Source organism: Salmo salar, chromosome 18 (genome assembly GCF_965601325.2).
Source record: "Salmo salar chromosome 18, fSalSal1, whole genome shotgun sequence".
NCBI lineage: Eukaryota > Metazoa > Chordata > Actinopteri > Salmoniformes > Salmonidae > Salmo > Salmo salar.
The window spans coordinates 37,358,496-37,430,584 of record NC_138308.1 but is presented as its reverse complement, the minus strand read 5'-3'; the positions used below and the strand labels follow the sequence as shown (position 1 = coordinate 37,430,584).

At 44.1% G+C, this 72,089-nt stretch overlaps 3 protein-coding genes across 7 annotated transcripts in view; 2 read left to right on the top strand and 1 right to left on the bottom strand.

The window, feature by feature from the left end:
* Positions 1-19,255: 19,255 nt before the first annotated feature.
* LOC145861745 (peroxisomal membrane protein PEX13-like) lies at positions 19,256-29,642 on the top strand. The gene is made up of 4 exons (XM_082964954.1): positions 19,256-19,557; positions 20,032-20,795; positions 21,091-21,213; positions 27,836-29,642. The coding sequence occupies exons 1-4, from the start codon at positions 19,481-19,483 to the stop codon at positions 28,234-28,236; spliced, it is 1,365 nt and encodes a 454-aa protein (XP_082821080.1). The 5' UTR covers positions 19,256-19,480; the 3' UTR covers positions 28,237-29,642.
* Positions 29,643-29,816: 174 nt separating this feature from the next.
* Positions 29,817-58,121, top strand: LOC145861744 (SANT and BTB domain regulator of class switch recombination). Of its 3 annotated transcripts, none has more exons than XM_082964953.1 (21): positions 29,817-29,963; positions 30,824-30,975; positions 31,625-31,814; positions 37,917-38,007; positions 38,221-38,462; positions 38,710-38,768; positions 40,932-41,092; positions 41,173-41,259; positions 41,448-41,558; positions 43,692-43,815; positions 44,239-44,391; positions 48,688-48,842; positions 48,935-49,052; positions 49,788-49,820; positions 50,085-50,184; positions 52,657-52,745; positions 52,827-52,855; positions 52,936-53,009; positions 53,119-53,207; positions 57,098-57,189; positions 57,341-58,121. In XM_082964953.1, exons 2-21 carry the CDS (start codon positions 30,826-30,828, stop codon positions 57,375-57,377), a joined length of 2,184 nt encoding a protein of 727 aa, XP_082821079.1. In that variant the 5' UTR covers positions 29,817-29,963; positions 30,824-30,825; the 3' UTR covers positions 57,378-58,121. The 3 variants fall into 3 exon arrangements, with proteins under 3 accessions (XP_082821079.1, XP_082821078.1, XP_082821077.1); XM_082964952.1 differs by lacking the exon at positions 29,817-29,963 and adding an exon at positions 29,970-30,431; XM_082964951.1 differs by lacking the exon at positions 29,817-29,963 and adding an exon at positions 29,970-30,441.
* A 4,267-nt stretch (positions 58,122-62,388) lies between these two features.
* The window catches only part of LOC145861743 (exportin-1), a 113,499-nt gene continuing 103,798 nt past the window's right edge, over positions 62,389-72,089 (bottom strand). For all 3 annotated transcript variants that reach the window (XM_082964949.1, XM_082964948.1, XM_082964950.1), the window contains exons 23-25: positions 71,691-71,850; positions 64,863-64,959; positions 62,389-63,932 (exon numbers count right to left, since the gene is read on the bottom strand). In XM_082964949.1, coding sequence (XP_082821075.1) covers positions 63,786-63,932; positions 64,863-64,959; positions 71,691-71,850 — 404 coding nt within the window. In that variant the 3' untranslated portion in view covers positions 62,389-63,785. The remainder of the gene's footprint in view (positions 63,933-64,862; positions 64,960-71,690; positions 71,851-72,089) is intronic.

The window sequence follows — 72,089 nt, the reverse complement described above, 5'->3', positions numbered from 1 at the left end:
ACTTGTATGATTCAAGCTATATGTTACGAACCCCTTTGGCCCTGCAGTCTAGGGGTGATGGAAACGAGACCCGTAACATATTTCATGCAAATCATAATAGTGAAAAGGAACAGTGAGAACTAGAAGAAATCCACAGACAACTTAAAACCTACCGTCAAACACTTTAGGTTTATTTTAAACACACGGTAATGGGGGTGTGGGAAAAAGGGGCTGAGCTGGACCCAAGGAAAGAAATAATAAATATCCAAAAAACCCTAAAGCTAGTCTACCTGCTTCAAGCACAGCTAGCTAACTAACCAATAAAATACAGTGGGTGGTCCGCCCAGTTCTAACTAGGGTTAGACAATGTTTTCCTACAGGTAATGTAGGCCCATGGGCGACTTGGTATTCCCTTTTCCCACCAACAAACAAACAGTCATACACCACAACAGCACATACTCACAGGATAACAGACAACATGAGATGTAGGCACCAAAATACAAAAAGAGAGCTTGCTCTATCAAAAGAGGGAGCGAGAGAAAGAAAGAGAGATTGCTCTATCAAAAGAGGGAGCGAGAGAAAGAAAGAGAGATTGCTCTATCAAAAGAGGGAGAGAGAGAAAGAGAGATTGCTCTATCAAAAGAGGGAGAAAGATTGCTCTATCAAAAGAGGGAGAGAGAAAGAAAGATTGCTCTATCAAAAGAGGGAGAGAGAAAGAACGAAAGATTGCTCTATCAAAAGAGGGAGAGAGAAAGAAAGATTGCTCTATCAAAAGAGGGAGAGAGAAAGAACGCTCTATCAAAAGAGGGAGAGAGAGAAAGAAAGAGAGATCGCTCTATCAAAAGAGGGAGAGAGAGAAAGAAAGAGAGATCGCTCTATCAAAAGAGGGAGAGAGAAAGAAAGATCGCTCTATCAAAAGAGGGAGAGAGAGAAAGAGAGATCGCTCTATCAAAAGAGGGAGAGAGAGAAAGAAAGAGAGATCGCTCTATCAAAAGAGGGAGAGAGAGAAAGAAAGAGAGATCGCTCTATCAAAAGAGGGAGAGAGAGAAAGAAAGAGAGATCGCTCTATCAAAAGAGGGAGCGAGAGAAAGAAAGAGAGATTGGGAAAACAACTGAATGGGTTTTTAAATCAAGGGAAAGGGGATGTGATTGGGTAATGGAAACAGGAGGAGGTGTGTCTTCAGATTGATGACTGATTGCCGACTGATTGCTGCCACCTGTGACTAGGACAGAAGGAGAGAAAACTAAATAAAAACTAAATACACAGAGGATACCTGTATCCATAACACTATAGTATCTCTCCAACACAATAGTCTCTAGACAATCAGTCACATTATCAGGTGGATTTACAATTGTTTTCCTCCACGAATCAGTGCATCTGGATGGCACTTTATCCAGAAAAGTTATTATTCGGATTTATTTGCATGAAAAGGGAATCTGAAAATCTTATTTTTTAAGTACTTATGGCTTGAAAATAAGCCAAAAATATTCCAATATCAACAATAATATAGATCAACATTTATTTTCAATGAGCGCTGCCTGGAAAATATGACGAGGTCAAAATTCTTAATCTGAAATGGAAAGTGATTATTATAATGTGTGTGTTCCTGCCCTTTCCAGTCTTCTTGCAGTACATTTTAAGTATAGCTCACACAACATTTATCTCAGATTTCAGAGCATGGGGGAAATCCCATTCATGTGGCACCAGGTACAGTGTGTGTGTTCCCAATGGAACCCTATTCCCTGTATAGTGCACTACTTTTGACCAAAGCCCTATAGCATAGGGATCATAGGAGCATAGGGCCCTGGTCAAAAGTAGTGCACTATATAAGGAATAGGGTGCCATTTGGGACACAGATTATAACCGTTATGATCTTCTAGATGCTTGCGAGGCCAGGACTGGAGACAGTGGCAAGGGAACAGTAATTGTAGTATGTAGTTTAATGTGTGTAGTTTACCAGAAACGTTTCCCCCCATTGTTTATCGGTCTGACCTGATATGACTTAACGGTACATTAGTTATAACATCATAAGAATGCATTGTATTAGAAAACATGAAAAAACTAAAATACTTTTTTTAATCTATTAAAACATAATGAAAATTCTGTTTGATTAACACACCCAGACAATCAGAATAATAATTAGTCAGAGACCTGGTCCCTGGTGTGATGTTCCATTCAGAGGCATTATGTGATTTGCAATGCAGTCAAACATTTCACTTCCTCTTCTGACGGGCAGGCATACAGGTTCATGTCAACAACACGCCTTGAGTCACACACATAAGCGTGCTCACACACACACAAACAAACACACATAGCTCTCACACACACACACACACACACACACACACACACACACACACACACACACACACACACACACACACACACACACACACACACACACACACACACACACACACACACACACACACACACACACACACACACTCTCTCTCTCTCTAACTCACACACATTCAGGGAGTGAGATGGAAAGTACCCATAGAAGCCTCAAGCCGCTCAGATGTGCTGCCCGGCAAATAACATGACGCAACATCACAGGAACACAGTCATTTCTCTGGGCAGGAACTGTATAGGAACGGAGTCCCATACAACCTTTGAAAAGAAGAAATATCTCCTGGATGCAGGAACGTGGGAACATTTCCTTTAAATTTCAATTACGTGTTAGCGCAGATCCTCCGCACTCCATATTGAATCTAGGCCTTCACTGTCCTTGAGCAATGGTCACACAGGGACAGAGATGGTCACACGGGGACAGAGATGGTCACACGGGGACAGAGATGGTCACACAGAGAGAGAGATGGTCACACGGGGACAGAGATGGTCACACGGGGACAGAGATGGTCACACAGAGAGAGAGATGGTCACACAGGGACAGAGATGGTCACACAGGGACAGAGATGGTCACACAGAGAGAGAGATGGTCACACAGGGACAGAGATGGTCACACAGGGACAGAGATGGTCACACAGGGACAGAGATGGTCACACAGGGACAGAGATGGTCACACAGGGACAGAGATGGTCACACAGGGACAGAGATGGTCACACAGGGACAGAGATGGTGAATAGAAGGGGAATGTCTAAACTTTCTCTGTCTTTTCAATTTGTCTCAGGTGCCGCTCATGCTTGAAACACTAAGATTATATTTCCTGCTTGTCCCCATTGTTTGGTGTAGCAGTAATGTTAGGCTTTGTCCCCATTGCTTGGTGTAGTTGTAATGTTAGGCTTTGTCCCCATTGTTTGGTGTAGCATTAATGTTGGGCGTTGTCCCCATTGTTTGGTGTAGCAGTAATGTTAGATTCCCCATTGTTTAGTGTAGCATTAATGTTAGGCTTTGTCCCCATTGTTTGGTGTAGCAGTAATGTTAGATTCCCCATTGTTTGGTGTAGCATTAATGTTAGGCTTTGTCCCCATTGTTTGGTGTAGAAGTAATGTTAGGCTTTGTCCCCATTGTTTGGTGTAGCAGTAATGTTAGGCGTTGTCCCTATTGTTTGGTGTAGCAGTAATGTTAGGCTTTGTCCCCATTGTTTGGTGTAGCAGTAATGTTAGATTCCCCATTGTTTGGTGTAGCATTAATGTTAGGCTTTGTCCCCATTGTTTGGTGTAGCAGTAATGTTAGGCGTTGTCCCCATTGTTTGGTGTAGCAGTAATGTTTGATTCACCATTGTTTGGTGTAGCATTAATGTTAGGCTTTGTCCCCATTGTTTGGTGTAGCAGTAATGTTAGGCTTTGTCCCCATTGTTTGGTGTAGCAGTAATGTTAGGCTTTGTCCCCATTGTTTGGTGTAGCAGTAATGTTAGGCTCCCCATTGTTTGGCGTAGATGTAATGTTAGGTTCTCCATTGTTTGGTGTAGCAGTAATGTTAGGCTCCCCATTGTTTGGTGTAGCAGTAATGTTAGGCTCCCCATTGTTTGGTGTAGCAGTAATGTTAGGCTCCCCATTGTTTGGCGTAGCAGTAATGTTAGGCTCCCCATTGTTTGGTGTAGCAGTAATGTTAGGGTCCCCATTGTTTGGCGTAGCAGTAATGTTAGGCTCCCCATTGTTTGGTGTAGCAGTAATGTTAGGCTCCCCATTGTTTGGCGTAGCAGTAATGTTAGGCTTTGTCCCCATTGTTTGGTGTAGCAGTAATGTTAGGCTCCCCATTGTTTGGCGTAGATGTAATGTTAGGTTCCCCATTGTTTGGTGTAGCAGTAATGTTAGGCTCCCCATTGTTTGGTGTAGCAGTAATGTTAGGCTCCCCATTGTTTGGTGTAGCAGTAATGTTAGGCTCCCCATTGTTTGGCGTAGCAGTAATGTTAGGCTTTGTCTTCAGCTGCTGAAACTGTGTGAACAAAACTTTTTTAATTTTATTTGATTTATTTGATCATTTAAAAACACAATTCCACCACACATGTAGATGCAAAGTATTTTAAATCATCAAGGATAACAGTTTTTCTTTTCTATTTCCATTGTGGCCCTCTTGTTTTGCCCGGTAGGCAGGGACTTTGAACCACTTTGCAGAATGTGAATGTGCAGCTATACCTCTTGGCTGTGGGTGAGAGGAGGAGGGGAAGAGGAGGAGGTGGAAAGGGGTGGATGACAAGCCAACAGAGCCCAAAGGTCACATTTCCAACCAAACCGTGAACACCACGACCACCACCAGTATTCTCATACACCCCCACACAGTGATATCACAGTCTAGAATCCCACCTTACATTGGGATCCCAACAAGACGGAAATGCATGGCCAGCAGCTACAGTCTCCACCATAAAGGATACAGTCCTGTTAAACCCAGGGATAGATACAGAACACATCACCAACACACACACCTACCTAACTTCTCTCTCTCTCTCTCCCTCCCCCTCTCCCTTTCACACACATATACGTAAACAGTGACATCAGAAAGCACTTTCAAGATTCACACCTTTTATCAAATACTCAACAACCAAAAAAGATGGCTCTTTCTGCACACCCCGCCCTGTGCAACTGGGTCCTGGACGTCCTGACGAGCCGACCCCAGGTGGTGAAGGTAGGCAAAAACACTTACATTATGCTGACCCTCAACACAGGGGCCCCACACAGCCCCTCCTGTGCTCCCTGTTCACCCATGACTGTGTGGCCTCGCACGCCTCCAACTCAATCATCAAGTTTACAGACGACACAGCAGTGGTAGGCTTGATTACCAACAATGATGAGACAGCCTACAGGGAGGAGGTGAGGGCCCCAGCGGAGTGGTACCAGGAAAATAACCTCTCCCTCAATGTCAACAAAACAAAGGAGCTGATGGTGGACTTCAGGAGACAACAGAGAAAGCATGCCCCATTTAAATCGATGGTGGAGAAGGTGAAAAGCTTCAAGTTCCTCGGCGTGCACATCACAGACAACCTGAAATGGTCCATCCACACAGACAGTGTGGTGAAGAAGGTGCAACAGCGCCTCTTCAAACTCAGGAGGCTGAAGAAATTTGGCTTGGTCCCTAAGACAGATGCACCATTGAGAGCATCCTATCGGGCTGTACCACCGCCTGGTGCGACAATTGCACCGTCTGCAACTGCAGGGCTCTCCAGAGGGTGGTGTGGTCAGCCCAACACATCACCGGGTTCACACTGCCTGTCCTCCAGGACACCTACAGCACTCGGTGTCACAGGAAGGCCAAGAATATCATCAAGGACCTCAGCCACCCGAGCCACGGCCTGTTCACCCCACTGCCATCTAGAAGGCAGAGACAGTACAGGTGCATCAAATCTGCGACCGAAAGACTGAGAAACAGCTTCTATCTCCAGGCCATCAGACTGTTAAACAGCCACCACCACAAGCTGGCCTCCACCCAGTACCCTGCCCTGAACTTAGTCACTGTCACTAGCCGGCCTCCACCCAGTACTCTGCCCTGAACTTAGTCACTGTCACTAGCCGGCCTCCACCCAGTACCCGGCCCTGAACTTAGTCACTGTCACTAGCCGGCCTCCACCCAGTACCCTACCCTGAACTTAGAAACTGTCATTAGCTGGCCTCCACCCAGTACTCTACCCTGCACCTTAAGCCGGGTGTACACGACACGACTTTGGCCACGATTTAGCTGTCCCAGACAAGTTTTAGAGATCGGAGACAAAATCCCCCATGTCGGTGCCTACTCGGGGCGCATGGCTGTCACTGATGATGTGAGAGGGTCAAAGACACAAACTGAGGGCTACCGATCTCGTCTTTGAGCAGTCTAGGACGTCCCCGATATTTCAAACGTTTGATTTTATCGGCACAAAATCTGGAATGCTCTTGAGGTGTGTAACGACACGTTTTGAGAACAGTAATCAGCAACAGCCAATGAGAGCTCGTCAGAGAAGAAGCCAGTGAGATGATGATGTTGTTTCACATCAACCAGAATATATAGACTAGAGCAGGACTAATGACTACTACTGGTATGAATATATAGACTAGAGCAGGACTAATGACTACTACTGGTATGAATATATAGACTAGAACAGGACTAATGACTACTACTGGTATGAATATATAGATTAGAGCAGGACTAATGACTACTACTGGTATGAATATATAGACTAGAGCAGGACTAATGACTACTACTGGTATGAATATATAGACTAGAGCAGGACTAATGACTACTACTGGTATGAATATATAGACTAGAGCAGGACTAATGACTACTACTGGTATGAATATATAGACTAGAACAGGACTAATGACTACTACTGGTATGAATATATAGACTAGAGCAGGACTAATGACTACTACTGGTATGAATATATAGACTAGAACAGGACTAATGACTACTACTGGTATGAATATATAGACTAGAACAGGACTAATGACTACTACTGGTATGAATATATAGACTAGAACAGGACTAATGACTACTACTGGTATGAATATATAGACTAGAACAGGACTAATGACTACTACTGGTATGAATATATAGACTAGAGCAGGACTAATGACTACTACTGGTATGAATATATAGACTAGAGCAGGACTAATGACTACTACTGGTATGAATATATAGACTAGAGCAGGACTAATGACTACTACTGGTATGAATATATAGACTAGAACAGGACTAATGACTACTACTGGTATGAATATATAGACTAGAGCAGGACTAATGACTACTACTGGTATGAATATATAGACTAGAGCAGGACTAATGACTACTACTGGTATGAATATATAGACTAGAGCAGGACTAATGACTACTACTGGTATGAATATATAGACTAGAGCAGGACTAATGACTACTACTGGTATGAATATATAGACTAGAGCAGGACTAATGACTACTACTGGTATGAATATATAGACTAGAGCAGGACTAATGACTACTACTGGTATGAATATATAGACTAGAGCAGGACTAATGACTACTACTGGTATGAATATATAGACTAGAGCAGGACTAATGACTACTACTGGTATGAATATATAGACTAGAGCAGGACTAATGACTACTACTGGTATGAATATATAGACTAGAGCCGGACTAATGACTACTACTAGTATGAATATATAGATTAGAGCAGGACTAATGACTACTACTGGTATGAATATATAGACTAGAGCAGGACTAATGACTACTACTGGTATGAATATATAGACTAGAACAGGACTAATGACTACTACTGGTATGAATATATAGACTAGAACAGGACTAATGACTACTACTGGTATGAATATATAGACTAGAGCAGGACTAATGACTACTACTGGTATGAATATATAGACTAGAGCAGGACTAATGACTACTACTGGTATGAATATATAGACTAGAGCAGGACTAATGACTACTACCTGTGTGAATATATAGACTAGAGCAGGACTAATGACTACTACTAGTATGAATATATAGACTAGAGCAGGACTAATGACTACTACTGGTATGAATATATAGACTAGAGCAGGACTAATGACTACTACTGGTATGAATATATAGACTAGAACAGGACTAATGACTACTACTGGTATGAATATATAGACTAGAACAGGACTAATGACTACTACTGGTATGAATATATAGACTAGAACAGGACTAATGACTACTACTGGTATGAATATATAGACTAGAGCAGGACTAATGACTACTACTGGTATGAATATATAGACTAGAGCAGGACTAATGACTACTACTGGTATGAATATATAGACTAGAGCAGGACTAATGACTACTACTGGTATGAATATATAGACTAGAGCAGGACTACTGGTATGCGTTTGTACTTGCCTTTAACCAAAGCTAAAGTGTCAAACCCTTACAGCTCTGAATTTTACAAGCAATGTTTTTCAATTCAAAATTATTTGATATTTCAACTGTTGTCACATGCGTCGTAAAGGACAGACCAAGGCGCAGCGGGTAAAGTGCCCATCTTCTTATTTTATTAAAGAAATCACTTAATCAAAATAAACAAACGACAAAAACAGTCCAGTAAGGTGCACAGACTATACTAGAAACAACCACCCACAAACACAAGTGAAAACAAACACAACTAAATATGGCCTCCAATTAGAGACAACAACAACCAGCTGCCTCTAATTGGAGGTCATTGCCAAAACTCACATAGAAATAGAAAAGCTAGATTAAACATAGAAATAGGAAAACTAGAACCTAAACCCACAATACCCAAACACACAAAACAAACACCCCCTTGCCACGCCCTGACCAACTATAATGACAAATAACCCTTTTTACTGGTCAGGACGTGACATGTGTATGGCAAGTGTGAATGTCTGACTGAACGTTTATGAGTCTGCTGTGAGCCACAGCTCGTAGGCACGTTACAATCTAATCACAACATTGTTTTTCGTGAGACAGCGTGGTATCAAGAATCATCACATCCAAGTAAAGAATCTTGTAGTATTTGCCCACCATCTGTGTCACATCGGTTAGTGTGCGCACCACCACGTTGGCAACAACACAACAAACTACAGGAAAGACGGTAGTTTAAAGTGAGACGCTCAGTAATGTTAGATTTTTTAACTTATGTAGTGTCCACTGGTTTTTGAGACTGCTGCCCTGTGTACATAGCTATTGAACACTGGTCACTTTAATAATGTTTACATACTGTTTTACCCACTTCATATGTATATACTGTATTCTAGTCAAGGCTCATCCAAAACAACTCCTGCTGTACACATTTTCTATTCATATACTCTCTATACTGTCTATACACACCATCATCATACATACAGTGGGGGGGAAAAGTATTTGATCCCCTGCTGATTTTGTACGTTTGCCCACTAACAAAGAAAGGATCAGTCTATAATTTTAATAGTAGGTTTATTTGAACAGTGAGTGACAGAATAAAAAAATCCAGAAAAACGCATGTCAAAAATGTTATAAAATGATTTGCATTTTAATGAGGGAAATAAGTATTTGACCCCTCTGCAAAACAATGACTTAGTACTTGGTGGCAAAACCCTTGTTGGCAATCACAGAGGTCAGACGTTTCTTGTAGTTGGCCACCAGGTTTTTACACATCTCAGGAGGGATTTTGTCCCACTCCTCTTTGCATATCTTCTCCAAGTCATTAAGGTTTCGAGGCTGACATTTGGCAACTCGAACCTTCAGCTCCCTCCACAGATTTTCTATGGGATTAAGGTCTGGAGACTGGCTAGGCCACTCCAGGACCTTAATGTGCTTCTTCTTGAGCCACTCCTTTGTTGCCTTGGCCGTGTGTTTTGGGTCATTGTCATGCTGGAATACCCATCCACGACCCATTTTCAATGCCCTGGCTGAGGGAAGGAGGTTCTCACCCAAGATTTGACGGTACATGGCCCCGTCCATCGTCCCTTTGATGCGGTGAAGTTGTCCAGTCCCCTTAGCAGAAAAACACCCCCAAAGCATAATGTTTCCACCTCCATGTTTGACGGTGGAGATGGTGTTCTTGGGGTCATAGGCAGCATTCCTCCTCCTCCAAACACGGCGAGTTGAGTTGATGTCAAAGAGCTCCATTTTGGTCTCATCTGACCACAACACTTTCACCAGTTGTCCTCTGAATCATTCAGATGTTCATTGGCAAACTTCAGACGGGCATGTATATGTATTCTTGAGCAGGGGGACCTTGCGGGCGCTGCAGGATTTCAGTCCTTCACGGCGTAGTGTGTTACCAATTGTTTTCTTGGTGACTATGGTCCCAGCTGCCTTGAGATCATTGACAAGATCCTCCCGTGTAGTTCTGGGCTGATTCCTCACCGTTCTCATGATCATTGCAACTCCACGAGGTGAGATCTTGCATGGAGCCCCAGGCCGAGGGATATTGACAGTGCTTTTGTGTTTCTTCCATTTGCGAATAATCGCACCAAATGTTGCACCTTCTCACCAAGCTGCTTGGCAATGGTCTTGTAGCCCATTCCAGCCTTGTGTAGGTCTACAATCTTGTCCCTGACATCCTTGGAGAGCTCTTTGGTCTTGGCCATGGTGGAGAGTTTGGAATCTGATTGATTGATTGATTTCTTCTGTGGACAGGTGTCTTTTTTACAGGTAACATGCTGCGGTTAGGAGGACTCCCTTTAAGAGTGTGCTCCTAATCTCAGCTTGTTACCTGTATAAAAGACACCTGGGAGCCAGAAATCTTTCTGATTGAGAGGGGGTCAAATACTTATTTCCCTCATTAAAATGCAAATCATTTTTGACATGCGTTTTTCTGGATATTTTTGTTGTTATTCTGTCTCCCACTGTTCAAATAAACCTACCATTAAAATTATAGACTGATCCTTTCTTTGTCAGTGGGCAAACGTACAAAATCAGCAGGGGATCAAATACTTTTTTCCCCCACTGTATATATTTCAATTCTGGACTCTGACGTTGCTCTTTCTGATATTTCTTAATTCCTTTCTTTTTATTTTGGGGATTTTTGTGTATTGTTTTGTATTGTTAGGTATTATTGCACTGTTGGAGCTAGAAACACACGCATTTAGTTAGGTATTACTGCACTGTTGGAGCTAGAAACACACGCATTTAGTTAGGTATTACTGCACTGTTGGAGCTAGAAACACACGCATTTAGTTAGGTATTACTGCACTGTTGGAGCTAGAAACACACGCATTTAGTTAGGTATTACTGCACTGTTGGAGCTAGAAACACGCGCATTTAGTTAGGTATTACTGCACTGTTGGAGCTAGAAACACACGCATTTAGTTAGGTATTACTGCACTGTTGGAGCTAGAAACACGCGCATTTAGTTAGGTATTACTGCACTGTTGGAGCTAGAAACACGAGCATTTAGTTAGGTATTACTGCACTGTTGGAGCTAGAAACACGCGCATTTAGTTTGGTATTATTGCACTGTTGGAGCTAGAAACACGAGCATTTAGTTAGGTATTTAGTTAGGTATTTTTATTGACTTGACCAAATATATTGATATGGTAGACCATTCCATTGTTGTGGGAAGGAGTATTGGTGTCTCTGAGGGGTCTTTGGCCTGGTTTGCTAACTACCTCTCTCAAAGAGTGCAGTTTATAAAGTCAGAACATCTGCTGTCTCGGCCACTGCCTGTCACCAGGGGAGTACCCCAACTCTCGATCCTAGGCTCCACGCTCTTCTCAATTTACATCAATAACATAGCTCAAGCAGTAGGAAGCTCTCTCATCCATTTATATGCAAATTAAACAGTCTCAGCTGGCCCCACCCCGAATTTTATGTTAAACGCTCTACAACAAAGCTTTCTTAGTGTCCAACAAGCTTTCTCTGCCCTTAACCTTGTTCTGAACACCTCCAAAACAAAGGTCATGTAGTTTGGTTCCCCCACAGGTGTGATTACTACCTCTGAGGGTTAAGCGCTTGAGGTAGTCACCTCATACATGTACTTGGGACTATGGCTAGACGGTACACTGTCCTTTTCTCAGCACATATCAAAGCTGCAGGCTAAGGTTAAATCTAGACTTGGTTTCCTCTATCGTAATTGCTCCTCTTTCATCACAGCTGCGAAACTAACCCTGATTCAGATGACCATCCTACCCATGCTAGATTACGGAGACGTAATTTATACACAGGTGGGTGCTCTCGAGCGGCTAGATGTTCTTTACCATTCGGCCATCAGATTTGCCACCAATGCTCCTTTTAGGACACATCACCGCACTCTATACTCCTCTGTAAACTGGTCATCTCTTTATACCTGTCGCAAGACCCACTTGTTGATGCTTATTTATAAAACCCTCTTAGGTCTCACCCACCCTATCTGAAATATCTACTGCAGCCCTCATCCTCCAATACAACACTCGTTCTCCCAGTCACATTCTGTTAAAGGTCCCCAAAGCACACACATCCCTGGGTCGCTCCTCTTTTCAGGTCGCTGCAGCTAGCGAATGGAACGAGCTGCAACAAACACTGAAACTGGACAGTTTTATCTCAATCTCTTCATTCAAAGACTCAATCATGGACACTCTTACTGACAGTTGTGGCTGCTTCGCGTGATGTATTGTTGTCTCTACCTTCTTGCCCTTTGTACTGTTGTCTGTTCCCAATAATGTTTGTACCATGTTTTGTGGTGCTACCATGTTGTGCTGCCGCAATGTTGCGTTTCTACCATGTTGTTGTCATGTTGTGTTGCTACCATGCTGTGTTGTCATGTGTTGCTGCCTTGCTATGTTGTTGTCTTAGGTCTCTCTTTATGTAGTGTTGTGGTGTCTCTCTTGTCGTGATGTGTATTTTGTCCTATATTTTTTATTTAATTTTTTATCCCAGACCCCGTCCCCGCAGGAGGTCTTTTGCCTTCTGGTAGGCCGTCATTGTAAATAAGAATTTGTTCTTTTAATTGACTTGCCTAGTTAAATAAAGGTTAAATAAAAAGATAAGCATTTAGCTAGGTATTACTACCCTGTTGAAGCTAGGAACACAAACATTCTGCTGCACTTGCAATAACATCTGCTAATATGTGTACGTGACCAATAAAATGTTATTTGATTTTGACATTACAAGGCACCTGCTAAAACCACACATGACACATCATCATACGTCTCACTAGGCTGTAGAAGAGCCGTACTTCTTTCTTTGAGGTTACAGCGTCAGTCACCCCTCTCACAATAGTCAAGCAGACATCATACACCATATACACACTGCATGGCTCACTTCTGCTTTTACTTTTACAGGAGCACTGTTAAAGGGGAACTACTGTACACACGACCATGGCTCTTCTGCACAACTACTAAAACACTTCTCTGGACAGTATTGTCTTGATTTTGCTTACAGAAAACTAAGTTATATCGCAGTCTGACATTCAGAATACCATAAATAATACAATGATCTGTTTTTTTTTTTTTAAATAAACCTTGTTTTATAGAAACGTGATGATGGAGATCATTTGACATGAACAATACATCTGCTAAATGTTGATCAAATGTTTTGAATTGGGTAATCGTAGTATTGATTCTGTCAGTAAAATACACCAGTGATTATTTTTTCTAAGTTGTGTATTTTCTCTCCCAGTTGAAAAAAATTACCCCACCTTTGATACTTTAGTATAATTTCCATCAGCCTCAGGGCGACCTCTACTGGCTGAAATGTAATAATGCAATGGAGCCACATCTTTGATGGAACTGACGTCCTCAACAACAAAAAAGGAAAAAAGGTAAATCACTTCAGTGCAATTTTCACGTTGTACATTTTCAGAACTCTAAGGGCAAACATCTAAACAGATGATCACAACGGCTCACATTTCAAAACAAACAAATTCACAATATCACTTCTTCACTGCACCAAAACACTCTTTAAATTTGAATACATATTCAGTATGTGCTTTTCAAAATGCAATATCTTTATTTTTATATGATTTTCTTGTCATTTGTTAACAATACATTTAACTATCACTTAATCAAACTGCTCAAAATGAATAAGCTACTGAACCAGGATTATGTAGGTGTGAAAGATGTGTTCAACTCGAATGAATGCACAATCAAAGGTTCTGAACATAAGACAGACATAAGTATTACTAGTGTTCTCAGTTTAGAGTTTTGTACTTACAGTTTTGAAAATATACTACTTTACATCTGAACAACGCCCTGAAGCGATTAAAAAAAACTGTTATTGACACCAAAATGCTACAGCCAAAGTTAATGTCAGAGAAGTGAAGCTTGCTCAGCTGGATTACAAATACAATATCCGTGCTTTATTAAATAATCGCTCTATGGCTTTGAGTAGGGAGATGGATCAACTGAAGTTGAGGATCCCTGGTGTCTGATACACACCATTTGGTGAGAAGCAGACCCGGTGGCGAGCACGAGACTGAGGAGACCATGTCTATCCTTTTGAATTTTGATTGAGTGTTTGCCTGATAAAGTCATGCTAGGAGATGCTAGTTATCCCATGAGACCGTTTGTTCCGAACCCCATACTGTGTTTCAGGTGCCAATGGTTATGGCCACTCATATTGCAGCAGTATGTAAGAGGGAGATTCCTAGATGTGAGAAGTGTGCAAGAAGGCATGGGACAAAGGAGTGTGTAATTTCTGAGGAGAAAGTAGCTTGTTGCAATTGTGGGGGGAGACCATTTTGCTGGGGATCAGAAATGTCCTGTGCGAGTGAGACAGGTATTGGCTGCCTATGCCATTAGACAGTGTTACGAACCGGCTCAGAGTTCACAACAAAAGGGAGACAAAGTGGAGACAAGGAACATCAAAATATATATTTATTAAATAAAGTAAACTAAGAACAATGATGTGTGTAATCAGTAATCAGTAGTGTAAGTGAGTGTTTTGCATGCCTGAACGTAATAATGCAGGGTGTTGAAAGGTGCCAAAGCAAATAACCAAAAAGCCACAAAACTACCACAACAGAACTCAACCAAGGTGTCTGCATGGAGAGAGTCTCTCCAATCAATGTGGAAGAGGTCTATTTATCATGGGACACACCCAGGCCCAGGTGTTTACCATGTAGCTGACGACCCTCCCAACTCCACCCACCGGCATCCTAATAAGGTAACAAGAACAAAGAGAGAGAATACGGCAGACAGAGTGGGAGGGTCGTCACCCCCCCACCCACCATAAACCCGGGGTCCTTCGTACCAGCCTCTGCGTCCCAAATTGACACAGCCTCTGCGTCCCAAATTGACGAGGGGTTACGTGAAATATTGACGAGGGGTTACACTTCCACTTGCCCCAGCCAACCTCCTCCTCCCCAGACCTCAGCAACCTTTGCACACAGCAAGCAACATTTAAGAGGAAAGAAGAACACAAGACCAGGAGGGAACAGACAGGAAAGATAGAACATGACAAAACCAAACAATGGTCAGTCACATAAACACTCAGGAACAGGGCGCACAAGAGACCGTCAACTACAAGCTCCAACGAAAATAACATCTCCCAACGGTTCATAGTCACTTCCCAACGGTTCATAATCACTTCCCAACGGTTCATAGTCACTTCTCAACGGTTCATAGTCACTTCTCAACGGTTCATAGTCACTTCTCAACGGTTCATAGTCACTTCTCAACGGTTCATAGTCACTTCTCAACGGTTCATAGTCACTTCCCAACGGTTCATAGTCAGAAGTAAATACTAAAAAATTCTTGCTCAACCCCTCTGCTGAGCACACCAGACCACAACAAGAGAAATGACAATCACACTGGGCACCACAGAAAAGAGATGAGATATGGAGCTTCCCCAAAACCTACAGTAACTCAACCCTAATCTTCATGCAGATTTGCAGTGGGTAATTATGCACTGTAGCCCGCTGGCAAGGAAGTAACCCCCCAGCACGCTGGCAGATTCCACCAAGCCACGGATGTGCCCCCGAGACAACTGCTCAGTCCACAGACACCACACAAAAATAACAAACATTAACCATGCCCAACATATTACAAAATGAAACACATCGCTAAGCCTATCAGGGGGAAAAGACTATGGCTCCGGGTAGTAAGTTTCACTACCCTACCCAAATCTCGAGGTACACAGCTGATTGTACTCACCTCCTCAGACCAATGTCCCAACAGCGAGTAGAACAAGCGTTTCCAGGCTGGGCAGGGGCCTGGAAATTAACCAATGAACTCTCTCCAACGCAGCACACAAACCAAACAAACAAAGGCAACCAGTACTGAGCACCAAACTCAAACAAACGAACAAAATATACAAACAAAGCACCTACAGAATTTAACATTAACTCCACGTTTTCTCCCAAACACAATCCGTTCAAAATCCCGGACGAGCCCCCACTTGTTACGAACTGGCTCAGAGTTCCCAACAAAAGGGAGACAACGTGGAGACAAGGAATATCAAAATATATATTTATTAAATAAAGTAAGCTAAGAACAATGAACAATGGTGTGTGTAATCAGTAGTGTAAGTGAGTGTTTTGCATGCCTGAATGTAATAATGCAGGGTGTTGAAAGGTGCCAAAGCGAATAACCAAAAAGCCACAAAACTACCACAACAGAAATCAACCAAGGTGTCTGCATGGAGAGAGTCTCTCCAATCAATGTGGAAGAGGTCTATTTACATTTTAGTCATTTAGCAGACGCTCTTATCCAGAGCGACTTACAGTAGTGAATGCATACATTTCATACATTTTTCTTTCTTTCCTTTCTTTCTTTCTTTCTTTCTTTCTTTCTTTCTTTCTTTCTTTCTTTCTTTCTTTTTCTTTTTTTTTTTTTCTCGTACTGGTCCCCCGGGTGTGTCCCTATTTATCTTGGGACACAACCGGGCCCAGGTGTTTACCATGTAGCTGACGACCCTCCCAACTCCGCCCACCGGCATCCTAATAAGGAAACAAGAATAAAGAGAGAGAATACGGCAGACAGAGTGGGAGGGTCATCACAACAGGTTGAGGTTGCCAGGGTTCGAGCAGCGCAGAACGTGACATGGGTGATGGGCCAAGGGTGAGGGGTCATAAAAGGATATCAGTAAGTAGGCCAGGACTGAGTGACCTGGACAGTTGGTGTTTTAGCAAGGTTGGTTTCTTGGCGTTCATTTCTATGATAATTAACTGTAGCCTACTGCACAGAAGTCACAGAAGATAAAAGTAGCTGCAGCAGAAAGGTTATTGGGAGTGAAAGATTTTACGCAGGGCAGGCTCCAGGCATAAGCGACATAAGTTGACGCATAGGGCACTCCCCCCAAAAAATATATACACTGAGTGTACAAAACATTAAAAACACCACTCCCCCCCTTTTGCCCTCAGAACAGCCTCAATTCATTGGTGTTGAAAGCATTCCACAAGGCTGCTGGCCCATGGTGACTCCAATGCTTCCCACAGTTGTGTCAAGTTGGCTGGATGTCCTTTGGGTGGTGGACCATTCTTGATACACACAGGAAACTGTTGAGCGTGAAAAACCCCGACAGCGTTGCAGTTCTTGACACAAACCGGTGTGCCTGCTACCTACGACCATACAAAGGCACAGGAATTTTGTCTTGCCAATTCACCCTCGATATGGCACACATACACAATCCATGTCTCAATTGTCTCAATACTTAAAAATCATTTTTTAATCTGTTTGTGCATCAGCAGTTGTTATCTTGTTTTGTCAGTCACTGATAATCACTGAACATTTTTAGTTAGTCTAGCTAGCTATGGACCGTGCACACAGAGCACGTGCCCAGGGGCCCTGATATTCAGGGGCCCCCACTAAAATTGCAGGAAATTAGCTTTAAAACTGCAAAATACTTTCTCTGCCCTATTGCAAAATAATAAATAAAATAAGTAAAACTGGATAATTGTTTTATAAAATTGCTGTAATAATGAGCCTCTCTCTGCAGTCAGGGGGGGGGGTCCCGCTTGGAGGGGGGAGGGTCCCCAACAAAATAATGGTCTGATACCAACTAGGAAACAAGGGTTTACACCTATTATACCTAAATCTGGTAAAGATGATATATAAAGACAATCTGTGCCCTGTGACTTTAATGTAGATGACTTAATGTAGATGACTTCATTTAGATGACAAGGGGTGTTTACCTATGTGATTATTAACAGACTGAAAGAGGGCATGACATTAATAATAAGTGATACTCAATCTGACCTATTATATTACAGACATATGATTGATGATGATAGTTTTATTTTTTATTTCATTTATTTTTATAAAGCTTTTGATATGATTGAACACCCATGTATGTTACAAACACTGGAATATGTAGGTTTAGGTGAAAACGGTGTAAAGGTGATTGGAATGTTATATGATGGTAATAATAGTTCAGTATCTCTTCAACATGGAACATCTAAATGATTTGACGTGAAGAGAGGAATTCGTCAAGGATGTCCCAGCTCACCATTACTGTTCATTCTTACGGCTGAGTTATTAGCTATCCTTATAAATGTTAATCTGAAGAACAAATCTTACTGCAGAGCGTTTCCCTTCACCTTTGAAAATGAAATATGTTACAAGACTTCACTAGAAGTTCTATCGTCAGAATAAGAACTAGATCATTTTCCTTTATCACCTAAAGCTAAAGAACTTGATCTCAAAACAATGAATGACATTTACCCATGTAATGATTTCATAAGACAGAGATTCAACTTTGACTTTAACCATTGTGTTTTTTGTTAATCAGATATTGAAACGGCAGAATTCTTTTTTCCCCCATGTCAACCTACTAAAGCCTTTTGGGATGCATTTCAGTACTAAATCACATAATGATCTATTCATACGCACTTTAACATTTATTAGTTTGGTTTTCTAATGGAGGACAGGAAAGGGGAATGTACAGTATGTATAACTTGATCATACTTGTTTTTTTTTAACTACCCCATTTATTGTTTTCTTAAACAAGGTAAAGTGAAATAAACAATCTTTGAAATTGGTTCAATCTAAACAAGCCCTTAATCTTTATCTCTGTAATTTGATTCCTGTTTATTGAAATAAATGTTATTTCTACATATGAATTCTGTCTGTTTGATTTTTAAAATGTCTAGGGAAACAATACAGTTCTCTGGACAGTATTAGTATTGTCTCGATTTTTTTGCATTGTTAACAGCAAAGTAAAATAGCAGTCTGACATTCAGAATATCATAAATAATACAATGATCTATGTTTAAAAAAAAATAGACCTCGTTTTATATTAAAAAAAATGTAACGATTGAGATCATTTGACAATAAATTTGGTAAATGTTGTATTAGTATTGGTTCTGTCAGTCAAATACACCAATGGTGTTGCGTATTTTCGCTCCCAGTTCTCTCATTTGAAAAAACTGTCCCACCTCATCTTTGATACTTTAGTGTTATTTCCATCCGCCTCAGGACGACTTGGGACGGAATAATGCAATGGAGCCAAAGCCCTCTAGACTCTACTAATCAACGCCGAAAAGATACAACAAAGTTGCTGACTTCAGAGACGTTAAACTTGCCCAGCAAGAATGAAAATACAATATAAAATGCGTTATAAAAGAAATCCTCTCTGGCTTTATCCTTTTAAACCAATTATGTATTGTTTAAAACGTTTTCTGTATCGTCTTATTGATTATTTTGGTCTGGCAAACAGGAGCCAGCCATGGAGCTAGATAGCTAGCAATTTGCTAGTTACTACGGGGAAGTGAAGGGAAAACGGTTAAAAACGGTGTAACTTCAGACAATTTGTACGATGGCATCGCAGCCTCCTCCTAAACCGTGGGAAAGACGGATTCCAGGAACAGCCATGAGTGCACCAGTTAACTATCGGTTAGCAAGTTATTGCTTACTTGATGAGTTGTTGTCTATGGACTAACTATGTATGAGTTAGCTAGCTAGCGTTAGCTTCTAATTTAGGGCTAGGCCGAGACCCTAACTAGGTCGGAGCTTGTTGTTTTGCGTTTGCCTAACGGCCAGAACTAGCTAGATTTCTATATTTGACGATAGTTTAGTATTGGACTGTTATTAGATAATAACTCAATCACAAGTGCCCACTGGGTTCCAATGTAGCTAACGTCGTTACCTGTGACTGGCATGTCCTTTGTTGTGTTACTAGCTAACGTTAGCTAATAGAGACGTAACCCATTGCAACACTAATAGATTGCTCATACTTCTCTTTAACTACGAAACCAAAGGAAACTCGTTTTGAGGCGTTTTATTTTTAACATTTTGACAACACGAACACGTGATTGAATTGAATATTCACACTGTTTTATAAGTTACGCCCTCTTTCCCATCCACCAGGTCGACTGACTTTGCCCCACCAGGTCCCTCCACCTCCGGCCTCTCTGGTCCCGCCGGTCCTCCCGTCTTGACCCGCATGGTTCCCCCCGTCCCCCCTCGCCCTGTCCAGTCCATCCAGTCCTACCGTCCCTCCTACGGCTCCTTCCCTGGCTCTTCATACAACCCCTATGGTAGCTCCAGCCTCTACAGCGGAGCATACAGCCCCTACAGCCCCTACAGTGGTGGCTATGGCATGGGAGGGGGGCTCCGTGGGAGCCTGGGCTACAGCCGCTTCGGCCAAACCGGTGGTGAAGACGTGGCGCCCAGTCGGTTTGTCCAACAGGCAGAGGAAAGCAGTCGCGGCGCCTTCCAGTCCATCGAGAGCATCGTCCAGGCCTTCACCTCGGTCAGCATGATGATGGACGCCACCTTTTCGGCCGTCTATAACAGCTTCCGAGCCGTGCTGGATGTAGCCAATCACCTGACACGGTTACGGATGCACTTTACCAAGGTTCTGTCGGCCTTCGCCCTGGTGCGCACCCTGCGCTACCTGTACCACCGCATACAGAGAATGCTGGGGCTGAGGCGGGACGGTGAGGTGGAGGACCTGTGGGCAGACAGTGAAGGAGCTGTTCTTGCGACCAGAGGGGCTGGAGCTGCAATGGAAGACCCCAGAGCCGGAGCGGTGAAGTCGTGGCCCATATTCCTTTTTCTGGCCGTGGTCCTAGGAGGGCCCTATCTCATCTGGAAGCTGCTGAGCTCCGCCCAGGGGCCCGAGGAGAGTGGTGAGGCCCCTTAATGTCTGTGTGTGGGCTCTCCTGAATATCCTTTGTCACTCTGACTGCCTGTCTGTTAACTACAGTTTCGTGACCTCAAACAGATGGGTCAGGGTTAATCTGAACATACACTGCTAATCTGTCTCTGTGTATGCTCATAAGAAAGAGAAGTGTGCTACATACATTTTTTGTTTGTTACGTTAGTCAGCACCTTACCAAAAGGATGTCTTTTACATTTTTACTTCATTAATATTCCCTACGGGGACTATATAATTACATTTTGATTTATTAAATCCCTATGCAGTCACCAACTGGGCTAGTGGGGAGGATGACCATGTGGTTGCCAGGGCGGAGTATGACTTCACAGCTGCGTCGGAGGAGGAGCTCTCACTGAATGCTGGAGACATGCTCAACCTGGCTCCTAAAGGTAAGACTCTAGGAGGAGAGGGGGGAATCCAACCCACAACCAGCACCATGCTCTAACCCAGTGTTTCTCAACTCCAGGCCTCCAGTACCCCCAACAGTTCACCTTTTTACATTTTTTTTGTAGCCCCGGACACCTCATTCAACTTGTTAGCTAGTCATCAAGCCTTCGATGAGTTGAATCAGCTATGTTTGTCCGTAACTTCACATCAACGTAGTTGAGCGGAGACTACATCTAGTCGATACGAGGAAACGGTCGGTGGTTGTATTAGATGAACCTTTTATTATAAAGGTAAGGGTTTAAGAATATTCATTTTTGCAGGTATCAACTGTCAGCGACTCGATGTAGTCGGAAATACAGTGGTAATGGGACTTGTCTTGTTTGTGCCTGTGAGATTGAGGGCTGTAGTCCAAACATGGACATTTTACCCCCCTCAGCCCAGCCACTTCCCTCAGGGGATCCCTGTCGAAACCAGATGCAGTTTGATTGCCATCTTAAGTGGAGGTCCAATTCACAAACGTTACTCCCCCCCCCCCCCCCCCCCCCCCCCTTCGGCCATCGATTTAGCTCGAGGGAGAGAGTGAACTAATTTGATCGCTTGTGGGGTTGATATGACCCACAATTCAATGCAAACTGTAGTCACGTGTCAAACTCTGGTGGCCTCGAAGTGTTATTTAGTCAACATAGCTGAGGTACACTTGGATGTGACGATGTAAAATGTCATTCAAAGGCTGAGGGTTTAGGGCCGAGGGCTGTCTGTCTACTTTGTGTTTGGACTCCGACCATAGTCTGACTAGTATCCCTAGCAGTTGAAACTCCAACATAGAATAACAACCTAGCTTGTGAACAAAACAATGTCAATAGCCAAGAAAACACAAGGACCAAGTCTCACTTCGGTAGACTTTCGTTTCAAGTAAATTAAACAAACTTTTATGTCTGTGCGCAAGACTTCTAAAAATGAACCTGTCATTCAGCTCTTCATGTGCGCGCAACACCCAGACAGGAAGTGTTGCAGCGTGAGGCAGAAATGCGTTTGGTTCAGGTCAGTGAGATACAACCATATTCTCTAGAATACTATAGGTGACCCTGTTTCAGAAACTAGATGTATGTCACGGGTCACTACTTAACAGGAGATCATAAACTTAAAAAAAAAAAATAATAATAATAATCGAAATGTTTTTTTTGGGCAGAAATGCAGTCTGCAACATGTGAACTTTCATGTGCCTTTTAATAACGAACTTGTATGCCATCTGTAAATACGAATACAATTGTTAAATTAGACAAGGGAAACGACACAGGACGTCTTATTTAATGAAAGGGGTTGCAGTCTGCCGTGAAGTGTTCATCCATGTAGACGGATAAGCATCTAGCTACAGTTTCAGATATTATATGTTTCTAATTTTGTCAAAGTTGTTTTCATTGCAAGTTAAAGCTTACTGTTAGCTAGCTAGCTGACATTAGATGGCTGGCTCGCCAGCTAACATTACGTTTATGATCTGTGTGTAGTAATGTTGCAACCAGTCAGGATATTCTCGATGGTGCAGCTGTTGAACTTTTTGAGGACCCATGACAAATCTTTTCAGTCTCCTGAGGGGGAATAGGGGTTGTCGTGCCCTCTTCATGACTGTCTTGGTGTGTTTGGACCATGTTAGTTTGTTGGTGGTGTGGACACTAAAGTGCTTGACCAGCTCCATTACAGCCCCGTCGATGTGAATGGGGGCGTGTTCGGCCCTCTTTTTCCCGTTGTCCATGATCAGCTCCTGAGGGAGACTGGCACTACACTACCAGGACTTTGACCTCCTCCCTATAGGCTCTCACATCATTGTCGGTGATCACACTACCACTGTTGTCGTCAGCAACCTTGATGGTGTTGGAGTCGTTCTTGGCCATGCAGTCGTGGGTGAACAGGGAGTGCAGGAGGGGGCTAAGCACGTGCACTTGAGGGGTCCCGGTGTTGAGGAGCAGCGTGGCAGATGTGGTGTTGCCTACTTTTACCACCTCAGGGCAGCCCGTCAGGAAGTCTAGAATCCAGTTGCAGAGGGAGGTGTTCAGTCCCAGGGTCCTTAGCTTAGTGATGAGTTTTGTGGGCACTATGGTGTTGAACGCTGAGCTGTAGTCACTGAACAGCATTCTCACGTTGGTGTTCCTTTTGTCCAGGTGGGCAAGGGCAGTGTGGAGTGCAATAGAGATTGCATGATCTGTTGGGGCGGTATGTGAATTGGAACGGGTCTAGGGTTTCCCGGGATGATGTTGATGTGAGCCATGACCAGCCTTTCAAAGCACTTCATGGCTACCGACGTGAGTGTTATGGGGCGATGATCATTTAGGCAGGTTACCATATCGTTCTTAGGCACAGGGACTGGTCTGCTTGCAACATGTAGGCATTATATACTGGGTCAGGGAGATGTTGAAAATGTCAGTGGAAACACTTTCCAGTTGGTCTGTGCATGCGTTGAGTACACGTCCTGGTAATCTGTCTGCCCCCCCGCCCCGGCCTTGTGAATGTTGACCTGTTTAAAAGGTCTTACTTACATCGGCTACGGAGAGCCTGATCACACAGTTGTCCGCAACAGCTGGTGCTCTCATACATGCTTCAGTGTTGCTTGCCTCGAAGCGAGCTCAAAAGGCATTTAGCCTGTCTGGTAGGCTCGCGTCACTGGGCTACTTGCGGCTGGGTTTCTCTTTGTAGTCCGTGGCAAGCCGTGCCACATCAGACAAGCGTCAGAGCAGGTGTAGTAGGATTCAATCTCAGTCCTGTATTGACGCTTTGCCTGTTTGATTGTTCGTCTGAGGGCGTAGCGGAATTTCTTAAGTGTCCGGATTAGTGTCCCACTCCTTGAGAGCGGCAGCTCTAGCCTTTAGCTTGGTGCGGAAATTTCCTGTAATCCATGGCTTCTGGTTGGGATATGTACGTATGGTCACTGTGGAGCCAATCTCATCAATGCACTTCTTGATGAAGCCGGTGACTGAGGTGGTATACAACTCAATGCCATTGGATGAATCCCAGGAACATATTCCAGTCTGTGCTAACAAAACAGTCCTGTAGCATCCGCGTCATCTGACAACTTCCGTATTGAGCGAGTCACTGGTACTTCCTGCTTTAGTTTTTGCTTGTAATTAGGAATCAGGAGGATATAATTATGGTCAGATTTGCCAAATAGAGGGCGAGTAAAGGTCTAGAGTAAATTTTGTTTTTGTCTGGTTGCACATTTGACATGCTGGTAGAAATGAGGTAGAATGGATTTAAGTTTGCCTGCGTTAAGGTCCCCGGCCATGTTAGCGAAGTGCAAGAAGTATAAATGCTCTGACTTCTGCAGAGGCCATTTCACCGTAAATGCTGCACGGCCAATGCAGATGTCGGTTTGACCATTATGGTGGAAAATTTCAAGATTATGTTATAATACTTTTATTGCATCAAATGGTTGTTTTATTCAACAGAATAGAGTATTCTATATATTGTGTGTGTTCTACTGAGGATGGGCCTCTGGGAGATAACACTGACAGGAGATTCACCATGTCTTTTGGGTGATAAAACCTAAAGAGCATTCCAGAGCATGAGTTAATGTTTCTGTTCTATACCGTACCAGGGAGAGATGGTTCCAGTTTGGAGTCGGAGGGCCAGACTCTGGTCTCTATACACTGAAAACTGTTTTTACAGCAGATACTGTCTGCTATGAATTATAGATATCTTTCATACAGATCTTAACCTTGTGACCATTCTCTATATCTGTTGTTCGTCGTGTATCTTAGCTATAAAATCCTTTACTTTTGTCTCGGGGCTCTCAACGAATCATCTGAGGGTGATTCGTCAACCAGCTATTGCAAAGCTTTCACTAATAAAGATTTAGTTTAAGTATAACTCTGACTTGTGTGTTAAGTTTGTCTCTCCTCATTTGATAATCCAGAAATGAACCAGCACACCATACAGCACCTTTAAATGTTCATTCTAATAGGCCTAATTGCCCAACATTGGAATGATATTCTATTATTTCCATAACCTAAATAATTTATATATGTGATGCCTAGCAAACATATCATTGTTTGACACCTGGATGTTTTCCATAGCCCTTGCTTTTTAACAGCCTACAGAAAAAATCTGACCATAGAAAACAAATCTATGATTTCCTGATATGCCAGTGAAACCAGCATTTCTTCTTCTACTGTCCAAAGGCAGTAAGACACAATCCTATTGTTGCACCTTCAGATATTCCCTCCTTTCTACATTTCTACCATTAGGCTGAAACAGCCATCTCTGTCGCTTTATTAAAAACTGCTGGCATGAGGTGCGCGTTTGAGAACGGTGTTCTCCTGTAATAGAGTTTTGGAACATTGATGTAAATGGGTGAGACGAGTGAACACGTTGCTGTGCTTGTAATATAAATGTATTCATAGATCATCTTTGAAGCTACATGTGATATGTTTCATCAGCCTTGTCTTTGTGTTTAAACATTTGACTATGGAACCACTGAATGCATTTTATATTTTTCTGGCCTATCGTCCTGGCAACTGTCCCACCGTCTGTTTAGAACCGTCCCAGACATACTTTATCGTTCTTGAGACGACAGGACACCCTTCATTTCAATCCCTGACTGCAGGAACAGGATCCGGCACCTCATTTTGGATGCCTACGTTCTGGAACCTACTTGCCAGGCACTTCTGATGGCATGAAACACAATTGTCACTGTTTGCAATGTAAAAAGGATATTAAGTGCGATCAAAGAGAAATCAAGTTGACTCCTCGTTAATTATCCTGCCCCCTGCTTTGGCTGGGGCAGGACCATTCTTATAGGGGGGGTGTGCAGTAGCGCGTTAGAGCGTGTCTTACAAGACGTCTACCCTTAACACCTTCTCTATGGTCCGTAGTAGCAGAGTGTTTGGGCTCTGACATGGGCCACGTGGGAGGTTCCCCCAGCCTCACACACAGCTAGTGCTTAGATAGGGTGGTTAGAAACATCCCAGATTCAACCCACAGACTCTTAGACCTACTCATCCACACACAGAGATATAGGTCTCCCCCCCCCACACACACATATATACACATACATTAACGGTTTTGACAGCCCAAAAGTGTCACACCCCCACACACACGTACGGTGACCATGTTTCACATCAGCCCACGCTTTCTCTCTCTCTGGGTTCTCTCTCGCTCTCTCTCTGGGTTCTCTCTCTCCCTCTCTCTGGGTTCTCTCTCTCCCTCTCTCTGGGTTCTCTCTCTCCCTCTCTCTGGGTTCTCTCTCTCCCTCTCTCTGGGTTCTCTCTCTCCCTCTCTCTGGGTTCTCTCTCTCCCTCTCTCTGGGTTCTCTCTCTCCCTCTCTCTGGGTTCTCTCTCTCCCTCTCTCTGGGTTCTCTCTCTCTCCCTCTCTCTGGGTTCTCTCTCTCTCCCTCTCTCTGGGTTCTCTCTCTCTCCCTCTCTCTGGGTTCTCTCTCTCTCCCTCTCTCTGGGTTCTCTCTCTCTCTCTCTCTCTGGGTTCTCTCTCTCTCTCTCTCTCTGGGTTCTCTCTCTCTCTCTCTCTCTGGGTTCTCTCTCTCTCTCTCTCTCTCTGGGTTCTCTCTCTCTCTCTCTCTCTCTGGGTTCTCTCTCTCTCTCTCTCTCTCTGGGTTCTCTCTCTCTCTCTCTCTCTCTCTGGGTTCTCTCTCTCTCTCTCTCTCTCTCTCTCTCTCTCTCTCTCTCTCTCTCTCTCTCTGGGTTCTCTCTCTCTCTCTCTCTCTCTCTGGGTTCTCTCTCTCTCTCTCTCTCTCTCTGGGTTCTCTCTCTCTCTCTCTCTCTCTGGGTTCTTCTCTCTCTCTCTCTCTCTCTCTGGGTTCTCTCTCTCTCTCTCTCTCTCTGGGTTCTCTCTCTCTCTCTCTCTCTCTCTGGGTTCTCTCTCTCTCTCTCTCTCTCTGGGTTCTCTCTCTCTCTCTCTCTCTCTGGGTTCTCTCTCTCTCTCTGGGTTCTCTCTCTCTCTCTCTCTCTCTCTCTGGGTTCTCTCTCTCTCTCTCTCTCTCAGCAAGTGAAATAGATAATAAACAAAAGTGAAATAATTTATTGTTTAACAGTCAACATTATACTCTGGGTTCTCTCTGGGGTTATCCCTCCTACAGTGTCACCATTGTGATGTCACCGCAGGTGGAAATATCTGTGTGTGTGTAACGCAGACTTGAGAAACGAGATGGGGGAGAATTGACGTAGACAGCAGCCCTGGTAAAACCACAATGACGAGATAACAAGGAGGTAGGGTCCACACTTAGAGACGATTACTAGAGTTTGTTTAATTTTGCAGTAGGCCTAGATCAATTATTTACCAAAGACATCTTAAATCGATGGGTTTTGGGGGTTTTCTGCTGTGCGTATACCAGTATGATTTATCTGCTGCATTGTTGGTTACTTATTTCATTTTTTTCTCATGTGCTCTGGTACCTCGGAGCCCCCTCCTTCTCTCTTGCACTCATTTTTGTTCCAGCACCTTCCGATTTAGAAATGAAGTACTGCGGTTACCACAATATATGTGATCAGGGGGAAAGAGTGCTGGAGGCCTTGGGAGGAAGAAAGCTAGCACTGTAGCAGGCAGGTCAACAGAACGCCATTCAGAATGGGTTACATACTGCTAAATGACCATGTTCTATCCTCTCTCTCCCCTGTGTGCAGAGCATCAACCCAGGGTGCGTGGGTGGCTGCTGGCCAGTGTAGACGGCCAGACCACAGGCCTCATACCTGCCAACTACGTCAAGGTCCTGGGGAAGAGGAGAGGCAGGAAGCACGCTGAGCTGGAGAGGCTGGCCCAGGTTCAGCCCCAGCCAGGGAACCCACTGGGCACCACCCTTCAAGCCCCCCAGCCTAACCAGGCTACGGGTCCAGTGCCAACTGTAGCCCCAGGCTTGTTTTTAGGCCCAGCTGAAGCCGTCCCAGTAACTATCCCAGAGGAGCTGCTGGAGTGCGTGTATAGGGAAACACCAGCTGGTTACAGCAGCCTGGGTCTGGGTGTAGTGTCCAGCACCACTCCAGCTTCAAGCACAGTGCTCACCATACCAGAGAAGATTGACCTGTGATGTCTGACTTAGTGTTTTCCCACACATCCATTGAGGCTGTACGTGGTTTGTTGATGAGCTGTTCTGTATAGCTCGGTCACGTCCAGCGGTGGGGAACCACTTGATCTACATCCAGAAGGTGATTCATGTTCAAAATTCAGTGGCTTTGGTTTGACATTTAATCTGCCTGGAAGCAATTAGTGAGGTTGGTATATGAGGTATTGAGTACCTGGATAAAGAAAGGGGTTATCTGTCAGACATCTGGATATGAGTGTTTCTAGAACATTATCTGGGTATGAGTGTTTCTAGAACATTATCTGGGTATGAGTGTTTCTAGAACATTATCTGGGTATGAGTGTTTCCAGAACACTGTCTTGGTTTGGATGTCTTGTCAGTGGTTATCCAAACCAACCTATACCTATCCTGTACCAGCCTTGTCAGTACGGTCACACTACATTTTAGCCCAATAATGATGCATATTTAAATGTTTTTGATATAGATTTATTTAATTAAGTGAATGAGTACATTAAGATCAAATTAAGTACGCTAAGAGATTATGCAAATATTTGGTAGAATATTGCATCGTTTGACGTTGACAGGACAAAGCCATAATATTATGTTTCTGAAATTCACCGTTTTGTTCCAAGTTAATGTCGTTGGTTTGATATTTAAAGATAAATTCATGGGAATAGAACGGGCTTGGAAGCTCTAACCCTGGCAATTTGACTGGTAAACTCATGGGTACACTCGCAATGGCTGCCTGATTGTGACTCAATCATTTCCATGGTATTTTGGGATGTTCTATCAACTGCTGGGTTGCCATGGTAATGTAAAACATTTATTCAAATGAGGCTTGCTGATGTGGCTCATGCAATGGAATGTATATTTTTTGTAATGTCAGTTGAGTTGACATCACAGCCCCAATTGAAGGGTACACTTCCTACTTGTACTTCCTGGCATGGGTCTAGGTTGAAGATGGGAATATTTTAAACCTAGGCATGGGTACACTCAATGTCTACCAGTCCACCTAATATGTCATCATTGACTTGGAGACCCTCTTTCTAGTCATTCTATTTCTATGGATAAATGACTATCAAGGTTCACATTTGGTTCCAATGGAAGGATTGACTTGGTTTTTAATCGGTGTTAATATGGTTGTAAAATGTTTGAAATTCGGGAATGGTCCAACTATATATTAGATGTCCTGTAAAATGTCCTAAATATTCAAAGTGAAGTTTTGAACTTGGAAAATTGAACCATCAAGATGTATTAAATCAATAAGTTTTGTTCAATGCATTTGTGTAAGAACTGAAATAGCCGGTCCTCATCTTGGGGTGTTTCAGTGTCAGTTTTAGTCCTTACTCTCCTGAAAAACTGTAATTATGTAAATACAATTATTTTGGAAATAAACATTTCCAAAACCTCAAGTGGCCGTTGGCTTTTTCTTACTAACAAATGAAAAATGTATTATACACATCACATGGCAAAAATAAATGGCTAACTTAATTAACCTGTTTAGTTTAATATCGTTGGATGTTAATTGTTTTGTAAATGTAATGCGTCCATTATAACAAGGTTAAACACGTGGTTACACACCTGTTGGATACAAAATCATTTCCCTTCGTGGAAAAGGGCACTTCTGTCGCTAAGCAACCCCGGGACGCGGAACCGCTGCTGCACTGCGGCACCAGAAAAACGGAATCAACGCAGCAGGAGAAGAAGATTTGGGGACGTTGCAACGACTGGCGGTTCGTTATCTAAACGTCATTACCGAAAGTTTTAGGGTGTTTCCATCCCGTATGCAATGCTGATTGAATGTCTTGTCTGTCCATCAAATCGTTGCCGGGATGATACTGCAGAGAGAGTGTACTTATAGCTAGCTAGGTAGTAGCATTAGCGTTAGAAGTGGATGACGGCTCCTGTACACCGAACGTCCTATCATCCGGACCACAGAAGAATCAGGTGTCATCATTGAATCAATAAGATGCAAGATAACCGTACAGCCAACTAGATACTACAAGTGTTGTGGAACTATAATACAAACGTATCGTATTTAGCTTCTAGTGCAGTGATGTGCACTGTAGGTAGCTAGCTTGCTAGAATAAGCGTCTGACAAAAATGCCATTAAATTAGCGTTGGGCAGTTCGACTACAGCCAAAGACAAAGGGGCATTCCAAGGGAGGAGAATCCATCCTTGTTGCAAGAAGATCATCGACGTAGCCAAAAGTATGTGTGTGCGCTGTTCACCGCGTATGCTACTGACAGTCAGCTTTTCAATGACAGTGACAATGGTGGGACAAAGTAGGAGTAGCCTATTCCAGAATTTGGTTTAGAGATGCTGTTGGATGTCAAGGCTTTCTATACATGCTCTTGTTATTCTTATGTATCTATGTCAAGTAGACAGTCCCATTTACTATTGTTGATTGAAGAAACCGCAGCTTTCTGTGAGGATAAAGTGACCTCCACCTTTGTATGATGGTGTCATATCACTGAGTCTACCTTTAACAGAATAATGCTCTGATCTCTCTCACCCTTCAGATGTAATAATGTATGATAATGTCATATCACTGAGTCAACCTTGACATCTCTCACCCTTAACTGCTGACAGACATGAGTCGTTACTGCACCCTGAACAACAACTTTCCCAATGACAACAACCTGCTGGTCCTGGACATGGTGCTGAGCTCTCTCTGGAGTGTTCCACAGCCCATCAACTGGGACAACGTGGCCATGCTGGTCCCTGGCTTCACACCCAAGGAGGTAAGCGCTACATGCACTGCAAATTGGGACAATAAACATATTGATTGATTGAAGCTATAGTAGCTAACGGCTACAGTGCAACACCTCTTGTGGATGACGAACCCGGGTCTCCCAGTCTGTAGGCAAGCTTGCTAACCACTGCTCCCACTAAGGAGAGATCGTAAAAGGCTATTAGCCTGGTCTGAGATCTGTCTGTGTTGTCTTACCAACTCCCTATGGTCACTGTTTGGCGTGGCAGGTAGCCTCGAGGTAAGAGTGTTGAGCCAGTAATCTAAAGTTCGAATCCTAGAGCCGACAAGGTGAAAAATCTGTCGCTGTGCCCTTGAGCAAGGCACTTAACCGCAATTGCTCCGGGGGTGCTGGAAAATGGTGACCCTAGACTTGACCCCACTGTCCACGTCTGTTTCAGGGGGAGGTGGGATATGCCAGAAACACATTTCCATTGCACTTGTACAAGTGTGTCACATGATAAATAGAAGAGTCCACCAATGTCTTATTAGGTCAGCTGTCCTATAGCTTAGTTTAGTTCGGACTGCTGTTGAATGTTGTACAGGGGTCACAGGAACCAAGATGATGTGGTCTGAGGGTTGTTGTTGTCATGGTGTAGTAGTGACATGGTTGCCATGGTGGTTGTCGTGCCTACCTTCAGTGTGCGCAGAGGTTCGAGGAGCTGAAGAGCACGGGAGGGTCCCATCACGTGGACGACCAATGCAACGCGCTGACGGCAGGAGGGTCCTCCCCTGTGGACTCGCTGTCCACCTACATCAAATCCACACTATTGGACACCACGGGAGACGTGGGGGAGACGCGGACCAATCAGAGCTCCATCTCAGTTACGGGTAAGGCTGACTGGTGTTGATGTGCTAGTGCATATGTAGTGGTTTGGGGAACTATGTCTGTGATGACGAGCCTGCCTAACGTAGGAGCTGCTGGGGGTCAGCCTGCCTAACGTAGGAGCTGCTGGGGGTCAGCCTGCCTAACGTAGGAGCTGCTGGGGATCAGCCTGCCTAACGTAGGAGCTGCTGGGGGTCAGCCTGCCTAACGTAGGAGCTGCTGGGGGTCAGCCTGCCTAACGTAGGAGCTGCTGGGGGTCAGCCTGCCTAACGTAGGAGCTGCTGGGGGTCAGCCTGCCTAACGTAGGAGCTGCTGGGGTTCAGCCTGCCTAACGTAGGAGCTGCTGGGGGTCAGCCTGCCTAACGTAGGAGCTGCTGGGGGTCAGCCTGCCTAACGTAGGTGCTGCTGGGGGTCAGCCTGCCTAACGTAGGAGCTGCTGGGGGTCAGCCTGCCTAACGTAGGAGCTGCTGGGGGTCAGCCTGCCTAACGTAGGAGCTGCTGGGGGTCAGCCTGCCTAACGTAGGAGCTGCTGGGGGTCAGCCTGCCTAACGTAGGAGCTGCTGGGGCGTCCCAAATGCAGTAAAAAAATGTACCAGCGTGATCAGAGTGCGAGCCATTTTATCCTGGTGTTCTGGGTTTGAGCCGCGACTGGACATCTTGGAAATAGAAACAGAGTTCCATTTAAATGAATAGGAGCGTCTCGCACTAAATGAATAGGAGCGTCTCGCACTAAATGAATAGGAGCGTCTCGCACTAAATGAATAGGAGCGTCTCGCACTAAATGAATAGGAGCGTCTCGCACTAAATGAATAGGAGCGTCTCGCACTCAATGAATAGGAGCGTCTCGCACTCAATGAATAGGAGCGTCTCGCACTCAATGAATAGGAGCGTCTCGCACTCAATGAATAGGAGCGTCTCGCACTCAATGAATAGGAGCGTCTCGCACTCAATGAATAGGAGCGTCTCGCACTCAATGAATAGGAGCGTCTCGCACTCAATGAATAGGAGCGTCTCGCACTCAATGAATAGGAGCGTCTCGCACTCAATGAATAGGAGCGTCTCGCACTCAATGAATAGGAGCGTCTCGCACTCAATGAATAGGAGCGTCTCGCACTCAATGAATAGGAGCGTCTCGCACTCAATGAATAGGAGCGTCTCGCACTCAATGAATAGGAGCGTCTCGCACTCAATGAATAGGAGCGTCTCGCACTCAATGAATAGGAGCGTCTCGCACTCAATGAATAGGAGCGTCTCGCACTCAATGAATAGGAGCGTCTCGCACTAAATGAATAGGAGCGTCTCGCACTCAATGAATAGGAGCGTCTCAACTAAAAATCGAATCAAATGTAATTTGTCACATGCGCAGAATACAACAGGTGTACACTTCACTCTGAAATGCTTACCTACCAACCCTTTCCCAACAATGCAGAGTTAAAAAGTAAGAACATTTGCAAATAGAAAATAGTAACACAATAAATAACAGAAAATAAGGCTATATACAAGGAGGACCAGTACCCCTGTAGTATTATAATAATGAGGCTATATACAAGGAGTACCAGTACTCCTGTAGTATTATAATAATGAGGCTATATACAAGGAGGACCAGTACTCCTGTAGTATTATAATAATGAGGCTATATACAAGGAGGACCAGTACTCCTGTAGTATTATAATAATGAGGCTATATACAAGGAGGACCAGTGCCTCTGTAGTATTATAATAATGAGGCTATATACAAGGAGGACCAGTACCCCTGTAGTATTATAATAATGAGGCTATATACAAGGAGGACCAGTACTCCTGTAGTATTATAATAATGAGGTTATATACAAGGAGGACCAGTACTCCTGTAGTATTATAATAATGAGGCTATATACAAGGAGGACCAGTACTCCTGTAGTATTATAATAATGAGGCTATATACAAGGAGGACCAGTACTCCTGTAGTATTATAATAATGAGGCTATATACAAGGAGCACCAGTACTCCTGTAGTATTATAATAATGAGGCTATATACAAGGAGGACCAGTACTCCTGTAGTATTATAATAATGAGGTTATATACAAGGAGGACCAGTACTCCTGTAGTATTATAATAATGAGGCTATATACAAGGAGTACTAGTACCCCTGTAGTATTATAATAATGAGGCTATATACAAGGAGTACCAGTACTCCTGTAGTATTATAATAATGAGGCTATATACAAGGAGGACCAGTACTCCTGTAGTATTATAATAATAAGGCTATATACAAGGAGGACCAGTACTCCTGTAGTATTATAATAATGATGCTGTATACAAGTAGTACCAGTACTCCTGTAGTATTATAATAATGAGGCTATATACAAGGAGTACCAGTACTCCTGTAGTATTATAATAATGAGGCTATATACAAGGAGTACTAGTACCCCTGTAGTATTATAATAATGAGGCTATATACAAGGAGTACTAGTACCCCTGTAGTATTATAATAATGAGGCTATATACAAGGAGTACCAGTACTCCTGTAGTATTATAATAATGAGGCTATATACAAGGAGGACCAGTACCCCTGTAGTATTATAATAATGAGGCTATATACAAGGAGTACCAGTACTCCTGTAGTATTATAATAATGAGGCTATATACAAGGAGGACCAGTACTCCTGTAGTATTATAATAATAAGGCTATATACAAGGAGTACCAGTACTCCTGTAGTATTATAATAATGAGGCTATATACAAGGAGTACTAGTACCCCTGTAGTATTATAATAATGAGGCTATATACAAGGAGTACCAGTACTCCTGTAGTATTATAATAATGAGGCTATATACAAGGAGGACCAGTACCCCTGTAGTATTATAATAATGAGGCTATATACAAGGAGGACCAGTACTCCTGTAGTATTATAATAATGAGGTTATATACAAGGAGGACCAGTACCCCTGTAGTATTATAATAATGAGGCTATATACAAGGAGTACTAGTACCCCTGTAGTATTATAATAATGAGGCTATATACAAGGAGGACCAGTACCCCTGTAGTATTATAATAATGAGGCTATATACAGTGAGGGAAAAAAGTATTTGATCCCCTGCTGATTTTGTACATTTGCCCACTGACAAAGAAATTATCAGTCTAATTTTAATGGTAGGTTTATTTGAACAGTGAGAGACAGAATAACAACAAAAATATCCAGAAAAACGCATGTCAATAATGTTATAAATTGATTTGCATTTTAATGAGAAAAATAAGTATTTGACCCCCTCTCAATCAGAAAGATTTCTGGCTCCCAGGTGTCTTTTATACAGGTAACGAGCTGAGATTAGGAGCACACTCTTAAAGGGAGTGCTCCTAATCTCAGTTTGTTACCTGTATAAAAGACACCTGTCCACAGAAGCAATCAATCAATCAGATTCCAGACTCTCCACCATGGCCAAGACCAAAGAGCTCTCCAAGGATGTCAGGGACAAGATTGTAGACCTACACAAGGCTGGAATGGGCTACAAGACCATCGCCAAGCAGCTTGGTGAGAAGGTGACAACAGTTGGTGCGATTATTCGCAAATGGAATAAACACAAAAGAACTGTCAATCTCCCTCAGCCTGGGGCTCCATGCAAGTTCTCACCTCGTGGAGTTGCAATGATCATGAGAACGGTGAGGAATCAGCCCAGAACTACACGGATGATCTTGTCAATGATCTCAAGGCAGCTGGGACCATAGTCACCAAGAAACCAATTGGTAACACACTACGCCGTGAAAGACTGAAATCCTGCAACGCCCGCAAGGCCCCCCTGCTCAAGAAAGCACATATACATGCCCGTCTGAAGTTTGCCAAAGAACATCTGAATGATTCAGAGGACAACTGGGTGAAAGTGTTGTGGTCAGATGAGACCTAAATGGAGCTCTTTGGCATCAACTCAACTCGCCGTGTTTGGAGGAGGAGGAATGCTGCCTATGACCCCAAGAACACCATCCCCACCGTCAAACATGGAGGTGGAAACATTATGCTTTAGGGGTGTTTTTCTGCTAAGGGGACAGGACAACTTCACCGCATCAAAGGGACGATGGACGGGGCCATGTACCGTCAAATCTTGGGTGAGAACCTCCTTCCCTCAGCCAGGGCATTGAAAATGGGTCGTGGATGGGTATTCCAGCATGACAATGACCCAAAACACACGGCCAAGGCAACAAAGGAGTGGCTCAAGAAGAAGCCCATTAAGGTCCTGGAGTGGCATAGCCAGTCTCCAGACATTTATCCCATAGAAAATCTGTGGAGGGAGCTGAAGGTTCGAGTTGCCAAACGTCAGCCTCGAAACCTTAATGACTTGGAGAAGATCTGCATAGAGGAGTGGGACAAAATCCCTCTTGAGATGTGTGCAAACCTGGTGGCCAACTACAAGAAACGTCTGACCTCTGTGATTGCCAACAAGGGTTTTGCCACCAAGTACTAAGTCATGTTTTGCAGAGGGGTCAAATACTTATTTCTCTCATTAAAATGCAAATCATTTTATAACATTTTTGACATGCGTTTTTCTGGATTTTTTGTTGTTGTTATTCTGTCTCTCACTGTTCAAATAAACCTACCATTAAAATTATAGACTGATCATTTCTTTGTCAGTGGGCAAACGTGCAAAATCAGCAGGGGATCAAATACTTTTTTCCCTCACTGTACAAGGAGTACTAGTACCCCTGTAGTATTATAATAATGAGGTTATATACAAGGAGTACAAGTACCCCTGTAGTATTATAATAATGAGGCTATATACAAGGAGGACCAGTACTCCTGTAGTATTATAATAATAAGGCTATATACAAGGAGGACCAGTACTCCTGTAGTATTATAATAATGAGGCTATATACAAGGAGTACTAGTACCCCTGTAGTATTATAATAATGAGGCTATATACAAGGAGGACCAGTACTCCTGTAGTATTATAATAATGAGGCTATATACAAGTAGTACCAGTACTCCTGTAGTATTATAATAATGAGGTTATATACAAGGAGTACTAGTACCCCTGTAGTATTATAATAATGAGGCTATATACAAGGAGTACCAGTACCCCTGTAGTATTATAATAATGAGGTTATATACAAGGAGTACTAGTACCCCTGTAGTATTATAATAATGAGGCTATATACAAGGAGTACCAGTACCCCTGTAGTATTATAATAATGAGGCTATATACAAGGAGGACCAGTACTCCTGTAGTATTATAATAATGAGGCTATATACAAGGAGGACCAGTACCCCTGTAGTATTATAATAATGATGCTGTATACAAGGAGTACTAGTACCCCTGTAGTATTATAATAATGAGGCTATATACAAGGAGGACCAGTACCCCTGTAGTATTATAATAATGAGGCTATATACAAGGAGTACCAGTACCTCTGTAGTATTATAATAATGAGGTTATATACAAGGAGTACCAGTACCCCTGTAGTATTATAATAATGAGGCTATATACAAGGAGGACCCGTACTCCTGTAGTATTATAATAATGAGGTTATATACAAGGAGGACCAGTACCCCTATAGTATTATAATAATGAGGCTATATACAAGGAGTACTGGTACTGAGTCAATGTGCAGGGGTATGAGGTAGTTGAGGTAATATGTACATGTAGGTAGGGGTAAAAGTGACTAGACAATCAGGATAGATAAGTGTCTATGTGTGTGTGTGGAGTCCAGTGAGTGTGCACAAAGCCAGTGTATAAGGCTCAATGCAAATAGTCCAAGTAACCATTTGATTACCTGTTCAGCAGTCATATGGTTTGGGGGTAGAAGCTGTTCAGGTACCTTTTAGTCCCAGACTTGGTGCTCCGGTACCGCTTGCCGTGCAGTAGCAGAGAGAACAGTCTATGGCTGGGGTATATAGGTCCTGGATGGCAGGGAGCTCAGCCCCAGTGATGTACTGGGCCGTCCGCACCACCCTCTGTAGCGTCCTTGTGATCGAGGGCGGTGCAGTTGCCATACCAAGCAGTGATGCAGCCAGTCAAGATGCCAAAGTTCTGCATCCAGTGTAGCAGGCAGTAAGACCTGAAGACTCTTCATGTCTGAATATCTAGGCTTTAGTTCAGTGAGCTACACAGTCTTGTTTGGTGTATCCACTCTCCAGGCCTGGCGGTGAACCCTTCAAGAGGTAGCTCGGTGGAGAAAGAGAGCAGGGAGTCTGCAGAGGAGGGCGAGAAGCCCCAGGATGGGAAAGGGTGAGTGCCTGGTCTAACTACCGTCAAACAGAAATACACTGTTAACCAGTCCAGCTCAAGTCAAGGTGATCAAAGAGTTTCATAGAGCAGGATCAAGAACTTAGTCTGCTAACAAATACTCAAATGTACTCTAATACAAAAATCAAGAGTTATTCCTCTGTGTGTGTGTGTCTGCCTGCCTGTCTGTATCTCTGTATGTCTCTCCCCACACAGGCCCAATATGGTGATCCACGTGTGTGACGAGGCTAAGAACCTGAAGCAGGACTTCATGTGTCCCCGTGACCTTCTGATCAACGAGATGCGTTACTTTGCTGAGTACCTCTCTGTTGACCCCCAGCGCTGGGAGGAGGTGGACATCTCTGTACACTGTGACGTGCAGATCTTCGACTGGCTCATGAACTACGTCAAGAGGCACAAAATGGCCATCGATGGCAACAATGACAAACCAAAGCTCGGTAAAGAATTTAATATATGCTCTCGCATCATACGTACTGTAGCTACATACACTGATGCTTGTACAATACTATACCATCACTTACCTGGGCCTGGCAAATGATAACCATGGAGACGCCAATGCTGTGTTCACCAATAGTGGTGTGCTTGTTGCTTGGCCTGGCAGTGTGTTTGGTCGGTATGTGGTGTTTGTTGGTTGTGTGCTAACATTGGTTGGTTACGTGGTGTTTGTTGGTTGTGTGGTTACAGAGCCCAGCAATGTGATCTCGATCCTCATCTCCTCCGAGTTCTTGAAGATGGACACGTTAGTAAGTGTTGTAATGGAGGGAACTGGGCTGCTATGCCGGTTCCCATGTAGCGTACGTTTCGGGGGCCCTGGTTTTCTGTTGTAGCTGAAGAACCAACGCAAAGTGGCTGAACTGACATTGGGGAAAAAGGCTATTTGGGAACCTTTTACAACAAAATAAAATATTTTGGACCGATTTAATTTAAAAAAATAAATATTTAAATGTTTTTTTTTTTTTGGGGGGGCGAGGAGTGAAACTTCTCACTTCGCCTCTTCCTCTCTGCTACAGTAAATGAACCAGCAAGGTTTTGTTGGTCGTTGAATAAAATAGCACTCAAGAAAAAAACTGAAAACCAATAAGCTAATTAGGCAAATAGGCTTCACTCTTCACTTTAGTCTCAAACAGAAAACGAAGGGCCTTTGGAACGCTTCACTTCCTGTTGCATGGTTACCATTACAATTGTTTTTAGAATTGTAACATGTTACTTTTATTGCAAGTAAGTGACACATGACTTCCAAGGCATTGAACAAACTCAATGACCTATTTAAGTTGACCTGTCTTTCAGCTGGAGGAGTGTATAGCACTGTACTGTCACATGTTGACCTCTCATAGGTGGAGGAGTGTATACTGTACTGTCACCTGTTGACCTCTCATAGGTGGAGGAGTGTATTCAGTCACATGTTGACCTCTCATAGGTGGAGGAGTGTATACTGTACTGTCACCTGTTGACCTCTCATAGGTGGAGGAGTGTATACTGTACTGTCACATGTTGACCTCTCATAGGTGGAGGAGTGTATACTGTACTGTCACATGTTGACCTCTCATAGGTGGAGGAGTGTATACTGTACTGTCACCTGTTGACCTCTCATAGGTGGAGGAGTGTATACTGTACTGTCACATGTTGACCTCTCATAGGAGGAGGAGTGTATACTGTACTGTCACATGTTGACCTCTCATAGGTGGAGGAGTGTATACTGTACTGTCACATGTTGACCTCTCATAGGTGGAGGAGTGTATTCAGTCACATGTTGACCTCTCATAGGTGGAGGAGTGTATAGCACTGTACTGTCACATGTTGACCTCTCATAGGTGGAGGAGTGTATACTGTACTGTCACATGTTGACCTCTCATAGGTGGAGGAGTGTATACTGTACTGTCACCTGTTGACCTCTCATAGGTGGAGGAGTGTATACTGTACTGTCACATGTTGACCTCTCATAGGTGGAGGAGTGTATACTGTACTGTCACATGTTGACCTCTCATAGGTGGAGGAGTGTATACTGTACTGTCACATGTTGACCTCTCATAGGTGGAGGAGTGTATACTGTACTGTCACATGTTGACCTCTCATAGGTGGAGGAGTGTATACTGTACTGTCACCTGTTGACCTCTCATAGGTGGAGGAGTGTATACTGTACTGTCACATGTTGACCTCTCATAGGTGGAGGAGTGTATACTGTACTGTCACATGTTGACCTCTCATAGGTGGAGGAGTGTATACTGTACTGTCACATGTTGACCTCTCATAGGTGGAGGAGTGTATACTGTACTGTCACATGTTGACCTCTCATAGGTGGAGGAGTGTATACTGTACTGTCACCTGTTGACCTCTCATAGGTGGAGGAGTGTATACTGTACTGTCACATGTTGACCTCTCATAGGTGGAGGAGTGTATACTGTACTGTCACCTGTTGACCTCTCATAGGTGGAGGAGTGTATACTGTACTGTCACATGTTGACCTCTCATAGGTGGAGGAGTGTATACTGTACTGTCACCTGTTGACCTCTCATAGGTGGAGGAGTGTATACTGTACTGTCACCTGTTGACCTCTCATAGGTGGAGGAGTGTATACTGTACTGTCACCTGTTGACCTCTCATAGGTGGAGGAGTGTATACTGTACTGTCACCTGTTGACCTCTCATAGGTGGAGGAGTGTATACTGTACTGTCACCTGTTGACCTCTCATAGGTGGAGGAGTGTATTCAGTCACATGTTGACCTCTCATAGGTGGAGGAGTGTATACTGTACTGTCACATGTTGACCTCTCATAGGTGGAGGAGTGTATACTGTACTGTCACATGTTGACCTCTCATAGGTGGAGGAGTGTATACTGTACTGTCACATGTTGACCTCTCATAGGTGGAGGAGTGTATACTGTACTGTCACATGTTGACCTCTCATAGGTGGAGGAGTGTATTCAGTACTGTCACAAGCACATGAGTGCCATCGTGGCCACACCCTGCAACATGAACTGCATCAACAGTAACCTGGCAGCGGACATCTCTGACCTCTTCAGCCACAACGAGGCAGACGACATCATGGACAGAAAAGACAAGTTCAAAAGGTAGACCTGATGATTTTGGTAGACCTGGTAGACAGATCATTCCGCTTCAGCCAACACCTTTCATTTCTCCCTTTCCTCAGTAAGTTATTCCAGAAGAAAATTGAGTGTCTCTTCGATCCTGACTATAAGAACCAGGACTCCCCAGGCAACGCATCAACCCTGTACAGGTGTGTGGCAGCTCTGGGATGCATTGCTTTGTCTGTCATTGGTCTTATTCATTTGGGCACACAACAGAAAACATTTGTAGTGTAGGTAGATCGCTACCTGTTTGGTCTGTTTTCTTCTGTTTGGTTCCCAATGAATACGACTCATGTTAACCTCGCCTAACCAACGAACTGCAACTTGTCTTTCCCAGGTGTGGTCTGTGCCTGAAACTGCTGACCAAGGACACAGAGAGGAAGATCTCCTGCATCCCAGGGAAGATCAACATCAACCCTCGAGGAGACATCACCTACACTCACAGCAGGTCCTGTACCACCCAGTTACACCTTGGTTGTGGGTTCGATGCCCTCTGTGGCCACCCATATGTAAAATGTAAGCGTGCATGACTGTAAAGGGTCTATCAGAGTACCATATTTGGACGCCATACGCACAGCCGTGTTCTAGAATATTGCAACGTTGGCTTTCATACTTTTTGATTTCTCAGCGCAGCTCAAGCAATTTCTCCAACTGTCAACACATTCAAATGAATAGAGGACGTGTACCGGAAAGTTGTTGGTTGGGATTTGTGGGGAGGTGCGTGCCCCCCGGATGATGTTCTCAGAGCTGCGTAGCTATGTCACAATGGGACCAACGCCTCTCAGCGTCTGTGGACTGTGATTTACGGTTAAGTCGCTTTGGATAAAAACTGATGCTATATGGCTTGTAATACTTGTGCTCTATCAAGAGACATCTTCACTGTTCTATGGATGTTTATAGTGATAAATGCTAAAGAAACCATGTCATTATTTGGTAAATATATTAGAGCTACAATTTACCATGTAATTTCAAAGTATATCCCAGGTAGTGTACTTAACAATAAAGCACAGTAAAACAGGATATCCGGCTCCAAGAACCAGTGAGACCAGTAATCTGTTTCTGTAGCGAGGCAGCATGGTGTAAAATCAAATCTTATTGGTCACATACACACGGTTAGCAGATGTTAATGCGAGTGTAGCGAAATGCTTGTGCTTCTAGTTCCGACAGTGCAGTAATATCTAACAAGTAATCTAACAAATTCCACAACAACTACCTAATACACACAAATCTATGACAAAGCGTCATAGACGAAATGCAATAGATGGTATAAAATACAGTATATACATATGAGATGAGTAATGCAAGATATGTAAACATCATTATTAAAGTGGCATTAATAAAGTGACTAGTGATCCATTTGTTAGGGTGGCCAATGATTTCAAGTCAGTATGTAGGCAGCAGCCTCTCTGTGTTAGTGATGGCTGTTTAACAGTCTGATGGCCTTGAGATAGAAGCTGTTTTTCAGTCTCTTGGTCCCAGCTTTGATGCACCTGTACTGACCTGGCCTTCTGGATGATATTGGGGTGAACAGGCAGTGGCTCGGGTGGTTGATGTCCTTGATGATCTTTTTGGCCTTCCTGTGACATTGGGTGATGTAGGTGTCCTGGAGGGCAGGTAGTTTGCCCCCGGTGATGCGTTGTGCAGACCTCACTACCCTCTGGAGAGCCCTGTCGGGTGTGGGCGGTGCAGTTGCCGTACCAGGCGGTGATACAGCCCAACAGGATGCTCTCGATTGTGCATCTAGAAGTTTGTAAGGGTTTTAGGTGACAAGCCTAATTCCTTCAGCCTCAATAATCTGTCTGTGTGGGTGGACCATTTTAAGTTTGTCTGTGATGTGTACGCAGAGGAACTTGAAACGTTCCACCTCCTCCACTGCTGTCCCGTCAGCGTGGATAGGGGGGTGCTCCCTCTGCTGTTACACCCCCTGAACAGGACACTAGTCTATCACCTCAGTACACCCCCAGGACAGGACACTAGTCTATCACCTCAGTACACCCCCAGGACAGGACACTAGTCTATCACCTCAGTACACCCCCTGGACAGGACACTAGTCTATCACCTCAGTACACCCCCAGGACAGGACACTAGTCTATCACCTCAGTACACCCCCAGGACAGGACACTAGTCTATCACCTCAGTACACCCCCAGGACAGGACACTAGTCTATCACCTCAGTACACCCCCAGGACAGGACACTAGTCTATCACCTCAGTACACCCCCAGGACAGGACACTAGTCTATCACCTCAGTACACCCCCAGGACAGGACACTAGTCTATCACCTCAGTACACCCCCTGGACAGGACACTAGTCTATCACCTCAGTACACCCCCTGGACAGGACACTAGTCTATCACCTCAGTACACCCCCTGGACAGGACACTAGTCTATCACAGGGCCTTACCCCCAATCTATCTCCTTAATGCTGAGTTCCAAGCAGAACTCCTGACCTTCCAATCTCAGGGTGGACACTGAGTTGGTTCCAAGGACCAGGCTGGCCAACATTGTTTTGTGGTGGAGCTGCTTTGAGAAACATGGACAGAATAAAGGAGAGTCATTTCTATCACTACCTGTGGTCTGTAGGCAGAAGAGATGGGAGGTCCATGATTACATGACAGGACTGTATGAGGAGCTGAAGTCCTGGGTGCTGGTCTACTGGAGGATCTGGGGAACCATCAACCACCTCACCTGCTCCCACTGCCAACAGGTAGGGGGGGGGGGGGGCTGTCAACCACCTCACCTGCTCCCACTGCCAACAGGTAGGGGGGGGGGGGGCTGTCAACCACCTCACCTGCTCCCACTGCCAACAGGTAGGGGGGGGGGGGGGGCTGTCAACCACCTCACCTGCTCCCACTGCCAACAGGTAGGGGGGGGGGGGGGCTGTCAACCACCTCACCTGCTCCCACTGCCAACAGGTAGGGGGGGGGGCTGTCAACCACCTCACCTGCTCCCACTGCCAACAGGTAGGGGGGGGGGGGCTGTCAACCACCTCACCTGCTCCCACTGCCAACAGGTGGGGGGGGGGGGGCTGTCAACCACCTCACCTGCTCCCACTGCCAACAGGTAGGAGTGCAGGTTTGCGTGTGTTCATGCATACTCCAGACAAAACCGTGTGTATTTGTGTCTCCAGACGTTTGTGTGTGCAGAGCTGTCCCACTGTCGGTATCACCCAGAGGTTGTGTTGTACCCGGGCATGGGGACAGAGCAGGGCTGGCACGGGACGGGCATCTACCCCTGCTGCAACCAGAGGACGCTACGCTTTGACCCCACCGGCATTCCCAAGGTAGGAACATACTCTCACACTGACCCCACCGGCATTCCCAAGGTAGGAACACACTCTCACACTGACCCCACCGGCATTCCCAAGGTAGGACCACACTCTCACACTGACCCCACCGGCATCCCCAAGGTAGGATCACACTCTCACACTGACCCCACCGGAATTCCCAAGGTAGGAACACACTCACACTGACCCCACCGGCATTCCCAAGGTAGGAACACACTCTCACACTGACCCCACCGGCAATCCCAAGGTAGGAACACACTCTCACACTGACCCCACCGGCATTCCCAAGGTAAGATCACACTGACCCCACCGGCATTCCCAAGGTAGGAACATACTCTCACACTGACCCCACCGGCTATCCCAAGGTAGGAACACACTCACACTGACCCCACCGGCGGCATACCCATGGTAGGAACACACTCACACTGACCCCACCGGTGGCATACCCATGGTAGGATCACACTCACACTGACCCCACAGGCGGAATACCCATGGTAGGAACACACTCACACTGACCCCACCGGCGGCATACCCATGGTAGGAACACACTCACACTGACCCCACAGGCCATCCCAAGGTAGGACCACACACTCACACACTGACCCCACCGGCATTCCCAAGGTAGGACCACACTCACACTGACCCCACCGGCTTTCCCAAGGTAGGACCACACTCACACTGACCCCACCGGCACCCCAAGGTAGGAACAGACTCACACTGACCCCACCGGCATCCCAAGGTAGGACCACACTGACCCCACCGGCGGCATACCCATGGTAGGAACACACTCACACTGACCCCACCGGCGGCATACCCATGGTAGGACCACACTCACACTGACCCCACCGGCGGCATACCCATGGTAGGAAAACACTCACACTGACCCTACAGGCGGAATACCCATGGTAGGATCACACTCACACTGACCCCACAGGCGGAATACCCATGGTAGGAACACACTCTCACACTGACCCCACCGGCAATCCCATGGTAGGAACACACTCACATACTGACCCCACCGGCATTCCCAAGGTAGGAACACACTCTCACACTGACCCCACCGGCATCCCCAAGGTAGTGACCACACACTCACACACTGACACCACCGGCATTCCCAAGGTAGGACCACACTCACACTGACCCCACCGGCTCTCCCTAGGTAGGACCACACTCACACTGACCCCACCAGCATCCCACGGTAGGACCATACTGACCCCACCGGCAACCCAAGGTAGGACCACACTCACACTGACCCCACCAGCATCCCACGGTAGGACCATACTGACCCCACCGGCAACCCAAACACTCACACTGACCCTACAGGCGGAATACCCATGGTAGGATCACACTCACACTGACCCCACAGGCGGAATACCCATGGTAGGAACACACTCTCACACTGACCCCACCGGCATCCCCAAGGTATGACCACACACTCACACACTGACCCCACCGGCTTTCCCAAGGTAGGACCACACTCACACTGACCCCACCGGCTCTCCCTAGGTAGGACCACACTCACACTGACCCCACCGGCTCTCCCTAGGTAGGACCACACTCACACTGACCCCACCGGCGGCATACCCATGGTAGGAACACACTCACACTGACCGGCGGCATACCCATGGTAGGACCACACTCACACTGACCCCACCGGCGGCATACCCATGGTAGGAAAACACTCACACTGACCCTACAGGCGGAATACCCATGGTAGGATCACACTCACACTGACCCCACAGGCGGAATACCCATGGTAGGAACACACTCTCACACTGACCCCACCGGCAATCCCAAGGTAGGAACACACTCTCACACTGACCCCACCGGCTATCCCAAGGTAGGATCACACTCACACTGACCCCACCGGCGGCATACCCATGGTAGGAACACACTCACACTGACCCCACCGGCGGCATACCCATGGTAGGAACACACTCACACTGACCCCACCGGCGGCATACCCATGGTAGGAACACACTCACATACTGACCCCACCGGCATCCCCAAGGTATGACCACACACTCACACACTGACCCCACCGGCATTCCCAAGGTAGGACCACACTCACACTGACCCCACCGGCTCTCCCTAGGTAGGACCACACTCACACTGACCCCACCGGCACCCCAAGGTAGGAACAGACTCACACTGACCCCACCAGCATCCCAAGGTAGGACCACACTGACCCCACCGGCAACCCAAGGTAGCCCCACACTGACCCCACCAGCATTCCCAAGGTAGGAACACACTCTGACACTGACCCCACCGGCATTCCCAAGGTAGGATCACACTCTCACACTGACCCCACCGGCATTCCCAAGGTAGGACCACACTCTCACACTGACCCCACCGGAATTCCCAAGGTAGGAACACACTCACACTGACCCCACCGGCATTCCCAAGGTAGGAACACACTCACACTGACCCCACCGCCAGCCCAAGGTAGGACCACACTTTCACACTGACCCCACCAGCATTCCAAAGGTAGGAACACACTCTCACACTGACCCCACCGGCATTCCAAGGTAGGATCACACTCTCACACTGACCCCACCGGAATTCCCAAGGTAGGAACACACTCACACTGACCCCACCGGCATTCCCAAGGTAGGAACACACTCTCACACTGACCCCACCGGCAATCCCAAGGTAGGAACACACTCTCACACTGACCCCACCGGCATTCCCAAGGTAAGATCACACTGACCCCACCGGCATTCCCAAGGTAGGAACATACTCTCACACTGACCCCACCGGCTATCCCAAGGTAGGAACACACTCACACTGACCCCACCGGCGGCATACCCATGGTAGGATCACACTCACACTGACCCCACCGGCGGCATACCCATGGTAGGAACACACTCACACTGACCCCACCGGCGGAAACACCATGGTAGGATCACACTCACACTGACCCCACAGGCGGAATACCCATGGTAGGATCACACTCACACTGACCCCACAGGCGGAATACCCATGGTAGGATCACACTCACACTGACCCCACCGGCGGCATACCCATGGTAGGAACACACTCACACTGACCCCACAGGCGGAATACCCATGGTAGGAACACACTCACACTGACCCCCCCGGCGGCATACCCATGGTAGGAACACACTCACACTGACCCCACCGGCGGCATACCCATGGTAGGAACACACTCACACTGACCCCACCGGTGGCATACCCATGGTAGGATCACACTCACACTGACCCCACAGGCGGAATACCCATGGTAGGAACACACTCACACTGACCCCACAGGCCATCCCAAGGTAGGACCACACACTCACACACTGACCCCACCGGCATTCCCAAGGTAGGACCACACTCACACTGACCCCACCGGCTTTCCCAAGGTAGGACCACACTCACACTGACCCCACCGGCACCCCAAGGTAGGAACAGACTCACACTGACCCCACCGGCATCCCAAGGTAGGACCACACTCACACTGACCCCACCGGCTTTCCCAAGGTAGGACCACACTCACACTGACCCCACCGGCACCCATGGTAGGAACACACTCACACTGACCCCACCGGCGGCATACCCATGGTAGGAACACACTCTCACACTGACCCCACCGGCAATCCCAAGGTAGGAACACACTCTCACACTGACCCCACCGGCATTCCCAAGGTAGGATCACACTCTCACACTGACCCCACCGGCTATCCCAAGGTAGGATCACACTCACACTGACCCCACCGGCGGCATACCCATGGTAGGAACACACTCACACTGACCCCACCGGCGGCATACCCATGGTAGGAACACACTCACACTGACCCCACCGGCGGCATACCCATGGTAGGAACACACTCACACTGACCCCACCGGCGGCATACCCATGGTAGGATCACACTCACACTGACCCCACAGGCGGAATACCCATGGTAGGATCACACTCACACTGACCCCACCGGCAGAATACCCATGGTAGGAACACACTCACACTGACCCCACAGGCGGAATACCCATGGTAGGATCACACTCACACTGACCCCACCGGCGGCATACCCATGGTAGGAACACACTCACACTGACCCCACAGGCGGAATACCCATGGTAGGATCACACTCACACTGACCCCACAGGCGGAATACCCATGGTAGGATCACACTCACACTGACCCCACAGGCGGAATACCCATGGTAGGATCACACTCACACACACTTGGAGTTGTGAGGTGACCATGCTTTGAATAGTTTGCATCTCACACAATACATATTTTACACATTTCACACTTGAATCTTGTCAAAACGGTGTGTGTGTATCTCAGGGCTGTAAGATGCAGGACCACATAGTGAATGCGTCAGACAGTGGAGACTGTACTGGGGACCACCAGGTAAACTCAGCCCAGACCAGACTACTCAACGACCTGCTACTACACAGAGAGACAGTGTGTGTACCCAACACACCCCTACCAGAGACAGGGTAAGAAACTGTTTGGGTGTGTATTTTTGTATCTTATGATAGGTTTTGCGTTTAGTGATCCCCTGTTCTCTCTCTGTGTATCTATGTGCCAGGCCTCTAGACTCCCCCTCCAGTGGTTCGGAGAGGGGGGAGAGGGGGGAGAGAGGGGAGCGAGTACTGGACTGTGACATCCTGGTAGACCCGGGGCTTCAGAGAGTAGAGGGCACCACTGTGAGTTTACATCTATCTATCTATTTATTTATTTATTTATCCAGGCAAGTCAATTGAGATCAAATTCATACTCACAACTAGAATGATACGTTTTAAGAAAGTTTAGTGTGCTTGCTCAAACTTATTTACAATGACAAGCAGACCTCATTGATATACCTATCTGGCTACACATCTGTCTACTAGCTACATTACTGCAGAACATCTGATTTTAAACCCAAACGTAACCACACTGCTAACCCTAATGCATATAATCAAACAAAACCTTAAATGAAGACCAAAAAGCCCATTTTTGTTTTAAAGAATTTTTACGATATAGACAATTTTGACTTTGCAGCTGGCCCATCTTCGGAAATCACTCAGTTCTGCCTCCAGGGCAAGATTGACGACAATAAAGGTCGACCAGCGCTTGATTTGTGGAGTCATAGATATGCCTGTAGTCTAACTCAACCTATTTGAAATAGATAGACTATAGTCTAACTAACTCAACCTATTTGAAATAGATAGACTATAGTCTAACTAACTCAACCTATTTGAAATAGATAGACTATAGTCTAACTAACTCAACCTATTTGAAATAGATAGACTATAGTCTAACTAACTCAACCTATTTGAAATAGATAGACTATAGTCTAACTAACTCAACCTATTTGAAATAGATAGACTATAGTCTAACTAACTCAACCTATTTGAAATAGATAGACTATAGTCTAACTAACTCAACCTATTGCTTTGCAGTTTTCCCTGTTGAAAAACTGGAGCCGGCAACTGGTATGATCAACGTTTTGTTTCCAAATGTAATTGTGCTGCAGTGTGTGTGTCCGTGTTTGTGTGTATATGATGTGACATATTACAGTAGTGACATAGTATACCTTTGTACCAGCTGAACCAGCAGAAGCCTGAGGGCCAATCTGTTTGTGCTGTCATGCCAACTCCTCATGCTTAGTTAATGAGCTGTGGTGTTAGGCTAGACACCAAACAGATCTGGGACCAGGCTATCTAAACCCTGATATGCCCTCCTCTGCCCTGTGTCAGAGGCAGCAGACGCTGCTGTCTGAGGATGAGGAGTATACCACGGGGTCAGAGGTCACTGAGGATGAGGTGGGGGATGAAGAGGAGGCCAGCAAGAAACAAGGTAGAGTAATTAGGCTCTCTGATTGGTTTATACTCTAATTGGAAAAACTGTATGGCTGAGAGGGGTGAGGCAAAGGGAAAAGCAAATCTGTCTGACAACACAGTAGACTGGTAAACATACAGTAAATATAGAAATCACTAAACTAAAAGAAGAAACTATACTATGGAAAAAAAGAACCTCTGGAGTACATTTAATGAAATTCGAGACAAAAAACAGCAAACTCATCTGTTATTGCGGCAGATGGCTTGTTCATAACCAATCCCTTTAATATTACCAACCACTTGAATATTTTTTTGTTGACAAGATTAGAAAATGTAGGCATGACATACATACATAATGGGTCAAATAATGAAAGACGAGCACTGTAGTTTTTAGTTCCACAAAGTGGGTGTGGAAGAGGTGAACAAAATGGCTGCTAATCTATAAATAAGGACAAACCACCTGGTACCGACAACCTGGATGGTAAATTACTGAGGTTGGTAGAGGAATACATTGTGACTCCTGTTGGCCACATCTTCAGTTTAAGCCTAGAAGATGGTATGCCCTCAGAGGGGGGGGCAAAGGTCATTCAGCTACCCAAGATTAGCAGAGCACCCTTTTAATGGTTCAAACAGCCAATCAATCAGTCTGTTACAAGTGCTTAGCAAACCTTTGGAAAAAATTGTGTTTGATCAAATACAAAGTTATTTTACAGAAAACTAATTAACAACAGACTTTCAACATGCTTTTAAGGAAGGGCACTCAACATGCTTGGCACTGACACAAATTACTGATGCTTGGCTAAAATAAATTGATAGAAGATTGTGCGAGCTGCTCTGTTAGACTTCAGTGCAGCTTTTGATGTCATTGATCGTAACCTATTGCTGAAAAAAACATGGGTGTTATGGATTTGCTTCCTCTGCCTTATTATGGATTGAGAGTTACCTATCTAATAGAACACAGAGGGTTTTTGTAAATGGAAGCCTCTCATGAAAATTCAGTTGAGTGTGGTGTTCCGCAGGGCAGCCGACTAGGGCCATTATTGTTTTCTATTTTTACTAATGACCTTCCACTGACTTTGAATAAAGCCTGTGTGTCTATGTACGCTGACGACTCAACCATGTAGATGTCGGCTGCAACAGTAAAATAAATAACAGACACCCTTAACATAGAGCTCCAGTCAGTTTTAGAATGGATAACTAGCAATAGGCTGGTGCTAAATATAAAAAAATATGTAAAGCATCGTTTTTGGGACACATCACTCTCTCAACGCTAAACCTCATTTAGATCTGTTATTGAATAATGTGGCGATTTAGCAAGTTAAGGAGACTAAACTGCTGGGTGTCACTCTAGATAGCAAGCTGTCATCAAAACATATAGACTAAATGGTTGCTAAAATGGGATGAGGTCTGTCCGTGATAGGGCGTTGCTCTGCCTTGACATCTCAGTCGACCAGACAGGTTCTACAGGACCTAGTTTTGTGGCACCTGGACTACTGCCCAGCTGTGTGGTCATGTGCGGCAAAGAAGGACGTAGGTAAATTGCAGTTGGTCCAGAACAAAACAGCAAGTATCGCACTTTGATGTACACAGAGGGCAAGTGTCAGTAACATGCATGCCAATCTCTCCTGGCTCAAAGTTGAGGAGAGATTGACTGCGTCACTATTGATCTTTGTGTTGAAGGTACAGACCTGTCTGTTCAAGCAGTTGGCACACAGTTCAGACACTCATCTGTACAACATAAGACATGCAGCCAGAGATCTCTTCAACAGTCTCCAGGTCCAGAACAGAGGCTGGGAAACACACAGTATTAAATAGAACCATGACTACATGGAACTCTCTGGTAACCCAGGTAACTCAAGCTAGCAATAAAACCAGATTCAAAAACCAGATGAAGAACACCTTACATCACAAAGGGGCCTGTGAAGAGACACAGCCATTTCATATTTATTGTATTGTAAATTGCACTGTACTATGGATTAGACCTAGATATTGTGTGTATGTACTGATATGTGGGCTGTGTGTGGCCTTTAAAATGTAGTTCAGTCCTTGACTAATAATGTTCTGTATTATTTCATGTGGACCCCAGGAAGAGTAGCAGATGCTTTGGCAGTGGCTAATGGGGATCCTAATAAATGCCAATTACCAAAGAGGCTTTGAAATGGGGGGGGGGTGATGAGATTGTATGAGAAGGTCAGAGGGGAGGGACCTCTGACCTCATCTAATGGGTTTTGAGGAGGAGGCGAGGAATCAAATCGAGATTCTCCCTATGTCATAAGACCACACAGTATGTTATGATGAATCCCCACTATAGCCAGCAGATGGCAGTACCTTATTGGTGCATGGGCTGCTCATTTTGAAATTGCATTGGGTTTGTATACATTTTGATATCTGTCTGCAGCTATGAGCTATCGGTTGTAATTGAATCATGAATGTATGTGTACACTGCTTATGGTTGTAACAACATATGGGTTTTCTATGTGTTCATTGTTAGCTGCTAAGAAGGCCAGGAAGATGAGCAAACCTCTGAAGAGGCAGATGTCTTCACCTAATTTCCACCGCAAAGACAAAGCAGTGGACAAAGTGAGTGTACTTCACTCGTTTACCTGACACTTAAATAATTGCAATTTAATTACTTTTCCAAATTCTGCTGGTTGTTTACAGACCCCTTCGAGGGACAACACTCCATTCAGGTGAGCTCAACTTCATCAACTACATGCTTCTTCATCTATTTCATCACTGTATCTATGTTTGAAATTGTCTGTGTTTCCAGAGTGAGTGCCCAGAAGAGTAAATGGGACAGCTCTCGCTCCATTCGCTACAACCAAGATGCCCAAAGAGAGGAAGGTAACACGGGTCTCAGTTAACTTTGTGTGTGCGTGTGTTACGATAGATGTGTGCATTCTAATTGTCCTCTCTCTCCCCTCCCTCCCTCTTTCTCTCTCCCTGTCCCCAGACCAGCGGCGTATGGTGGAGATCATTGGCCATCTGACTAAGATTAGGTTTGGAGATCAGGAACAGAGAAAGTCCAAGGACACTAAAGAGGTGTGTTTTACTGAGTCGATTACACCTTTGTTTTTAGTAGGGGATAAAACACTAGAAAGTTGAAACATGAAACTGTCTTCATTTACATTGTGTGTGTATAGTGTAGTTATCACTGGTGTACCCCCCCACCCCCTGTTGTGGTTGTATAATGTGTAGTTGTGGTTGTATAATGTGTAGTTGTGGTTGTATAATTTGTGGTTGTATAATGTGTGGTTGTATAATGTGTGGTTGTGTAATCGTGGTTGTATAATGTGTGGTTGTATAATGTGTGGTTGTGTAATTTGTGGTTGTGGTTGTATAATGTGTAGTTGTGGTTGTATAATGTGTAGTTGTGGTTGTATAATTTGTGGTTGTATAATGTGTGGTTGTGTAATCGTGATTGTATAATGTGTGGTTGTATAATGTGTGGTTGTGTAATTTGTGGTTGTGGTTGTATAATGTGTGGTTGTATAATGTGTGGTTGTGTAATTTGTGGTCGTGGTTGTATAATGTGTGGTTGTGTAATTTGTGGTCGTGGTTGTATAATGTGTGGTTGTGTAATTTGTGGTCGTGGTTGTATAATGTGTGGTTGTGTAATTTGTGGTCGTGGTTGTATAATGTGTGGTTGTATAATGTGTGGTTGTGTAATTTGTGGTCGTGGTTGTATAATGTGTGGTTGTATAATGTGTGGTTGTGTAATCGTGGTTGTATAATGTGTGGTTGTGTCATTTGTGGTTGTGGTTGTGGTTGTATAATGTGTGGTTGTATAATGTGTGGTTGTGTAATTTGTGGTCGTGGTTGTATAATGTGTGGTTGTATAATGTGTGGTTGTGTAATTTGTGGTCGTGGTTGTATAATGTGTGGTTGTATAATGTGTGGTTGTGTAATGTGTGGTTGTGGTTGTATAATGTGTGGTTGTGTAATTTGTGGTCGTGGTTGTATAATGTGTGGTTGTATAATTTGTGGTCGTGGTTGTATAATGTGTGGTTGTATAATGTGTGGTTGTATAATTTGTGGTCGTGGTTGTATAATGTGTGGTTGTATAATGTGTGGTTGTATAATGTGTGGTCGTGGTTGTATAATGCGTGGTTGTATAATGCGTGGTTGTATAATGCGTGGTTGTATAATTTGTGGTTGTATAATGTGTGGTTGTGTAATGTGTGGTTGTGTAATTTGTGGTCATGGTTGTATAATGTGTGGTTGTGTAATGTGTGGTTGTGTAATGTGTGGTTGTGGTTGTATAATGTGTGGTTGTATAATGTGTGGTTGTGTAATGTGTGGTTGTGTAATTTGTGGCTGTGGTTGTATAATGTGTGGATGTGGTTGTATAATGTGTGGTTGTATAATTTGTGGTCGTGGTTGTATAATGTGTGGTTGTGATTGTATAATGTGTGGTTGTATAATTTGTGGTCGTGGTTGTATAATGTGTGGTTGTATAATGTATGGTTGTATAATGTGTGGTTGTATAATTTGTGGTCGTGGTTGTGTAATTTGTGGTCATGGTTGTATAATGTGTGGTTGTGTAATTTGTGGTTGTGTAATGTGTGGTTGTGTAATGTGTGGTTGTGGTTGTATAATGTGTGGTTGTGTAATGTGTGGTTGTGTAATTTGTGGTCGTGGTTGTATAATGTGTGGCTGTGGTTGTATAATGTGTGGATGTGGTTGTATAATGTGTGGTTGTATAATTTGTGGTCGTGGTTGTATAATGTGTGGTTGTGGTTGTATAATGTGTGGTTGTATAATTTGTGGTCGTGGTTGTATAATGTGTGGTTGTATAATGTATGGTTGTATAATGTGTGGTTGTATAATTTGTGGTCGTGGTTGTATAATTTGTGGTCGTGGTTGTATAATGTGTGGTTGTATAATGTGTGGTTGTGGATGTATAATGTGTGGTTGTGTAATTTGTGGTCGTGGTTGTATAATGCGTGGTTGTATAATGTGTGGTTGTATAATGTGTGGTTGTATAATGTGTGGTTGTGTAATTTGTGGTCGTGGTTGTATAATGTGTGGTTGTATAATGTGTGGTTGTATAATTTGTGGTCGTGGTTGTATAATGTGTGATTGTATAATGTGTGGTTGTGGTTGTATAATGTGTGGTTGTATAATGTGTGGTTGTATAATTTGTGGTCGTGGTTGTATAATGTGTGGTTGTGGTTGTATAATGTGTGGTTGTGTAATTTGTGGTCGTGGTTGTATAATGCGTGGTTGTATAATGCGTGGTTGTATCATGTGTGGTTGTATAATGTGTGGTTGTATAATTTGTGGTTGTGGTTGTATAATGTGTGGTTGTATAATGTGTGGTTGTGTAATGTGTGGTTGTATAATGTGTGGTTGTGGTTGTATAATGTGTGGTTGTATAATTTGTGGTCGTGGTTGTATAATGTGTGGTTGTATAATGTGTGGTTGTGGTTGTATAATGTGTGGTTGTGTAATTTGTGGTCGTGGTTGTATAATGCGTGGTTGTATAATGCGTGGTTGTATCATGTGTGGTTGTATAATGTGTGGTTGTATAATTTGTGGTTGTGGTTGTATAATGTGTGGTTGTATAATGTGTGGTTGTGTAATGTGTGGTTGTATAATGTGTGGTTGTGTAATTTGTGGTCATGGTTGTATAATGTGTGGTTGTGTAATGTGTGGTTGTGGTTGTGTAATGTGTGGTTGTGGTTGTGTAATGTGTGGTTGTGTAATTTGTGGTTGTGTAATATGTGGTCGTGGTTGTATAATGTGTGGTTGTGTAATGTGTGGTTGTGTAATTTGTGGTCGTGGTTGTATAATGTGTGGTTGTATAATGTGTGGTTGTATAATTTGTGGTCGGGTTGTATAATGTGTGGTTGTGGTTGTATAATGTGTGGTTGTATAATTTGTGGTCGTGGTTGTATAATGTGTGGTTGTATAATGTGTGGTTGTGGTTGTATAATGTGTGGTTGTGTAATTTGTGGTCGTGGTTGTATAATGCGTGGTTGTATAATGTGTGGTTGTATAATGTGTGGTTGTATAATGCGTGGTTGTATAATTTGTGGTTGTATAATGTGTGGTTGTGTAATGTGTGGTTGTGTAATGTGTGGTTGTGTAATTTGTGGTCGTGGTTGTATAATGTGTGGTTGTATAATGTGTGGTTGTATAATTTGTGGTTGTGTAATCGTGGTTGTATAATGTGTGGTTGTGTAATTTGTGGTTGTGTAATTTGTGGTCGTGGTTGTGTAATGTGTGGTTGTGGTTGTATAATGTGTGGTTGTGTAATTTGTGGTCGTGGTTGTATAATGTGTGGTTGTGTAATTTGTGGTTGTGGTTGTATAATGTGTGGTTGTGTAATTTGTGGTCGTGGTTGTATAATGTGTGGTTGTGTAATGTGTGGTTGTGGTTATATAATGTGTGGTTGTATATTGTGTGGTTGTATAATGTGTGGATGTGGTTGTATAATGTGTGGTTGTATAATGTGTGGTTGTATAATGTGTGGATGTGGTTGTATAATGTGTGGTCGTGGTTGTATAATGTGTGGTTGTGTAATGTGTGGTTGTATAATTTGTGGTCGTGGTTTTATAATGTGTGGTTGTGTAATGTGTGGTTGTATAATGTGTAATCGTGGATATATAATGTGTGGTTGTATAATGTGTGGTTGTGTAATGTGTGGTCGTGGTTGTATAATGTGTGGTTGTATAATGTGTGGTTGTGTAATGTGTGGTTGTATAATTTGTGGTTGTGTAATTGTGGTTGTATAATGTGTAATCGTGGTTGTATAATGTGTAATCGTGGTTGTATAATTTGTGGTTGTGGTTGTATATTGTGTGGTTGTGGTTGTATAATGTGTGGTTGTATAATGTGTGGTTGTGGTTGTATAATGTGTGGTTGTATAATGTGTAATCGTGGTTGTATAATTTGTGGTTGTGTGATCATGGTTGTGATTGTTCCAGCGTGCAGCAGGGATCTACTCCAGGCTAGAGGCCCAGTTCAAGTCCTCCTCCCAGGTCAGCGGACGACAGAGTGGCCCTGAGAAAACCCTCAGGTACGTACACACACACACACACACACACACACACACACACACACACACACACACACACACACACACACACACACAGGCACATTGTCTAGCCCTACCCTCCTCTCTGTCTCCCCCTTTTCTGAATTAGTTGTCCCTCCTTTCTGTCTTTTAGAGTGAAGCCACGCGTCAGTCAAGCTCGGACCACATAGATATTGGAAAGAGGAGATGAAGGGAGAAGAGGAGGAAGACAGGGAGAAGAGGAGGAGGAGGGAGAAAGAAGAGGAAGGAGGGAGAGGAAGAGAGCAGAGGAGGAGAGAGAAGAGGAGGAAGAGATCCTCATGTGAGAACTCAGTGGAGCAAACTGACCCAAATGTGTACTGGCAACAGCTAACCCTCTCAACCCCACCTTGCGCCTGTTAATATTTGTGCCTGTATTCATAAAGAGCCTAAGAGTAGGAGTGCTGATCTAGGATCAGTTTGTCTTGTTAGAATATACTGAATGGACAGGGGAGACCTGATCCTAGATCAGCCCTCCTACTCTGAGACACTTGATAAATACAGGCCCTGGTCCTGCATTGGTCGTCTTTAGTTCAGGAGGCCTGGTTTTGCCGTAGGGCTTTCTAGCCCACTTAGAACCCAGTCCAGCCCGTCAGCCTGACTCAGGTAACTTTGTAACGATCACATCTCCTCCTACCTCCCATTAACTGTATATTACAATGCAATAGGTCACCTAGCTCTAAACCTGTATGCCATAGAATATAATCGACTTTAACATAGAAGCTACCTTGTGGTGAGTAATAGGAATGGTTAGCAGCAGGTAGATGATGGTGAATGAAATACCTGTTGCTGCTGTTTCTATATCTGTCTGTGTTGGCCGTATCTCACACTACTGGGACTAAGAGGACATGGGTGGACTAGCCAGTCAGAAATTAAAGTTACATTCCCACCATTTATCTGTGCCTGAGCTTCTTTTCAGTGTCTTGCATGAGGGTGCAGGTACATGGGCATTTTGTTCAGTTCAACTACTCTCCATTACATGTCATTATAATATCACAGAAGAAAATCAATCAGTTATTCTTTGTTTGTGGTAAGTTCTGTACACAGGTAATTAAAGTGGGTTCCCGAGTGACGCAGCGGTCTGAGGCACTGCATCTCAGTGCTAGAGGCATCACTACAGACCCTGGTTCCATTCCAGGCTGTATCACAACCGACCGGGATTGGGAGACCCATAGGGCGGCGCACAATTGACCCAGCGTCGTCTGGGTTAGGGTTTGGCCGGGGTAGGCCGTCAGTTATTTGTTTGTGGTAAGTTCTGTGCGCTGGTTATTATATTGTAATACAAGCTTTACTCATTCAACTCTAATAGAATCTAAAAATGCCATTATTGTCCATTAGATGGCAGCATTGTCTTTCACATTGACTACAGAACAGTTTCTGCCTGTCAAATCCACTTTACCCCACAGACCCCACCAAGGACACCACCTCACCTAGATTGCATGACATTGTTTTACTATTGGTTGTGCGGTTCATTCTGGCTGTCTTGATACATTCGAGACAAAGGGAGAATATGGGCTTTTGATAAGAAGGGTAACGCATATTATTAAAACCCTTAGACATTTTTTTACATTTTACATTTTAGTCATTTAGCAGACGCTCTTATCAAGAGCGACTTACAGTAGTGAATGCATACATTACATACATATTTTTTTTTTTTCTGTGCTGGCCCCCCGTGGGAATCGAACCCACAACCCTGGCGTTGCAAACACCATGCTCTACCAACTGAGCTACAGGGAAGGCCTAGTTAAATAAAAGACCTAAGCCCTTAAATCGCAATATCTACTAAGCGAACATATGGAATTGTTTTAAGATGGTCATAAAATGGATCATTTAGCCATTTGATTTGGAATTTTAGGATATATATAAAATAAAGAATTATTTTATGAAACATTGAATTTAGCCTTTACTGCTATAGCCAATAGAAACGCAATGAATAACACATTTGTACATGGCAAAAGAGACAGTCAGAAAATGCATAATAAGGTTTAAGTGTCTGTCCTATATCTCCGAGAGATAAAATAAAACTCTGGGAAATAAAACAAGTAGAACCCTGTTTGGTCACGTTGTTCATATTAGTTTGTCACGCAAATGGTTCGGGTTTTATAGACAATTTCGTGACGATTTTCTTTTCCGGATCCTCTCATTTTTAGAAAAAGACTGCTGTCACAAAGCCCCGTGTTATGGAATAGGCCAAACTTTATATCGGCCGAAAGAGGGGATTGAGCTGCAGCCACTACAAGAAACGGCACGTCTAGTATAAACACACCCGGACCTGTTCAGTAGTTTAAATGACGTCACCATGTGACGCACGGGTGCGTCGATCTACTAGGGTTTTTAAAAGTTGTTCTTGGAAAGACGAGGCGGGGTGAGTAAAACTAGGAACGCCTGGGCATGAGTTTGTATGGGGGTTTATTCTCTCCTCCCCCCTCCCATACAGTATGGGCATTGGGGTCTCTCTTACGCTCTTTCTCGCCATGTGGCTGGCCAGCTGGGTGGTTTGCTAGGTAACAGGCTTCCACCACAACTCTGAGAAGTCTAAATTTATAACCTCAGCATGGAGCCATGTGCGGGGGCTAGGATTCTGTACCAAATGGCACCCTATTCCCTATACAGTGCACTATATAGGGATTAGGATGCCATTTGGAGTGTATCTGGACACCTTCCCAGCGGTGCTGTGAGCTCTTCAAAAGGGATGCCATACCAGGGCTATGGCTCACTGGAAGCAGACCTGGGTTCAAATACTACTCAACATCTTTCAAAAACGTTAAGCGTTTGCTCTAGTTTTCCTGGAGTGCCAGGTGGGCAGGGTTTGCACTTTTAAAACTATTTCATTGGTTCCATTAAGCCAGGCAAGCTCAATCAAGCACCTATACAGTATTTCAAATGATTTTGAATAGTATTTGAACCCAGGTTTGTTCCCTGGAAGTGGGTCATAGGGGAGAGGGTCTCTTGTTACCCCTAGAGAACTGCCCCCTGTGTGAGATGGGTTTAATGATCATTTCAGCACAAGCTCTGCGTTCATGAATTATTACCAAAAAGTTGCATGGCTGACTTCATCACTAAACAAAACATGGCTGAACATAAACAAAGGTCAGCAGAATGGGGCCGTAGTGCTTCTAATGGAGAAGAGATCAGCAGAATGGGGCTGTAGTGCTTCTAATGGAGAAGAGATCAGCAGAATGGGGCTGTAGTGCTTCTAATGGAGATGAGGTCAGCAGAATGGGGCTGTAGTGCTTCTAATGGAGATGAGGTCAGCAGAATGGGGCTGTAGTGCTTCTAATGGAGACGAGGTCAGCAGAATGGGGCTGTAGTGCTTCTAATGGAGACGAGGTCAGCAGAATGGGGCTGTAGTGCTTCTAATGGAGACGAGGTCAGCAGAATGGGGCTGTAGTGCTTCTAATGGAGACGAGGTCAGCAGAATGGGGCTGTAGTGCTTCTAATGGAGACGAGGTCAGCAGAATGGGGCTGTAGTGCTTCTAATGGAGACGAGGTCAGCAGAATGGGGCTGTAGTGCTTCTAATGGAGACGAGGTCAGCAGAATGGGACTGTAGTGCTTCTAATGGAGAAGAGATCAGCAGAATGGGGCTGTAGGGCTTCTAATGGAGACGAGGTCAGCAGAATGGGGCTGTAGTGCTTCTAATGGAGACGAGGTCAGCAGAATGGGGCTGTAGTGCTTCTAATGGAGACGAGGTCAGCAGAATGGGGCTGTAGTGCTTCTAATGGAGACGAGGTCAGCAGAATGGGGCTGTAGTGCTTCTAATGGAGAAGAGATCAGCAGAATGGGGCTGTAGTGCTTCTAATGGAGAAGAGGTCAGCAGAATGGGGCTGTAGTGCTTCTAATGGAGACGAGGTCAGCAGAATGGGGCTGTAGTGCTTCTAATGGAGACGAGGTCAGCAGAATGGGGCTGTAGTGCTTCTAATGGAGAAGAGATCAGCAGAATGGGGCTGTAGTGCTTCTAATGGAGAAGAGGTCAGCAGAATGGGGCTGTAGTGCTTCTAATGGAGACGAGGTCAGCAGAATGGGGCAGTAGTGCTTCTAATGGAGACGAGGTCAGCAGAATGGGGCTGTAGTGCTTCTAATGGAGACGAGGTCAGCAGAATGGGGCTGTAGTGCTTCTAATGGAGACGAGGTCAGCAGAATGGGGCTGTAGTGCTTCTAATGGAGATGGTCAGCAGAATGGGGCTGTAGTGCTTCTAATGGAGACGAGGTCAGCAGAATGGGGCTGTAGTGCTTCTAATGGAGACGAGGTCAGCAGAATGGGGCTGTAGTGCTTCTAATGGAGACGAGGTCAGCAGAATGGGGCTGTAGTGCTTCTAATGGAGATGGTCAGCAGAATGGGGCTGTAGTACTTCCAATGGAGATTCTCTTTCTAAACTGTCCTGTGTATAGCTGGAGCTTGTGCTCGTCACAGGCATTGCATCCATGATATAGAGTATTGGACCTCCCTCCATAAACAGAGTATTTTGTTTCAGTGCGAGACAGTCAGCGTAACCTTTAGTGGAATACCAGTATGTTATCAGTGATTAGTGGGGGGGGGGGTTGTTTTACTGCAGCCCAACCTTGGCCAAAGACGTCAAAATGGAAATTGACACGCCACAGGAAAATCTAGTGTGTGTTGTGGGTGAGAGAGCTCAGACACTGGCATAAAGAGGGCAGAGTGACGCAGAGGCACATCATCAGCCTCATGTTTCACTAGAAATCAGTTGGTGTGTGTTTACCTCAGCCAGAGAGAGGGGAAGTGGGCAGGATTCTGCCAGGCTGTCAGTATAGATGACAGGAGACCGGGCCTGTAGCCAGTGATGGTTACCAGAACAGTTGTTTCTCACCTCTATCAGAGCAGCTCTATCAGAGCAGTTACCACCGTCCCTCAGTCTGAACTGTTGCTCTGAAGGAGCTAAAGGGTTTGTAGGTTTTTGTTACAGCCCAGCACTGAAACACTTTTTACTCAACAATTCGGGTATTGATTATTAGTTGATCAGGGTCATGTGTTTTAGTGCTTGGCTCTCTCTCAGGAGACAAAAGTTACTACAGACAAATACAGACAGACCAGGGTTGGTGACCGCTACTTTAGAGAATATGAATATTTAAAAAATAAAAGTTACACTTACTACCACCACAAAAAAAGCGATGTACGGAAAAGAAATTGAGCCCAGAGGCATTGGTTATAAAATCCTCAACTTTAATCAGTTCAAAAAGTTTCACAACAACTGGAACGAGTAGAGAAGGGCAACTATTTGCCATTTACAGATTGAGTGTGGATTAGGATTTATACATTTGTTGCTTAATTAAACTGTTGTCAACTACTTATTTCACTCTGGAATAAAAGCCTTTTGTTTTATTTTGGATAGAAGAGATGTTATAAAGATCCAAATGAAATGTAAACCGAGTTGTTGTTATTTTTGCTTGTCTTCTAGGTAGTGTTGTTGAAGCACTACTAGCATGGTAAACAATGTCAATTAGTTCCAATTCAGACTGACACAAGTTAAACAGGAGTTTGTTATAAAGATGCAGCCATCTTGAACCCATAAATAAAATTTCAATAACCGCTTCTTCTTTCAGTTAAAGGTCCATTTTAATGAAGAGCTCACCATGGAGCAACGATCCTCGCAGAGGAAAACTAAACGCCCATGTCGTCTAGGCGACAGCACACGCACTCAACACACCCACAAAAATACAGTAAATAATAATGATGTTCCCATGGTAATTCATGTGCTATAGAATTGGGATGATATGCACATAATCTGACTGTCTTGTTCCGATGATGCTCCTTCCTGTCTTCCTAGTTCCCGCCTCGTCACAGCCAGGCGACCAAACGCAGTAGGTTTCTTTCAGTTGGGCGGAGGTTCAACCAATGAGCACGGCCGCTAGCCTGACCACCTGACACACAAAGCAGCAGCATCTCTCAGACTTCCTTCCTTCATAATCCGCTAGCTTCACATTCTAACCACAATGCATTGGGTTGGGAATCAGACGCAGGGTGCACACACACTTCTAGAACACCACTTCATTCCTTCCAGTCTGTCCGTCTGTCACACAATAGTTCTAGAAGCCTCTTTGCTGAGAACTTTTTGACACATATGCCTTGTTTCACAAAAACTTTCCTCAGTCTCACTATATATATATATATAGAGAGAGAGATAACATGTGAAGGGGAGAACAAGGAGGGAAGGAAACAAAACAAGTAAAGTTCAGAAGTCTTATCCACATCATGTCATGCAGCTGGGGGGGTGATGACCCATGACCAAATTAACAATACAAGTTTGGGTTAAACAGTGGAAACATATCACCCAGAAGTCTCCATATAAAACGTAGCGTAGGTGCTATGTATAACGGCCACGGGGTGACGTGGTACGTCGTCATTTACATATTGACATGGTTTTGGTCGACAAAACACCTGATGGATGAGGACGTGCGTGTCTGCTCTCTCCGTACCTCAGCAAAGTGACCGGGGGCCTCCCACCTCTGTTCTGTTAGGGTTAGTTGTGTGTGTTTGTTGGTATGCCTGTATGTACAGTAACAGCAGTTTGGTTCATGTGGCGTGTCGCAGGGGCTGGACGTCTCAATCACACATCTCCTCAGGTATTTCATGTGGGTTGAGGATACCAGGAACTGACATCTGCAGCTTGTGTTTCTCCTCCTGCGCCTGACGCAGCGACGCCTCCCGCTCCTCCAGGAACAGGTCTGTGGTGTCCTCCCCTGCAAACTCCTACAGGAGGAGAGAGAAACATTACCACACACAAATACAGACAGACAGACAACAGGTCTGTGATGTCCTCTCCTACAGGAGGAGAGAGAAACATTACCACACACAAATACAGACAGACAACAGGTCTGATGTCCTCTCCTACAGGAGGAGAGAGAAACATTACCACACACAAATACAGACAGACAACAGGTCTGATGTCCTCTCCTACAGGAGGAGAAAGAAACATTACCACACACAAATACAGACAGACAGACAACAGGTCTGTGATGTCCTCTCCTACAGGAGGAGAGAGAAACATTACCACACACAAATACAGACAGACAGACAGACAGACAGACAGACAACAGGTCTGTGATGTCCTCTTCTACAGGAGGAGAGAGAAACATTACCACACACAAATACAGACAGGCAGACAACAGGTCTGATGTCCTCTCCTACAGGAGGAGAGAGAAACATTACCACACACAAATACAGACAGACAGACAACAGGTCTGTGTTGTCCTCTCCTACAGGAGGAGAGAGAAACATTACCACACACAAATACAGACAGACAGACAACAGGTCTGTGGTGTCCTCTCCTACAGGAGGAGAGAGAAACATTACCACACACAAATACAGACAGACAGACAACAGGTCTGTGATGTCCTCTCCTACAGGAGGAGAGAGAAACATTACCACACACAAATACAGACAGACAGACAACAGGTCTGATGTCCTCTCCTACAGGAGGAGAGAAGGGGGTCCGTGTATATAAACACACAAATACTTTTCCAAGATTGTTACATCATACTAATGTGGTTCCTAAGATGTTAAACACTTCCAAGGCGTTCTGAGATCTCATCATCTGACTGCAACTGCAATAAAGATGACCTTGAATGCACCCCCAAGGTCATTTCTACTGAGGAACCTCGGTTGGAGGAAAAGGCTCACCTTAATCTGTACCAGGAAGTCCCTCAGGTGTTCCTTGAAGGCTGCAATATCCTGGTTTAGACTGAACAGTCCTGTTACAAACACCTTGACCTGGGCACTGGGGGACAAGACAACTTAGAAGACATAGAAAAACAGGACAACAGTGGTCTAGTCGTGGTCGCACACCGCCGACTCTGGACCACACCATGACCCTCAGGGTACATTTCTACCTCCCTCTGTATCTCTCCACCACGGGTAAGGCAGACTGTGTGATAACCGGACACTTCAAAACACACTGGGTATACTGTATGTTTGGTTTGACTGAAACACATGACGTACTGGGTATACTGTATGTTGGTTTGACTGAAACACATGACGTACTGGGTATACTGTATGTTGGTTTGACTGAAACACATGACGTACTGGGTATACTGTATGTTGGTTTGACTGAAACACATGACGTACTGGGTATACTGTATGTTGGTTTGACTGAAACACATGACATACTGGGTATACTGTATGTTGGTTTGACTGAAACACATGACGTACTGGGTATACTGCATGTTGGGTTTGACTGAAACACATGACGTACTGGGTATACTGTATGTTGGGTTTGACTGAAACACATGACGTACTGGGTACACTGTATGTTGGTTTGACTGAAACACATGACGTACTGGGTATACTGCATGTTGGTTTGACTGAAACACATGACGTACTGGGTATACTGCATGTTGGGTTTGACTGAAACACATGACGTACTGGGTATACTGTATGTTGGTTTGACTGAAACACATGACGTACTGGGTATACTGCATGTTGGTTTGACTGAAACACATGACGTACTGGGTATAGTGTATGTTGGTTTGACTGAAACACATGACGTACTGGGTATACTGTATGTTGGTTTGACTGAAACACATGACGTACTGGGTATACTGTATGTTGGTTTGACTGAAACACATGACGTACTGGGTATACTGTATGTTGGTTTGACTGAAACACATGACGTACTGGGTATACTGTATGTTGGTTTGACTGAAACACACGACGTACTGGGTATACTGTATGTTGGGTTTGACTGAAACACATGACGTACTGGGTATACTGTATGTTGGTTTGACTGAAACACATGATGTACTGGGTATACTGTATGTTGGTTTGACTGAAACATGACGTACTGGGTATACTGTATGTTGGTTTGACTGAAACACATGATGTACTGGGTATACTGTATGTTGGGTTTGACTGAAACACATGACGTACTGGGTATACTGTATGTTGGTTTGACTGAAACACATGACGTACTGGGTATACTGTATGTTGGTTTGACTGAAACACATGACGTACTGGGTATACTGTATGTTGGTTTGACTGAAACACATGACGTACTGGGTATACTGTATGTTGGTTTGACTGAAACACATGACGTACTGGGTATACTGTATGTTGGTTTGACTGAAACACATGACGTACTGGGTATACTGTAAGTTGGGTTTGACTGAAACACATGACGTACTAGGTACACTGTATGTTGGTTTGACTGAAACACATGACGTACTGGGTATACTGCATGTTGGTTTGACTGAAACACATGATGTACTGGGTATACTGTATGTTGGTTTGACTGAAACACATGACGTACTGGGTATATTGCATGTTGGGTTTGACTGAAACACATGACGTACTGGGTATACTGTATGTTGGTTTGACTGAAACACATGATGTACTGGGTATACTGTATGTTGGTTTGACTGAAACACATGACGTACTGGGTATACTGCATGTTGGTTTGACTGAAACACATGATGTACTGGGTATACTGTATGTTGGTTTGACTGAAACACATGATGTACTGGGTATACTGTATGTTGGTTTGACTGAAACACATGACGTACTGGGTATACTGTATGTTGGGTTGACTGAAACACATGACGTACTGGGTATACTGTATGTTGGTTTGACTGAAACACATGACGTACTGGGTATACTGTATGTTGGTTTGACTGAAACACATGACGTACTGGGTATACTGTATGTTGGTTTGACTGAAACACATGACGTACTGGGTATACTGTATGTTGGTTTGACTGAAACACATGACGTACTGGGTATACTGTATGTTGGTTTGACTGAAACACATGACGTACTGGGTATACTGTATGTTGGGTTGACTGAAACACATGACGTACTGGGTATACTGTATGTTGGGTTTGACTGAAACACATGATGTACTGGGTATACTGTATGTTGGGTTGACTGAAACACATGACGTACTGGGTACACTGCCTTCAGAAATTATTCAGACACCTTGACCTTTTCCACATTTAGTTACGTTACAGCCTTGTTCTAGAATGGATAAACAAAAAATCCTCAGCAATCTACACACAATACCCCATAATGACAAAGCATAAACAGGTTTTTATAAATGTTTGCAAATTAAAAAATAATAAAACAGAAATACCTTATTTACATAAGTATTCAGACCCTTTGCTATGAGACTTGAAATTGTGCTCAGGTGTATCCTGTTTCCATTGATCATCCTTGATGTTTCTACAACTTCATTGGAGTCCACCTGTGGTAAATTCAATTGATTGGACATGATTTGGAAAGGCGCACTCCTGTCTATATAAGGTCCCACAGTTGACAGTGTATGTCAGAGCAAAAACCAAGCAATTGTCCGTAGAGCTCAGAGACCGTATTGTGTCGAGGCACAGATCTGGGAAAGGATACCAAAACATTTCTGCAGCATTGAAGGTTCCCAAGAACACAGTAGCCTCCATCATTCTTAAATGGAAGAACTTTGGAACCACCACGGGCTCTGGCTGGGCCACTCAAGGACAATCAGAGACTTGTCCCGAAGCCACTCTCCTGCGTTGTCTTGGCTGTGTGCTTAGGGGCGTTGTCCTGTTGGAAGGTGAACCTTTGCCCCAGTCTGAGGTCCTGAGCGCTCTGGAACAGGTTTTCACCAAGGATCTTTCCCTCGATCTTGACTAGTCTCGCAGTCCCTGAAAAAACATCCCCTCAGCATGATGCTGCCACCGCCATGCTTCACCGTAGGGATTTTGCCAGGTTTCCTCCAGACGTGACACTTGGCATTCAGGCCAAAAAGTTCAATCTTGGTTTCATCAGACCAAAGAATCTTATTCCTCATGGTCTGAGAGCCCTTGAGGTGCCATTTGGCAATCTCCAAGCGAGCTATCATGTGCCTTTTACTGGGGAGTGGCTTCCGTCTGGCCACTCTACCATAAAGGCCTGATTGCGTACTGGGTATACTGTATGTCACCTCCCTGACCAAGGCCCTTCTCCCCCGATTGCTCAGTTTGGCCGGGCGGACAGCTCTAGGAAGAGTCTTAGTGGTTCCAAACTTCTTCCATTTAAGAATGATGGAGGCCACTGTGTTCTTGGGGACCTTCAATGCTGCACATTTATTTTTACTACCCTTCCCCAGATCTGTGCCTCGACAAAATCCTGACTCGGACCTCTACAGACAATTCCTTTGACCTCATGGCTTGGTTTTTGCTCTGACATGCACTGCCAACTGTGGGACCTTATCTAGACAGGTGTGTGCCTTTCCAAATCATGTCCAATCAATTGAATTTACCACAGGTGGACTCCAATCAAGTTGTAGAAACATCTCAAGGAGGATCAATGGAAACAGGATGCACATGAGCTCAATTGTGAGTCTCATAGCAAAGGGTCTGAATACTTATGTAAATAAGTTATCTGTTTTTTATTTTTAGTACATTTGCAAACATTTGTAAAACCTGTTTTTGCTTTGTCATTGTGAGGTATTGTGTGTAGATTGCTGAGTATTTTATTTTATGAAATGTAATCCAATCTAGAATAAGGCTGTAACTAAATGTGGAAAAGGTCAAAGGGTCTGAATACTTTCAGAATGCACTGAACATGGAGATAGTTTAGTGCCTAAAATATGGGGATAAATACATGGAAAATAATAATAGTTTTCTGATCTTTCTTATATCCCTCAGATATAGGACAAACACTTCAGAACAAACTTTTTGTTGTTGTATCTGTTGTTCCATGTAGTGAATCTGTGGGCTAATAGCAGTAATCTGTTATTCAATGTGTTTCTATTGGCTAATAGCAGTAAGGACTATCTGTTATTCAATGTGTTTCTATTGGCTAATAGCAGTAAGGACTATCTGTTATTCAATGTGTTTCTATGGGCTAATAGCAGTAAGGACTATCTGTTATTCAATGTGTTTCTATGGGCTAATAGCAGTAATCTATTATTCAATGTGTTTCTATTGGCTAATGGCAGTAAGGACTATCTGTTATTCAATGTGTTTCTATTGGCTAATAGCAGTAAGGACTATCTGTTATTCAATGTGTTTCTATGGGCTAATAGCAGTAATCTGTTATTCAATGTGTTTCTATTGGCTAATGGCAGTAAGGACTATCTGTTATTCAATGTGTTTCTATTGGCTAATAGCAGTAAGGACTATCTGTTATTCAATGTGTATCTATGGGCTAATAGCAGTAATCTATTATTCAATGTGTTTCTATTGGCTAATAGCAGTAAGGACTATCTGTTATTCAATGTGTTTCTATTGGCTAATGGCAGTAAGGACTATCTGTTATTCAATGTGTTTCTATTGGCTAATAGCAGTAATCTGTTATTCAATGTGTTTCTATTGGTTAATAGCAGTAAGGACTATCTGTTATTCAATGTGTATCTATGGGCTAATAGCAGTAATCTGTTATTCAATGTGTTTCTATGGGCTAATAGCAGTAAGGACTATCTGTTATTCAATGTGTTTCTATTGGCTAATAGCAGTAAGGACTATCTGTTTTTCAATGTGTTTCTATGGGCTAAAAGCAGTAAGGACTATCTGTTATTCAATGTGTTTCTATTGGCTAATAGCAGTAATCTGTTATTCAATGTGTTTCTATGGGCTAATAGCAGTAAGGACTATCTGTTATTCAATGCGTTGGTATGGGCTAATAGCAGTAAGGACTATCTTGTTGTTCTATGTATTTCTATTGGCTAATAGCAGTAAGGACTATCTGTTATTCAATGTGTTTCTATTGGCTAATAGCGGTAAGGACTATCTGTTATTCAATGTGTTTCTATGGGCTAATAGCAGTAAGGACTATCTGTTATTCAATGTGTTTCTATTGGCTAATAGCAGTAATCTGTTATTCAATGTGTTTCTATGGGCTAATAGCAGTAAGGACTATCTGTTATTCAATGCGTTGGTATGGGCTAATAGCAGTAAGGACTATCTTGTTGTTCTATGTATTTCTATTGGCTAATAGCAGTAAGGACTATCTGTTATTCAATGTGTTTCTATTGGCTAATAGCAGTAAGGACTATCTGTTATTCAATGTGTTTCTATTGGCTAATAGCAGTAAGGACTATCTGTTATTCAATGTGTTTCTATGGGCTAATAGCAGTAAGGACTATCTGTTATTCAATGTGTTTCTATGGGCTAATAGCAGTAAGGACTATCTGTTATTCAATGTGTTTCTATGGGCTAATAGCAGTAAGGACTATCTGTTATTCAATGCGTTGGTATGGGCTAATAGCAGTAAGGACTATCTTGTTGTTCTATGTATTTCTATTGGCTAATAGCAGTAAGGACTATCTGTTATTCAATGCGTTGGTATGGGCTAATAGCAGTAAGGACTATCTGTTATTCAATGTGTTTCTATTGGCTAATAGCAGTAAGGACTATCTGTTATTCAATGTGTTTCTATTGGCTAATAGCAGTAAGGACTATCTGTTATTCAATGTGTTTCTATGGGCTAATAGCAGTAAGGACTATCTGTTATTCAATGTGTTGGTATGGGCTAATAGCAGTAAGGACTATCTGTTATTCAATGTGTTTCTATGGGCTAATAGCAGTAAGGACTATCTTGTTGTTCTATGTAGTGAATCTGTTATTCAATGCGTTGGTATGGGCTAATAGCAGTAAGCAATGTTCCCTCTAAGGTGCGTGCGTGTGCGGGCACGCAGCTCTCCTGGGAGACTGCCGCACAGAAGAAATATCAGCCCGTGCAGAGATGCATGAGATTAAACTTCACTCAACTTTATAGAGTTTTCCCCTTTAGTTAAAACTATCAACGTTTCCCTTTACTGTGGGAATTGTAATTGAATCAACGCAATATTAACCACATTCAATTCAACATACCGAAACTAAACTAACTATGCAAGACTTAGTATGCAAAACTAATTATGCAAGATATTTTCTTGTAGGCAGAACGCATCGGAGTAGGATTCTATTGCATTAACAGGCACGACTCAAGCCCGTACTCTACACAGACCGGTGTACCATAACCAATCATAGCTGCAGTAGGCCTATATGCAAATAGACCATTGCCATATATGGATCTGTGCGGCATTTTCCTTTCTGTTTTCCATGAGTTCATCTACAACTCCAGCACCTGCTAAAAGTACCTGGATGTGCCTATGTTCTTCAGCTTTCGTCCATATATGGATTTGTGCCATTCACTTTCAACTGGACTGTTTTTACAGCATGAGCGGTCATGACTAGATGCGCTTGTTTTGAGATCAAAGCGAGAGCTGCATGTAGCCACGTGTGCACAATTGTTCATATCCTTTGTTAGTGATTTATTAACCCAGTTATAGATCATTTATAGTCAACAATAGGGGAGTGGTTGTTTCCTACAAGAGCACAAAACATGTACATTTCTAGACATCTCTGAAAAGCAAGTCAAGTAAAGAGCTTTGTTTTGTTTTAAAGGGACAGTGTTGTATTTTGAGACAGGATTGAATAAGCTAAGTAGCATCATTTTACTGATTCTCTGTAATAATGGTATGGGAATAATGATGCATTTTATTTTGTTCATAAAGGTACTTACTCCTGTAGATGTGGGAAAGCAGTTTTGAGCAGGTTGGCCACGTACTCCTGTATGAAGACCTGGTTGTTGCTGGGGTTGGAGGGGTTGAGCTGGGTGTTGATCTTCCCTTCCTCCACCAGGTTAAACATGTAGGTCAGGATGGAGGCATGCATCGTCAGGCCTGGGGGAGAGGCAGAGAGACACACACAACCAGACATGCACAGTTACGTGATATGGATTTATACAAATAGTAAAACAGAACAAGAGATGTGTGTTCTTCCCGGCAGTTTGTGCGTGTGTCCCAGCTAACACATAACGTTCTGAGAACCATATGTTACTTAGAACTTGGTGAGAGCGTGGTTGTCCTATGGTTATTTAGCATACAACCTTGCCACAACGTCCTGGGAATGGTGCAGGATA

Excerpts from the sequence above, each read along its gene's own strand:
- LOC145861745 (XM_082964954.1), top strand. The coding sequence starts at position 19,481 with ATGGCATCGCAGCCTCCTCCTAAACCGTGGGAAAGACGGATTCCAGGA. Across the intron at positions 19,558-20,031 it reads AGTGCACCAGTTAACTATCG|GTCGACTGACTTTGCCCCAC; the intron begins GTTAGCAAGTTA and ends CCCATCCACCAG. Across the intron at positions 20,796-21,090 it reads CCAGGGGCCCGAGGAGAGTG|TCACCAACTGGGCTAGTGGG; the intron begins GTGAGGCCCCTT and ends ATCCCTATGCAG.
- LOC145861744 (XM_082964953.1), top strand. The coding sequence starts at position 30,826 with ATGAGTCGTTACTGCACCCTGAACAACAACTTTCCCAATGACAACAAC. Across the intron at positions 31,815-37,916 it reads GAGCTCCATCTCAGTTACGG|GCCTGGCGGTGAACCCTTCA; the intron begins GTAAGGCTGACT and ends TCCACTCTCCAG. Across the intron at positions 52,856-52,935 it reads AGGGACAACACTCCATTCAG|AGTGAGTGCCCAGAAGAGTA; the intron begins GTGAGCTCAACT and ends CTGTGTTTCCAG.